This window comes from Castor canadensis, chromosome 2 (genome assembly GCF_047511655.1).
Source record: "Castor canadensis chromosome 2, mCasCan1.hap1v2, whole genome shotgun sequence".
Taxonomy (NCBI): domain Eukaryota; kingdom Metazoa; phylum Chordata; class Mammalia; order Rodentia; family Castoridae; genus Castor; species Castor canadensis.
In genome coordinates, this window is record NC_133387.1 from 135,614,655 (window position 1) to 135,686,743 (window position 72,089).

The 72,089-nt window shown below is 38.4% G+C and overlaps 1 protein-coding gene and 2 non-coding genes across 3 annotated transcripts; all 3 read right to left on the reverse strand.

Annotated features, from left to right (window-relative positions):
- Positions 1-13,999: 13,999 nt before the first annotated feature.
- On the reverse strand, positions 14,000-43,613 carry Slc30a4 (solute carrier family 30 member 4). The gene is made up of 7 exons (XM_074065872.1): positions 43,059-43,613; positions 36,714-36,860; positions 22,659-22,812; positions 21,324-21,522; positions 20,540-20,645; positions 19,031-19,165; positions 14,000-18,181 (listed from the first exon to the last, which is right to left on the reverse strand). The coding sequence occupies exons 1-7, from the start codon at positions 43,438-43,440 to the stop codon at positions 18,027-18,029; spliced, it is 1,278 nt and encodes a 425-aa protein (XP_073921973.1). The 5' UTR covers positions 43,441-43,613; the 3' UTR covers positions 14,000-18,026.
- A 1,199-nt stretch (positions 43,614-44,812) lies between these two features.
- Positions 44,813-44,942, reverse strand: LOC141421146 (small nucleolar RNA SNORA51). The gene has a single exon (XR_012445819.1). It is a non-coding gene; the product is annotated as a small nucleolar RNA SNORA51 (small nucleolar RNA).
- A 3,184-nt stretch (positions 44,943-48,126) lies between these two features.
- Trnas-aga (transfer RNA serine (anticodon AGA)) lies at positions 48,127-48,203 on the reverse strand. The gene has a single exon. It is a non-coding gene; the product is annotated as a tRNA-Ser (tRNA).
- Positions 48,204-72,089: the final 23,886 nt, after the last annotated feature.

Here is a 72,089-nt window from a genome sequence, read left to right on the forward strand (position 1 = left end):
ATTTATTCACTTGTCCCATATGTTAGGGATCCCAAGGGCTATGACTGCTAACATACATGAGAAGATGTCAGACAACTAGAGATGCCTGGCTGAAAAGACTTGAATTCTGTTTCACACTTCTATATGTTGTGGAACAACAAATACCCCAATTTTTTCCTCTTCTTCTCCAAATAGAATTCCCCAAAGGAAATGGCAGAAGGAAATCACTCCGCAGTGACTGGGTTTATCCTTGCTGTGCTCTCAGATAAACCACAACTTCAGCTGCCACTCTTTCTCCTCTTCCTGGGAATCTATTTATTCACAGTGGGTGGGGAACATGTTATCAGAAGTGATATTCTTTTACTATTGTATTCATATGGTTATTAATTCACATTGAAAAGTTAAAATTGGACAATCATTTTCTGTCTAATGTTTTGATATTTCCCACCCAAAAGCTCACTATCCTAGAAAAAAATATCTTTTTTCTTTTTAATAAAATTTAAAAATTTTTTTAAAAAATTTTTTATTGTTTTATTATTCATATGTGCATACAATGTTTGGTTCATTTCTCCCCCCTGCCCCCACTCCCTCCCTGTCTAGTTTTTTAGGTGTCTTACCTATCCTCACCCCTCCCTTGTGTGCTCTCACTTTTATCATGTGCTCATAGTCCAATCCCATTGTTTGCCCTTGATCTAATGTCCGCATATGAGGGAGAACATATGATTTTTGGTCTTTTGGGCCAGGCTAACCACACTCAGAATGATGTTCTCCAATTCCATCCATTTACCAGCGAATGATAACATTTCGTTCTTCTTCGTGGCTGCATAGAATTCCATTGTGTATAGATACCACATTTTCTTGATCCATTCATCAGTGGTGGGGCATCTTGGCTGTTTCCATAACTTGGCTATTGTGAATAGTGCCGCAATAAACATGGGTGTGCAGGTGCCTCTGGAGTCACCTGTGTCACAGTCTTTTGGGTATATCCCCAAGAGTGGTATTGCTGGATCAAATGGTAGATCAATGTCTAGCTTTTTAAGTAGCCTCCAAATTTTTTTCCAGAGTGGTTGTACTAGTTTACATTCCCACCAACAGTGTAAGAGGGTTCCTTTTTCCCCGCATCCTCGCCAACACCTGTTGTTGGTGGTGTTGCTGATGATGGCTATTCTTAACAGGGGTGAGGTGGAATCTTAGTGTGGTTTTAATTTGCATTTCCTTTATTGCTAGAGATGGTGAGCATTTTTTCATGTGTTTTTTGGCCATTTGAATTTCTTCTTTTGAGAAGGTTCTGCTTAGTTCACTTGCCCATTTCTTTATTGGTTCATTAGTTTTGGGAATTTCTTCTTTTGAGAAAGTTCTGTTTAGTTCACTTGCCCATTTCTTTACTGGTTCATTAGTTTTAGGAGAATTTAGTTTTTTAAGTTCCCTATATATTCTGGTTATCAGTCCTTTGTCTGATGTGTAGCTGGCAAATATTTTCTCCCACTCTGTGGGTGTTCTCTTCAGTTTAGAGACCATTTCTTTTGATGAACAGAAGCTTTTTTAGCTTTATGAGGTCCCATTTATCTATGCTATCTCTTAGTTGCTGTGCTGCTGGGGTTTCATTGAGAAAGCTCTTGCCTATACCTACTAACTCCAGAGTATTTCCTACTCTTTCCTGTATCAACTTTAGAGTTTGTGGTCTGATATTAAGATCCTTGATCCATTTTGAGTTAATATTGGTATAGGGTGATATACATGGATCTAGTTTCAATTTTGCAGACTGCCAATTAGTTTTCCTAGCAGTTTTTGTTGAAGAGGCTGCTATTTCTCCATCGTATATTTTTAGCTCCTTTGTCAAAGATAAGTTGCTTGTAGTTGTGTGGCTTCATATCTGGATCTTCTATTCTGTTCCACTGGTCTTCATGTCTGTTTTTGTGCCAGTACCATGCTGTTTTTATTGTTATTGCTTTGTAATATAGTTTGAAGTTAGGTATTGTGATACCTCCTGCATTGTTCTTTTGACTGAGTATTGCCTTGGCTATTCGTGGCCTCTTGTGTTTCCATATAAATTTAACAGTAGATTTTTCAATCTCTTTAATGAATGTCATTGGAATTTTGATGGGAATTGCATTAAACATGTAGATTACTTTGGGGAGTATTGACATTTTTACTATGTTGATTCTACCAATCCATGAGTATGGGAGATCTCTCCACTTTCTATAGTCTTCCTCAATCTCTTTCTTGAGAAGTTTATAGTTTTCCTTGTAGAGGTTGTTCACATCTTTTGTTAGGTTTACACCTAGGTATTTGATTTTTTTTGAGGCTATTGTAAATGGAATTGTTTTAATATTTTCTTTTTAGTTTGTTCATTTTTAGTGTACAGAAATGCTAATGATTTTTCTATGTTGATTTTATATCCTGCTACCTTGCTGTAGCTATTGATGGTGTCTAGAAGCTTCTGAGTAGAGTTTTTTTGGGTCTTTAAGGTATAGGATCATGTCATCTGCAAATAGGGATATTTTGACAGTTTCTTTACCTATTTGTATTCCTTTTCTTCCTTCTTCTTGCCTAATTGCTCTGGCTAGGAATTCCAGTACTATGTTGATAGGAGTGGAGATAGTGGGCATCCTTGTCTGGTTCCTGATTTTAGAGGGAATGGTTTCAGTTTTTCTCTGTTAAGTATAATGCTGGCTGTAGGTTTGTCATATATAGCTTTTATAATGTTGAGGAACTTTCCTTCTATTCCTAGTTTTCTTAGAGCTTTTATCATGAAATGGTGTTGAATCTTATCAAAGGCTTTTTCTGCATCTATGGAGATGATCAAGTGGTTTTTGTCTTTGCTTCTGTTAATGTGGTTTTTTACATTTATTGATTTTGTATGTTGAACCACCCCTGCATTCCTGGGATTAAGCCAACTTGGTTGTGGTGAATAATCTTTTTGATGTGTTATTGAATTCAGTTTGCCATTATTTTGTTGAGGATTTTTGTATCAATGTTCATTAAGGAGATTGGCCTATAGTTCTCCTTTTTGGAGGTGTCTTTGCCTGGTTTTAGGATAAGTGTAATACTGGCTTCATAAAATGTGTTAGGCAGTTTTCCTTCCCTTTCTATTTCATGGAATAGTTTAAGGAGGGTTGGTATCAGTTCTTCTTTAAAGGTCTGGTAGAATTCAGCAGAGAACCCATCAGGTCCTAGACTTTTCTTTTTGGAGAGACTCTTGATTGCTGCTTCAATTTCATTTTGTGTTATAGATCTATTCAGGTGATTAATACTCTCTTGGTTCAGTTTTGGATGATCATCTATTTTTAGAAATCTGTCCATTTCTTTAAGATTTTCAAATTTATTTGAATATAGGTTCTTGAAGTACTCTGATGATTTTTGGACCTCCTTGGTGTTTGTTGTTATCTCCCCTTTTGCATTCTTGATTCTACTAATTTGGGTTTTTTCTCTCCTTATTTTAGTCAGGTTTGCCAGGGGTCTATCGATCTTGTTTATTTTTTCAAAGAACCAACTTTTTGTTTCATTAATTCTTTGTATGGTTTTTTTGGTTTCTATCTTGTTGATTTCAGCTCTTATTTTTATTATTTCTCTCCTTCTATTTGTTTTGGGATTTGCTTGTTATTGTTTTTCTAGGAGTTTGAGATGTATCATTAGGTCATTGATTTGGGATCTTTTAGTCTTTTTAATATATGCACTCATGGCTATAAACTTTCCTCTCAGGACTGCCTTTGCTGTTTCCTATAAGTTCTGGTAGGGTGTGTTTTCATTTTCATTGACATCCAGGAACTTTTTAATTTCCTATTTTATTTCATCAATGACCCATTGTTCATTAAGTAATGAGTTATTTAGTTTTCAGCTGTTTGCATGTTTTTTGTCCTTACCTTTGTTGTCAAGTTCTAGTTTTATTGCATTGTGATCAGATAGTATGCACGGTATAATTTCTATTTTCTTCTATTTGCTGAGGCTTGCTTTGTGTCCTAGGATATGATCTATTTTGGAGAAGGTTCCATGGGCTGCTGAGAAGAATGTATATTGTGTAGAAGTTGGATGAAATGTTCTGTAGACATCAAGTAGGCCCATTTGATCTATTGTATATTTTAGATCTTGGATTTCCTTACTGATTTTTTGTTTGGATGACCTATCTATTAATGATAATGGGTGTTAAAGTCTCCCACAACCACTGTGTTGGTGTTAATATATGCTTTTAGGTCTTTCAGGGTATGTTTGATGAAATTGGATCTTTGACTTTGGGTGCATAGAGGTTGATAATTATTATTTCCTTTTGGTCTATTTCCCCTTTTATTAGTATGCAATGACCTTCTTTATCTCATTTGATCAATGTAGGTTTGAAGTCTACTTTGTCAGAGATAAGTATTGCTTCTCCTGCCTGTTTTCATGGGCCATTGGCTCAGTAAATCTTCTTCCAGCCTTTCATCCTAAGCCTATGCTTATTTCTGTCAGTGAGATGGGTCTCCTGTAAGCAACAAATTGTTGGATCTTCCTTTTTAATCCATTTCGTCAAGTGGTGCCTTTTGATGGGTGAGTTAAGTCTGTTAACATTAAGTGTTAGTACTGATAGGTATGTGGTGATTCCTGTCATTTAGTTATCTTAGTTTGAGGATTTGATTGTGTGTACCTAAGTTGAGGTTACTCTCTACTGTCTTGCTTTTTCTTTTTCTGTAGTTTGGTGCTGCCTCCCCTTTCATGGTTATGTTGGGTTTCACTTTCTGTGTGCAGAATCCCTTGAAGAATCTTTTGTAGTGGCGGCTTTGTGGTCACATATTGTTTTAGTTTCTGCTTATCATGGAAGACTTTTATTGCTCCATCTATTTTGAATGATAGTTTTGCTGGATAGAGTATCCTGGGGTTGAAGTTATTTTCATTCAGTGCCCAGAAGACCTCACCCCAAGCTCTTCTTGCTTTTAATGTTTCTGTTGAGAAGTCTTCTCTGATTTTGATGGGTTTACCTTTGTATGTTTTTTGTTTATTCTCTCTTACAGCCTTCAACATTCTTTCCCTATTTTCTGACTTGTTTTAATGATGATATGTCGTGGGGTAGTTCTATTTTGATCTGGTCTGTTTGGTGTCCTGGAGACTTCTTGATCTATATGGGTATATCTTTCTCTAGATTTGGGAAATTTTCTGTTATTATTTTGTTGAATATATTATGCATTCCCTTTGCTTGCACCTCTTCTTCTTCTTTGATGCCCATGATTTTCAAGTTTGGTCTTTTGATGGAGTTGGTGAGTTCTTGCATTTTCTTTTCACAGATCTTGAGTTGTTTAATTAATAGTTCTTCAGTTTTTCCTTTAATTACCATTTCATCTTCAAGTTCTGAGATTCTGTCTTCTGTTTGTTCTATTCTGCTGGATTGGCCTTCCTTTTTGTTTTGCAATTCTGTTTTGTTGTTTTTTCTGAGGTTTTCCATATCCTGGGTGGTTTCCTCTTTAATGTTGTCTATTTTTATCCTAAGTTCATTTATCTCTTTATTAATCATGTTCTCTGTTTCACTTTGGTGTTTATACAGTGCTTCTATGGTTTCCTTTATTGCTTCTTTTGCTTAGCTAGAGCTAAGGCATTTGGATGTGAAAGCGAAGGAATCACAGAAGGCTAAAGACAGAGGAGGATGGTGGATGAGCTCAGGCAGCCTGGTGAACTCTGTCAGCGCTAAGCATGGGATAGCCTGAGGCAGTCCAGGAGTTGGGGAATAGATTTGTGCTTGATGGAGAGTTGTGCTTCTGGCTTCTGAGGGCTCTGGTTTTCTGTGATGTAGAGCAGCGCTGCCTTGCAGAACCTTCTACAGTGATGTGACTGGTCTCTGTCTGTGTTGTCCAGTATGATAGCCACTGGTTACGTGTAGGTCTTGAGTGGTTGAAAGGTAGCTACAGTAACTTAGGAACTGAATTTTTTAGCTTATTGGATTTTTACTTTTGTTTTTTAGATTTTTGTTTTTTGGTGGTGGTTTTTTTTTTTACTGGGATTTGAACTCAGGGCCTCATGCTTGCTAGGCAGGCACTCTGCTATTTGAGCCACTCTTCCAGCCCTCTACTTTTGTTTTTTAATTGAGATACAATTGACATAAAATACCCTGTATATATTTAAAGGGTACAATTTGATAAGTTTGGGTACCTGTATATCTTGGTGAAATCACTGCAGTAATCATCATGGTGAATATACTCATGACCCCCAAAAGTAGCTTCCTCCTACATCTTTGTAATTCCTGCCTCCGCCCCATCCTCATACAATTACTGACCCACTTTCACTCACAATAGATAAGATTGTGTCTTAAGATAGTTTTATATAAGTAGAATCATATAATAGCTATTTTTTCTGCCATTTTTGCCCAGCATAATTAATTATCTTGAGATTCATCCATGTTGTTGAATATCATTGTATGGAAATACTACAATTTGTTTATGCATTCATATGTGGATATTTCTTTTTTCCTCAGTTTTTAGCTATTCCAAATAAAGCTGGTATGAATATCATTATACTGTTTGGACATATTCTTTCACTTTTCTTGAGTACATACCTAAGAATTTTCCTGGGATTATACAGTAAAATTTAATTTTAATTAATTTTTGCCTAAATGGCAAAAGGTAGCTAGTGGTTTCCATATTGGGGATGTATTCTAGAACATACTTATTGCTGTAGTGATTCTGTATCAGGGAGGGACTTTCACTCTGTCTAAAATCTGAATTTATTCACTCATTATTCATTGAGCAAAGATTAGGCCTACTTTATGCCCCCAGTACACATTGTGCTAGACACTAGGGATAGGATGGTGCAACATGGTCCTTGACCTCATTCTGTGGACTCTGTTGGGCTATGAGTTGGACTTATTGTTGAAGTCCAGCAAGAAATGGGAGGAAGAATCCAATGTGACCATAAAGTGGAATGTTCACATCTTTCTAGGCAGAGGAGATGGCCTCAGGAAGGGCTTGGGTTTGGGTGAGGGATTGAAACTCTTACTCACTCTCCTATGGAGGCAACTTGTAAAAATGAGGACCATGTACAGGGATGGGATTGGTGGGTTTGGAGAATGGGGAGCAGTTATTGATGAATTGGGTGCTTCAGGTGTATGTGGAGCATTTACTGTGAAAGGATGCAGACACTTGCTGCACTAGTACTGGTTGTGTCTATACAGGGGGCCTTGGGGTACTTCAGTGGAGGAGATTCAGCTCATGGGAACTCCTAGTAATCTGAGCTCTCATTCTGTCATTGTGACATGGTACAGACACATCTCCAGTTAGATCTCTTTCTAGAGAAAAACTATTTTTAGGCCATGACTTATGGGTGTGGGTATACTGAACCGAAAGGCTTCCTAAGAATTTTAGTTCCTTCTCCTTATGACTAGACTTTCCCCCAGGACATGCTTTCCAGAAAAAGCCCCAACCACTGGCTTTCGATGGAAGGAGAAGGGAAGGGGCCGTGATAGGGTGTCATTCTGAGCTGATGGCATGTTCTGTGATGGTACAGTTATGAGTGATTCATTTGTGAATCAGACCCTGCATCCTACATGTGTGTTTAAGTCTGTGACTTTGAATTTGTGTATAGGGTATCTGCAAAGCTTCTAATGAGGCCAGGGAAGCTCAGGAAACCAAAAAGGGAACAACAGGTCTAATGACCATTTGTGGAACAAATGCTGGGCACTTTGCGTGATTTATCTCATTTTATTCTCACCACAGTCCTATGAGGTCAGATAGTCTTATGACTCCCCATTTTACCAGTGAAAAAATTGAGCCAAAAGATGTCAAGTAACTTACTCAAGGTCACACCAACTGAACCTGGGTTCAAACTCAGGACTAGTTCTTCCCCACCTAGGAGAAGGTGATATACATGAAACAACCATGCATAAAATTGAGTTTCTCTCCATCCTTAGATTAATCCCTGATGAGAGATCTACCTGAATCTGACTTGAGAGATGTTTGCAGTTTCTCTGTCATGGAGTGGAGGACGGAGGAAAGAATACTGTGCTAGATGTTTTATGCATGTGATTCTAATAACCTCTAAAGCAACTCTGTGAGGTGCAGGATGTCACTCTTGTTCCTTTGCCGACACTGCCAAAATCACACAGCTGTGAACTAAGCACAGCTGAAACTGAACCCACGGAGGCTGAATCCAAGCCCTCTCCTTTGCACTGCACTGGGCTGTCTCTCCTGAGCGTCTCACCCACAAAGTGTTCAAGAGAACGGGTAGGAGGAGCATAGCTCCCTTAGGGTCTATTTTGTGAAAAACCATCAGAGAGGAGCTGTCAGCTCTAGGAGCAATGGGGACAGAGTGAGGGAACTTGTACATTCATTTAGGAATTATTGATAAAGTAGGCATGTTCCTGTGGTGCCCTTCCCCCACATCCCTACCCATCCAACTGCCCAGGAAGGCAGGTTCTTACTGTGGCGCCAGGGTGGCTGGCTAGCACTACAGGGACCCTCTGAGAACATCACTAGATAATTGCTAAGGTTGGTCCTGGCTGTAATCTGGTCATAAAGGCTAAGAGCGTGGATGCTGGAGCCTGACGATCTGGAATGGAATCCCAGCTCTGCTACTTATCAGCTAACCTTAGGTGATTTTACTTAACCTTTCTCTGCCTCAGTTACCTCATGTGTACAACTGGGGTAATACCAACTCATATAACTGTTTGATGGAAATCATTGAGTTAATATCCAAAAACCTTTTAGAATACTGTCCAGCACGCTAAGTGCTCAATGTTTTTATTATTGTTACTATCAATATTATTAAACAGAAGCCAGACTGAGGCTCTGCAACACAGAGTAACTTGTCCAATGAGACACACCCAGCAAAGCTTGGATCAGAACCAGTCCTTCTGCCTCTTTTTTCTTTTTCTTTTTCCCTTCTACTTCTTGTTTGTTTTTTAGTGGGGCTGGGGTTTGAACTCAGGGCTGTGAGTTTGCAAAGCAGGCACTCTACTGCTTGAGCCACACCTCCAATCCATTTTGCTCTAGTTATTTTGGAGATGGACCATGCAAACTGTGGTCCAGTCTCAGATCTCAGCCTCACAAGTAGCTGCGATTACAGGTGTGAGCCACTGGCACCCAGATCCCTTCTGCCTCTTACCCTATCTGTGTGTATGTACTTGGTTAAATGTTTTAACAGTAAGACTAGAGACTAGTGATTTTAAAATTCAGCAATAGTTTGAAAGGAGTGTGAGCTATTTCTCAGTTTCAAGCTAAAAATAGTCACCTTATGAATTCATCTTTTAAAGAGTATTTCATAATGACAAATAGGCTAAAATTGTAAGTAACCAGTTTAGTACTAGCACAGGGCTCAGAGAGACAATCACATCCTATAGGTGATAATAACTAAGGGCCATTAGTTGGAGTGTTTCAGAATAATAGCTATTTTTTGTTGTGGTAGTCTTTAGAAAGAAATAAAACAACCACAAAGACTTGTGTAGCTATAACTGCACACACCGTAAGTATGAAAACCCAATTCTTCGTAACTGGGAGATGGCTTCATGTAATTCAGTTACATAAAAGAGATTAGCTCATTGATGGCCAGGGGCAGGGTTCTTAAACAATTTCTAAGCACAAATGGATATTTAATGAATTATGTTTCCAACAATTGGAACACTTACTCAACCCTCCTGTGACCCCCACCCTGGAGTTTCAAAGAGGAGATGTAGGTCCTGCTCCCGGGTCTCTGGGGGAAAGTGGAGGTGCTCCATGACCAAATGATGGAGGAGAGCATGAGGACTCCTAATTCACACAGGGAGGGCAAGAAAACCTTCTTGGGAATGATGCCTGTAGAGTCCTTAAGGAGGAGTTGGTTTTAGTGAGCTAAGGAAGTTGGGTAAAGATCTTCCAGGTAAAGAAGGGGCAAAGGAACAGAGGGTAAAAAAGTTTGCCTTGCTCTGGGGGTTGCACCATTGGTAATGCGCAGAGTCAAGTGAAAAATAATAAGTAATGCACTTGTGAAAAAAAATTAACTTGTGGGAATAACAATAGCTGACATTTGAGTTTTGTGTGTTCATAGCACCTTTCTTATATAGCCTATTTAATCTGAATAAAAATCACATTAGGGGACTGGCAGAGTGGCTTAAGCAGTAAGAGCACCTGGCTAGCATGAGTTCAAACCCCAGTACTGCAAAAAAAAAAAAAATCACATTAGTGATGGACAATTATTATCCCCATTTTACGGATGGAGAAACTGAAGCTCAGACTTTAGTAACTCCCCTAAAGTCTCACTGCTGAGGAGAGTGGTCACAGTCTGTTGTGTGATCTCACACAATGGAAACATCCATGCTGTTTGAAGCTACCTGGTAACTAACCCAGATATCAGCTGGATCTTGCCCAGTCCCCAGCCAAGATGAGGTCAGCTTTAATCCCCAATTCTGTGACCTGTGGGAAGTTCAATGCCTTCATGGATATTTCTGTGAATTAGCAAAGACTTCTGCTTTTATTTTTTTCCAGCAGGTTCTCATCCTCCACGTAGCATTTCTGAGCTGTTTGTCTCTGTCCTGTGCTGGTGGTGACCCAGTTTTAGGCCTAATCCCTTCTTGACACATCTTCCCTTCCCTTTCCCCAAACCATGTGTGCATTGACTTAAGATTTGGGGAATGGCTATGACCAGTGGGCACCATAGAACGCTCAGTGTAACATGGAACTGCTCCTCCCCATCAGAGAAGTGTGGATGAAACATCCCAGCAGCAAAGCACTGGCTGGCTACAGAGGGAAGACCAGAAGCACGGCACAGGTGGCTTGGAGTCGTATCCGTGAGGATTGAATGGAGAGAGGAAGGAATAATGACAGGAAGGTACTGATTGGGTGCTATTTTGGTACCCCTTTCCCTTCCCAAGAAAAATTTAAACAACTCAAGTAAACTTTTGGCTACATTTTGCCCAACAGGCATGTAATTATGTAATGTTGAGTGCTCCTAAACTATTATCTTCAATTAACTTTTATACATGTTATCACAATACTTGGTTGTGATTTTAATTACATCGGTCTACACTGAATCCCTTTTGAATTACATGTTACTATTTTTAACTATATTTAGTCTGTGACCTTGTATTTCTGCATTACAACACTACCTATGACTTTGGGCAAGTCACCTAACTTTCCTTGGTAAGGATTATAATGTTCTTTGAAGGACTGTTGTGAGGATTGAATAAAATAATAGGAAGTACATAGCACAGTGTTTAGAATGCAGAAAGGGCTTAATAAATGCTATCGATTATTTCTCTGGTTAATAGAAAACTGATTGTAGTTTGGCATGGCTGACATGGAAACAGGTTAGTGCTGGTGGAAAGAGGGTATGGCTGAGTGGTAAGCAGTGACCAGATCAGGACTTGGAATGCCATTACCAAGAGAATGGACTTCATCCTACAGATCAGTTTCTGAAGCTATTCCTAAAGGGAAACAGGTGTTATCTTCCATCTGGAGTATGGACAAGGCCCAAGATGCCCTCTATAAATGTAACAATATTTCCTGATTAAAAATCCACAGTTTTGTATTCTGTTCCATGGTAGGGAGGTGTCCTTTCAAAGGTCAATTCTTAGTTGAATGATTACAAAATAGATGGCTTTTGGAAGTAGTTCTCATCTACTTTAGGGGAAAAAAAAAAAAAAAACAAAACACTTTCCATGAAGTGAATCTGCTTTTTGAGATGTCCCAATTTCAGTATCATGGTATCTTACAGATAAAAAATGCTTCTAGAACCAAATATATATCAATGGCTAAAACACTGTAAATTATGTAATACTTTGTCTTAGGGTTTTTAAAAATATCCTATGCTTTGGAAAGTATTCTTACATAAAGAAGCAAAGGGAGGATGGAATGGACTTGTGTTCTGATAAAGTTCAAACTGCAAATTGATTAAGAGCCTGGGGGAACTAGAATTTTCCCTGCAGCCTTCACAGGCAAATATAATAGATATTTCTGGTCCAAAACACGTATCATATTCTCCCAGGTCCTTCTTCACACCGTGACTGAGGCCAAACATTGTGTGTGATCACTGTTCAGACAAGTTTCCCTGTGATCATTTAAGCTGTTAGCAGGTTTCCTTAGGAGAGGAAGTAGGGGGGGAGTAGGGTGTGGTCACATCTTCAAATCCTTGCAAAGTCTAGGGAGCAGACTAGGGGCTAGCCTTGCTTTCGTGAGGTCCCTACATATTTCCTATTTAAAAAAATCCTACTCACTTACTGAGAAATAGCTCAGTATTTTGGAGAAAAACCAGCCCACATACATTTTTTGTTTCTGTATTGTCAACATTTTGTTAAAGTGAACAAAAGTATAAAAAACAAAACCCACAAGCCAATATGTGGAAACCAGGAAGTGAAACACCAACAATAAGAATTTGAAAATCAAACCACAACAAATTTTTGAAAAGTCTGGGACAGCAGACATGGCAGCTACTTGGTAATTCACAAAGTATCGTTTTGGTGTTTATTGGGTATATACTTAGACCAAACTCTGCTGTTTATAACGTTCTGTAAGTCACATGCTGGTCTGTTTAATCAGATGCTGCTTGGAAATGTTATCTTTGGTGATATTTCACTGAGGCTGCCTGTTTTAAACCCCCTAATCTACACGATTCATGGAGATTTTATCATCCTAAGGCCTCATACTTCCTATTTATGCTTAGCCTTACTTCATAGCTGATAGCAAATTATAAGGGGACCATACCTGAAGTTAAAACATAACCCATATTATTCAACTAATATATTAAAGCTGAAAGTCTACTGTAAGTAAGAGCTTATTAAGATTACTGAAAATTAGAATTTAACATCTGACATGGATCAAAAAAATGACACATCGAAATAGAAATACAGGTAGGTAATTAAATAACTTGTAATATCTCAGTATTTGTGTCAGTATAACTTCTTCTCAATATTACTCCTTTTCAAATACAGTTAAGTCGTTTCCTAGGTAACTTGGAAACTTCAAAGAATGTTATTTTAAGAGCTTGAACAACCAATTTTTTAAATCTTACTTAGCAGTTAATGCTATTTTTCATTTGTGAGCTCTCAACTGACAACTATCCTAAAAACATTTTCATTTCCTTTATTTTCTGTTGAAAAGTGTACTTAAAATGATTGTGGTGATCATGGTCCTCTGAGAAAACCAGATAGTGGATGTTAGACAGGGCATATAATACTAGAAGTCTTGCTACTTTTGTCTTGTATTTCTGCTACAAATCCAAAATGGCATACAAAAGAAAAAAGGTCAAGGAAGGGAAAGAACCTCTGGTAACAGATGGCCTTAGGTCTGCCTGTCACAGAACCTCCCAAGTGGGCTGGAAGAGCTCCTGCAGGCATATATTCTTTTTTAGCTTTAAAATGGTACAACAGTCTACACCAGGGCTGGTAAAACTTTTCCTCCTGACTTCTAAGAAGTAGACATTTTACATTTGTCACTACCCAACTATCTCACAGTGGCACGAAAGCACAGATAATATATATGTAATGGGGTAAGTGTGCTGTTTTCCAATGACACTATGTAATTTATGGGCACCAGAACTTATTTGAAGTTCACATAATTTTCACATATCATGAAATATTATCATTGCACTGACTTAAAACAATCTAGAAATATAAAATCCATTTTTAGTTCTTGAGTCAAACAAAACAGGCTGCAGACCAGCTTTGACATGGTCTGCAGTTTGCTCACTCCTGTTCCACACTATTGGAATCATTAGGTCATTCTGCTCAGCCTTCTCTATGTCCTCACTGATCTTTCTCATTTCTGTCCTTTCTTCTTGCCATTGTTGCTGGTATTGGAGGGATGTTGCAAGCGTCTGACACCAGAAGAGAGAGGTTCTTTTAACATCTCTTATCCTATCTGGAAGAATAATCAAGAGGGCGTTACACTTTGAGATTATAAATCTAGATAGGTTATTATCTATTTCCCAATCACTTTCTTTTTATTAAGAATGTTTTGGACCAGATGTGTGGCTCAAGTGGTAGAATGCCTGCTTTGCAAAGTGTGAAGCCCTGAGTTCAAACCCCAATCCTGCCAAAAAAATTTTTTTAAGGCTTATTATCATTACTGAATAAAAAGGACAAAAATTTAAGGGACTGTACATTTTCATTTTTTAATAAACCACATGGCAAAACAACACTTTATTTAATAAATGTATAGGAAATTACAATTTGAAAATTGCAAATACAGTACATATACATATAATTTGCTCTTAATTACATGGACAAACCCCAGCTTCAAAATCTAAAATCAATCATATGCAAAATACTTGGTTTCTGAAGGGGCATATGGAAGAGTATATACAATTTATTGAACTGTGATATGGCTTATTTAATAACATTTAGAGAGGCAGAAACTTTTCAAATATACAGTGTTTTCCACGAGGAAAACTGACATACTGGCACATTTCAATTATATGCTCATGTATTTCAGAATAGTCTTAATTATGCCATTTAAGTTGATCTTGTCACAGATTTAACTGGGAAAGTCTCCATAAATGTTTTCCAGTCTTAACAAAAATCAGAAAATATTTGCTGGTCCTCACAATGTGTTTGGAAGAGCAGCTTAAACCATTTGTAAGCAAGAACACAATGACTGGTTGGCCTAAGTGCACACACACATAATTCAACACTGAGGAACTCCCACAATTTCTTCTCTCCAATTTGCATGCCCCCATAACATCACAACAACATACCCACTGGCAACCTCTAAATCAGATCGGAACCCCTGGCTGACAGGATTCACATGACCCAGCTGGAGTGAGGGTTTGCAAACAATATTCTGGCTACAGAGCTATTAGGTTTCACCAACCATCTGGAGATCAGATTTGCCTCCCCTCAATACAACGTATAGTGAGATGTCACCGTTTATTTACAACTAAGCATGGTTCAAAGACACACTGAACCAAATGAGCTAATCTTTTATTTGGGACACATTCTGTAACTTTAAATTTACTAATGAAGGTCAGTAAATAGCAAAATTGTCTGAAACTTTAAAGATATGCAAATTCTGTAAGAACAGCTCACTGTGATGAACCAATTAAGATAAATACATAAAACAAAAATAAATGTAGGTAAACCATGCTTATTTCAGAATCAAATGATTATTTCCATGGCAATATTGTGAGTGGTTGTTTGAAAGATGCCACTCAGTCTTGCTGACCATGATCATCACAGGTGTCTGTGTCTCACATACTCCATGAAGTTCAGTTTGCAGAAATCTAGATCGAGAACAACTGCCTGTTAAAAAGGTTCTTTTCCACCTGGAAATACATTTGTAAGCAGTGCCTTGTCTCTGAAAAATGTTTTTCCTCACATTAAAATGCTACCTGGGACACTGGGTTGAAGAGATAGAAGAACACTGAGATTCATAAGAACAGGAAACTTGGTTTTAGAGAATGGAAATAAAGCACCCAAAGTGGGAAAAAAATAATAAAAGAAGAAATTTGGTAATTTGGCAAACAATACTGATGGGATCTGTAGTTGAGAAAATCTTGCTCACATTGCATAAGGCATGGCAACTGGAAATGTATGTAGGAATTATAATAGCTTCTAGTTCTGCATTATCAAATCCTTCTGAAATATGCCTTCTTCAACATTTCCATTATATTTTTTTAAGGCAGCAAGAGCATTAGTAAAACAAGAACTCTTCCTGAAACACATCAAAAGGCTTTATCTGGCCAGAGTTGTGAAACATAGGTAAATGTACACAAGTAACTCATTATTTGCAAGTATTAATTAGGATACACAGCACTGAAGAACTGCAAAGTTTTTATGCTATTATGTTTTCTTGGTGCAAAATCAGCAATGCTATGTTGTCTACCCAACTCAGCCCCTACTTTTCACAGGGCAACAGACAGCTCTGAGAGCTCAGCTGAGTTTAACTACCACATGGTTGTAGTTCAACAGGTAAAGGATAGACTAAAGCTACCAGAAGCTCTGCAGTTCCTGCTTGTAAGCTAATGTCCTTCTCTGTGGGTTTTGTTGTTACAAAAAGTAAAAGAAATCTATCAGTTCTCAAATCTTGTAGACCCAGTACAAAAACGAAGTCTATAATTCTTCCTACAGAAACAAAGCATAAGAAACTTTATGTGTACCTCACTTTAATCAGAACATAAGATTTACAAAAATTTTCTGTTTCTGTATTTTACAAAAGGATCCTTTTAACCCGTTAAGTGGATTTTTAGACTGTTTTGTCAAATAATTTTTTTAGGGAACGGGAACAGGTTTATATGAAGAGCCAGATGTGCCTACATAAGATAAATTTTGTAAGAAACAAGCCTAGTTGATATGGGAAAATTAGCATACAATGCATATTTTTCCCCATTTCTCCTAGATACCCAAAGTCCATAAGTGACCAGGTATTTACTGAAATGGCTCTCATTTATTCTTACTTCTATATGTGGGAGTATTTTATATTCTGAAATTCTAAAATCCAAATAATTACTTTACGTGGATTCACAATAAGAATCCCATACAGTAAACTTTCAATCCAACAAATACATACTGAGTTTTATTAGACATCCTCAGCCCTTTTATTAATAACATCAATTCCCAACAATCTTCTAGGTAAATCCAGGTTCTCTTGTAGGTAAAGTATGTGGTAAGATGAAATCTGCTTCCTACTCCATTTCTAAGTCATTTGGCATGCCTATGTAAGACTTCAATTCACAACTTGTCTGGTGTATTGTTGTTTTACTCTGACTCTCTGGGGAGCCAAGAACCATATAAAGTGTCCATGTTGAACAGGGGAACAGGGAATCCTAACGTGCATAAAGATAGTCTGAAAAACTAATGACTGCAAAATGAAAGATGAAAATTTACAGCTTCCTCTTTAACACAACGGTTACCGATCGGGTTGTCTTCAGTTTGGAAATGTTTATGCTGCTCCCTACAACACAGATTTAACGCCCATGCCTGCCTACCCCAGTGCATGCATGAAAGGTCAAAAACTCTTACCTTTTCTTTTCTCAAAGTACCATCTCCTCCCAACCTCTCTGAATCTTTCTGCTATGGTATTACTGGAAAACCTCAAGATTCTATCTTGGGGTTTCTGGAGTGCACAGAGAATCCCTAACCCATATCATAAATCAGAAATTTCCTGTGGAGTAATGTGGTCAATCTACGTGGTATCATTATGAACTGAACCTTAGCCCTGTTGAGTTTCTCTCAAAGGCACATACAGATTATCTGGTGTAGAGACAGGAACCAAGGTACCAAACAAACTGTAAAATGCTGGCAGTTCTTAAAGGGACAGAGGAAAACAGCTTAATTTTACAGTCTCTTACTGTTCTTAAGACAATTCTATAAATAATAAAAGTGATTTTAGGAAGACATAAATCAAACTCCACACCCCATCCTCCCCCTTCTTTATTTTGTCTTAAATAATCATATGGAAATTTGAGGTCTGCCATTCAGAATTGTATTAAATTACTTCCTAAATAATTTAATGACAATGACCATAATGTGAAGATTTTGTTCTGACAAGATTATAGGTAAGAAAAAACATTAACTTTGAGATTCAAAACCCAGTAATATCTGGAAAAACTTGTTTATCAAGCATAACTATAACATTAAAACTTATTTGTGAATGAAACAGTTCTGAAACACTTTAGGAATACATGCTTATTCCATTCTCTGGATAATTATTAGAACTTTCTGAAATCTGTTGAGAATAATTTCAGTAAAAAGAAAGCAGCAATTCCAGAAGCTGGATGTCAAGATTACATAATTAAAAAAAAAATGCAACTCAGTTTGCTAGCACTGGCTTGATATAAAATGGCCTTTAAAAAGTATTTTTAAATGCTAATACTGAATTTTGATGCTTCCTTTATGACATGTACAAATCAATGAAGTATGGTCTTGGATTGTCTTCTATGAGGTATCTGTAGAGTTACATCTCATTCTGTAAACAGTTCTTTAGAAACATCTTCATCTGGAAATCATGAAGTCTCATTTTACCATTAACAGAGACACGCATCATGAGGCTGGAGTGATTGTTTTGAGATACTGGTGATTGATAGGGACACAGCTGTCAGGGTTCCATTTTCTCACTTAAGTTTGCATTTATTGCTCTCAAGTCTGCGACTGCATATAAATAAGGCAGTAGACCCCAAGACACATAAAATCAGGGACTGGAATTCTGACAGTTTGCACAAGTTCTGTTCACTTCTTGCCTGTAACTCTGAAGCTGAATAGTACATTTATACATGCCAAATGTGTTCAATAATAAACTCTTTGCTTTGGACTGTACTTCCTCCCACTTAGATGAACTTCCAGGAACTGCAATGTGAAGAAAAAAATCATTACTATTCATTATACTACTTACATATTTGTGAATAAGATACAGGGAAAAAAAACCCTAAAAACACTGTAAACATATTTTTATTAGTCTAATTTTTACCCACTCTAAGATACTCCTTTAGCGAAGTCGGTTTATCAATCCAGAATTACTTCTCACTACACCAATGTCTCCAGTCTACTCTCAGGTAGAAAAAGAATACTAAGCAACCAGTATAAGCCTGCCATCAAAAGAGCTTATGCACTTGAAAAAATAAACCATTTCAATTAAAAAATTTTGATTAATAAACTTTGATTTTTAAAAAGCATCAATCAGTGAAATCACTTAAATAAAAAGAATCTTGTTTTTAATTAGAAAAGAACATGGTAAACATCAATTTATGATATCTCCTCTCAAATAAGTAAAAAATTATTGTTCTGCTCTGAGCCCTGGGTGCTGGTACTCATGCCTGTAATCTTAGCTACATGGGAGGCTGAGATTGGGCAGATTACAGTTTGAGGTCAGCCTGGGCAAACAGTTCACGAGACCCCATCTTCAAAATAATCAGAGCAAAATGGACTGGAGGTGTGGCTCCAGCAGTACAGTACCTGCTTTGCAAGTGCGAAGCCCTAAGTTCAAACCTCAGTTCCACCAAAAATAAACTCCAAAATAAAAAAAATTATTGTTTTGCTATCAATAGTGACTTGAACCTTACTCAACCTTACCTCACTCCTCCCTTACATCTTTTCAGCAGCAAAGTCTTTCTACTCAATTATAAACTCAGATGTTTAGTTCCAAAGATAGAAGTCCACAAACCCTAGGCAGGCCAACATTTACCATCAGGAACATACTTAGCTGCATGTGAACAATGGCAGTGGATTTTCCTGAAGTGAGAGACCAGATATTCAAATCTTCCACAGAATATACATCTTCTATTTTCATCAAGGCTTCTTTGATATAATCTACATTTAAGTGGCTTGGTACACCTGTATTAGTTCAGAATATATAATTTATATGTAAAGTTTACTTCATAAAAAAAATTTTACACTACATCCAAAGAAAACAAATGACTTTGCCAAATTCAGTTTAAACAAACACTTTAAACTATATTAAAAGAAACTATGTTCATGTTTTTATAAAAAATATAGGAAATGTATAAGAAGGTTAATAATACTCTGTTAATCCCCACTAAAAAGGAATATTGACCAAATTAAAATACTTAGTTTAACAGATAAGTTAGAATAGGAAAAAAAAAAAAAACATCTGATAATTGTATACCTACTGTTGGGATCTTCTATTTTTATGCTTAAATATTCTATCAGTAAGGCAAGGATGTCATAAATACAAGGTCACAAGTTAAATGGGATTAAAAAATTAAATAAACCATTACATATAATTGCATTAAAAATCAAAAGTTATATTCTTGTCCTAGTTCCATGGTTCATTAGCAGCATGATCTTAACCAAGTTATGTTACCCCTCAGAACCCTAATTTTCTTGTTTGTAAATGAGGATATTTGTCCCAGTGTCTGCTTTACTTATTTTGCTTAGCTATTGTAAGAGTCAAATAGGTAACACAGTCCTTTTTTGTGATGGGTTTTTTTTTTAATTTTTATTTATTATTCATCTGTGCATACAATGCTTGGGTCATTTCTCCCTCCTGCCCCCACCCCCTCCCTTACCACCCACTCCGCCGCCTCCCTCTCCCCTCTACCCCCTTGATACCTGACAGAAACTATTTTGCCCTTATTTCTAATTTTGTTGAAGAGAGAGTATAAGCAATAATAGGAAGGAACAAGGGTTTTTGCTAGTTGAGATAAGGATAGCTATACAGGGAGTTGACTCACATTAATTTCCTGTGCATGTGTGTTACCTTCTAGGTTAATTCTTTTTTATCTAACCTTTTCTCTAGTTCCCGGTCCCCTTCTCCTGTTGGCCTCAGTTGCTTTTAAGGTATCTGCTTTAGTTTCTCTGCGTTGAGGGCAACAAATGCTAGCTAATTTTTTAGGTGTCTTACTTATCCTCACACCTCCCTTGTGTGCTCTCGCTTTTATCATGTGCTCAAAGTCCAATCCCCTTGTTGTGTTTGCCCTTGATCTAATGTCCACATATGAGGGAGAACATACAATTTTTGGTCTTTTGGTGTGATGGGTTTTTTTGAGATAGGGTCTCCTGAACTATTTGCCCAGGTTGGCTTCGAACCTCAATCCTCCTGATCTCTGCCTCCTGGGTAGCTAGGATTACAAGCATGAGCCACCTGCAGCTGGCAAAGGCATAGTTGTTACTGAGAGTGTTGCCCTAACTCCTGATCTTGGCTAGGAAAGGAATAAATCTACAAAGGGGATATTAGTGAGATCTTACCTTCCAATATTATAACTACTGTGTCCCAGATGATGTGAAATGTTGTGAAAGCCACAAGTAATGAAAATATGTATGTACAGATGGGATCAGCAATCTTGTATTCCGGCTAAAAAGTAACATGAAAGTTGTATGATTAAATGTAGACATAAAACAGAATATAAAGCAAGGCATAGTTCAGCAGCACTGGAGAATATCTTTAAAACTTAGATGCTGAAGTTGAGAAATATCTTCACTCTTTCTTAGATTGTTTAAATGACTATCTTCATTAGAACTATTTCTATTAGGTTAATTGCTTATTATACTGTTCTCCTTTGTGCTTTCTCTAAATCTTCTACCCAGAATCATAAAATATCAAAGTTGGAAGGAGTTTTTATCAGCCATCTGGTCTAAGCCCCTCATATTAACTCAAATTTTGATGCAAGGGACTTGTTCATGTCTTTAGTATTGGCAGGTTTTAGTATTGACTAAAACCTGGATCTCTGGATTTCTAGCTCAGAGTACATTTTACTATGTTCAATGACAAGGCTTAAAATTGAGTGTTACAAAGAAGTCTCTACCAAAGCCAACTACAGATACAGATAAGATCCCTGGTGAAGTGATACCATTATGTTTATTGCTAACAAAAAGAACAATGCTGATGGTCAATTAAGCTCACACAAATGCAAAATGCATAGAAATGCATAATGCATTAATATCTAGCATTCTACTGATAAAAGACAACTGGCTTCATTTTTAATGCTGAAATGGAATAATTTTGAAAAAGGGAAATTAGCAATCATATTACCTTGAATCGTATGATGTATGCAGCTATTAGTACACCAATACTCTGTACCAAATCCCCTAAGGCATGTACAAATGCAGCTCTCACTGCCAAACTATCCTGTCCATGGCTGTGTCCACCAGAACCTGTGGTAGAAGAATTTGAAGGCAGGGAATGGGAATGGGAGTGATGGTGACCAGACTGGTTCAACAGAAACCCCATTCTGTTAAAAATAAAAGAAAACATTATTAGTTTCCCTAAAATTGTTGATAAAAAATGTTACTAGTTAGATATTAATAAGGCAACACATTCATGTAATAATTATTTGAGCACCTGTTATGTATCAGATACTGTTCTAGGTGCTGGGGTCAAAACCGTGAATGAGATAGGCCTATCTCTTTTGGTCCTAACTCCCTAAGTTAAAAAAAAAAAAAAAAAAAGATGTCCCTAACCTATGGACCTTAGGTTCTAGTAGGAAAGGCAGAGAAACAAATACATGTATACATATGCCAGTTAATGTCAAATGCTCAGAATAAGCATAAAGCAGTGCAAAGGAAAATAAGGGGTAGAGGAAGAAGAGTCATCAGAGACGGTCTCACTGAAATTCCAAGTCAGGAGTGGTAAAATGTTTTAGGCAGAAAAATAGCACATAAAGACTCTAAAGTGAAAAAGTGCTCACGAACTTGAAAAAGGACAATCACTGTGGCCAGAATAAAGTGAGCAAAAAGAGCTAGGAAATGAGTTGGAAAGGTACACAGGGTTTTATTTAAAAGGTTACTGTGGACACTTCTGATTTTATTCTAAGTATGAATAGAAGCCACACGGCAGTGACTGGTACACTGTGGCCATAGACTATATTTGGCTTACTATTTCTGGAGACAAGGTTTATTGGGATACATGTTCATCTGTTTACACACTGAATATATCTGTTTTTGTTCTGTGATAGCAGGGTTCAATAGCTTGGACAGAAACTGTGTAACTTTCAAAGTCTAAATATTTACTTTCTAGCATTTTTTTTTGTGTGTGTGGCAGTGCTGGGGATTGAACCCAGGCCTTATGCATGCCAGCAAGCCCTTGATCACTGAGCTATACCTTGCTGCTTCTATCTAGCCTTAAAAGAAAAAGTTCACTGACTCCTGATCTAAATGATTAAGTTAAACACTAAATACTTTGTCCTACTTAAATTTTGGTTGTTAGACAAACTCCAGTATACTTGAACAAGCTAAAAAGGAATTTATAATGCCCCAATTTTTATTAACATTTATAAGAAAAATTAATGTTCACAGTCTGAATGTGCGTATAATATTCTCTACATTCATAATACTGAAAATATCAATGTGAAAAAAATACCAAGCTTACATTATATTAACTGCAACTCCAACAGCTGCAGTGATGAGCATGATATCGCCGTTTATTTCATAATTCATGTGGATGGTTCTTTGCACAGCTTCATATAAGAGGAATCCCATAAGTATATATACCAACAGCACACTAATCATAGCCGACAAAACCTCTAGAAGGATACATGTAAAACATACATATCTTCAGAACAGTTATTACACTTCATATCAACTAAATATTAGTTTTTTTCTTATATTTTCTCTCCCCTGTGGAGGTAAAAGCACTGTATTGTTTTTTTAAAGGAGTTTTTATTGGGTTGGAGACTTTTGTTTTGTTTTGTGGTACTTGAGTTTGAACTTAGGGCCTAACGCTTGCTAAGTTCTACCACTTGAGCCACTCTGCCAGCCAACTATACCATTTTTGTAACATTTTTTTCTCATTTAGAAAGTATTTGGGGGGGGGGGATGAGGAAGAATGATGGAGGGGGTGAATCTAAGATATACTATTGTAGGCAGATATGTAAATACCACAATGTATTCCCCTGTACAACTATTCTATGCCAATAATAATAAAATATTTTAAAGTATTTATAGGCATGAATGAGCTGGATCCTCCACTAATTTATCTCTACCACTTCCCATACTTCTCTATTTCAATTGTGTACATTAATAGACCATACATAGGTAAAAATGACAAATAAAAAAAAATATGACTAGACTAATGTAAAAAGTATATACTTAATGAATAGCAAAGTAAACAATCCATAAAAAATGGGCAAGGAACACAAACAGTGTTCCTTTTTGGTCATTGTAGAGATGACCAAATTCTTAAAGTCAATCACAATGAAAGAGATTCAAATTTTAAAAAGATTCCTTTTTTTTTTTTTCGGTAGCATTGGGATTTGAACTCAAGGCCTCACACTTAGTAGGCAGGCGCTCTACCACTTGAGCCACTCTGCCAGCCCTAAAGATTCCTTTTTTACTTTTACTAAATTGACAAAAACTTAAAAGTTTGATAATTCTCAGTTAGCAAGGGTATACTGGTAGAAGGAAGCATCAAACAGTTTTATCTTTTCTGAAAGCCAATTAGCAAAAGTAATCAAAATTTAAAATGCACAGTTCTTGTATTCTTTGACTTGGCAATTGTACTAGCAGAGGCATCTCCATATGTACAAAGACATCTACAAGGTTTTCCACTGCATCACTATCTGCAGTATCCAAAACACATTTGGAGACATGTTTAAGGTCCCCAAAGAGGAATTCGTGGATAAAGTTTGGTATATACATACATAGTGGGGATATCAGACATCTACTTGTTTAAAAGAAAACAAGAAAAACAAAAATCAGGCAGATACAACAAAGACAAGAGAGCATTACATCTGGAAAGTGGCACCAGAAGCTTGGAGACTTTATTTTTCATTTTGTTATTTGTGGTAATGTTTGAAATGTTTCAAACTTTTAGAACACGTATTAATATTAGATCAAAGAAAATGTAAAACATTCAAAGCATGTGAGTTCAATGTGCCTTGACCTAGGTATTCTCTCCTAGTAATCATACACACATAAATGCAACTGAGTGGCACAGCGCACAACAAAGCACGCTCTGAGTCAGTCCAAGTGTTGTACATAATAGCAAGTGACTGGAAACGACAAGAAGCAATTAGTAAGGGTCTGAATACTACACAGATGGGAAAGTAAGAATAAGAAAATTTATTCTGATAAGGAACAATTTTCAAGACACAGTGTTATGTGAAAAAAAGCAAAGTATACAACACCGTTGTACACTGTTATACAAATGATATGGTATTATCATTTGTATAAAAAGGAAAAAAGAACATGAACAATCAAACACAAGTGCAATCTCTGGTCACCTTGGGTAAAGAGAATTGTTGGGTAGGAGTCAGGGATAACTTTGCACTATGTAAGTTTTTGTGCCATTTGAATTTTCTGCTATGTGAATATAAAGTAAAAATAATTGTCTTTTCAAAATAATAAAAAACAGGGTAATGTGAAGTACATTTTAAAATATGATATAAAACAAGTACCAGCACTCAAAACAATAAAAGCAGGAAAATACTTTTAAATAAAACTTTCCTTTAGAGAAAATTGACATTATGTAAAGTATTAAAAGGTAATAATCTAGAAAACTGTTATATGGGACGACTCATCATCACTCCAAGGTTCTAAGTAGTTCAAGAATACTGGACTTTGATATGTTTTCATTCCAATTTATAAATTACAATGCAGAAAAATTATCTAGTAATTAGAGGGTTTTTTTTCTGACACCTAATTAATTTAGCTAAAACTCCTATAAAATCCTGAACATCAGCAGAACAGATGCTGAAGTAAGACAAAAAACACATAATTCCTGTTCAAAACTATTGTATACCTATTTCTGACATACTAACCATCATGCTTTGAAAGAGATGTAAGAGCAGCAGAAGACAGAGAAAAGGTCAGTTGAAATATTCATATTGTGGAGGTTTCCATATTGAGCGTAGGTTGTAAACCTCTTTGAGGATACAGACCAAGTCTTATTCTAATGTCATGTTTTTCATACTTAGAGGTCTGCTTATAGCTGGTGCTCAAATATTTATGGATGAATTTGTAGAACAAAGTTAGTCAAAGGTTGAGCAAGGAAAGATGACAGACGGCTATCCAAACCAGAAGGTTAGCTAAATATGAATAGAAGGTTATATACTAAGTCTCTGGTAACAAGTAAATAGGTTAAAAGGTAAGTCATAATCCAAATAAAACACATGGAATTTCTTAAATTATAACTGCTTATGGTAAAATACATACGTATATAAATAATATAAAGAAGAAATAATTAGAAAAAAAATTAAACTCATGTATTAGTGGTAGTCCCTTACCAGCAGAACTTTAATAAGGCTAAAGCTAGCAATTGGTCCACCAGTTTTTAAGATGTCTTAACCAACTTTTCTTTTTTGGTGATTCTGGGGTTTGAACTCAGCACCTTGTGCTGTGCACTGCTATTTGAGCCACATTTCCAGTCCTCCAATTTTTAAATGCACTTCACGTTTATAAAGATTCATAGCCACATAAAAGATGTGTCTACAACAGGGAGATGTGATTAAGAAAATGTAAAACCACTGGTGGAGTGGATCAAGTGGGAGATTACCTGCTTAGAAAGTATGAGGCCCTGAGTTCAACCCCAGTGCACCCAATGCAGCCCCTCCCCAAAAAAAGAAATTTGAAATCAATAAATAAAAATTCTTTCAAAACTGTTTATAGTTAGCTTGACCCTACTTTATAATTTCCACAGGACAGTTCAGTTTATGCTTGTTGTCTTGGGATAATCATTAACAGTGCCCCATCTCACTCTTGTAAGAGTCTTGGTTTAGATGATAAGTTATATAGATTGCCTATAGGTCTGTCAGATAAAACACTGGATGCCTGGTTATAGTTGTACTTTTGATAAACAAAAAAAATAATTTCTGGTACAAGTATGTCCCATGGCAATATTTCAGATGTACTGAGCATCCTGGGGTTGTGTATGTGTACTAAGTCTGGTAACCTCATATCCCAGGGATAATTTTCCTTAACACTTAAAATTATCTCTTTGTGAATTCTCAGATACACAAAGCCACATTCAAAACAAAGTTAAACAAAAGTCAAGCAAAAGCACAAACAGAGCTCCTTGGCAGACTCCCAGCCTTAGAAGGTCTAGTGATCTCCCGCAGCCTGCAGATGAGAATTCGGCTCTCCACGCCAGTTTTCACTTATGTGATGCCACTGCAGGGATCGTGATGTGTGCCTATGACTGTCAGTAACCCAGCTGGATTCCCAGAAATTCCTCAAATGGCATATTATGGTACTGCTAGCAATTAGAAAAGAGTGTGTCCCATAGTTTAGTTCACCTGGCTTAAAGACATTATTTATTCTAAGTATCTGTGCAAATGTCTTCTGGACAGAGTACTGATAAATGCAAAAGAAAAAATCTGAAGTAAGTTTCTTGGGCTGAGATTTACACTTTAGAAGAATAAGACATAGACAATACTATTTAGTTAAAATGCTATAATAGTAGCAATATGATCATTTATGCTAATAAAACAAAAAGTTCTTTCACTATGAATAAATTAAACTTTGGTGAAATACCATGGATAGGACTAATGAGCACTTAAAAACTGTCTTTCACAATATTTTTAATGTGATGGAATGTGAATAAAGATAGACAAGTTTTTTCCCCAACATTTAAGAGATAAGACAGCTTTCAATCAACAACTAAATTATGACCTGTTCCAACCTTCTCACTCTTGCTCTGGGTTTATCATTGCTCACATAGCTTACAATAAAGCTTTCCAAGACAAAAGAAATGCAGATCTGATGAACTTTTCATTTTCTTAAAGGAGACCTGGAAACTTTCACAATTGGAACCTTAGATTTCTGTAAAAGTTACTACTCCATTAGCTTTAGGTAAACTTGAATGGTTATATTTAAATCTATATGGAAATTTATCATAAATTAAGAACTCTTGAAAGATATTTTGTGGAAATGCTGGAAGATCTATTACTATAGTAGTTCTAACATTTTGCTACTTTACACATATATAATTAAAGCACTCCATCTGATTGAACTGTGCACTGGAGGGGGGAGTAGGATGAGTTGTGAATATGTGCTTTTTACTCTAAGGTCACTTGGGTCTTTTTTTGTTGTTGTTATTGTTGGTACTGGGGTTTCAATTTTGCATACAGAGAATAAACAGTTTGGGTCTGAATGATTAATTAATGCTAAAAGAAAAATCAAATGGGAGAAAACAAAGATGATTATAAAGTTTTGACAGTGCCATAAAATATGAAAGTTATTTATTGTATATTTTAAAACAATAAAATGCCAAGATTTCAAGATTCATATGAAAAATACTGGAGTCCTTCTTTATTCTCCATCATAGTACTTTATTCTTTCTCTTCATAGCATTTACTAAAATTTGATTATATCTGTGTTTATGTGTTTATAGTACTTCTGTATGTCTCCCTACCCTATTCATTATTCATTCATTTAACAGGTAACTATGGGGCACCCATTCAATGAATGAGTAACTATCTGCCTCATCTATGTAAACCATACACAATCCAAGTGTATGTTTTCATAGGTGCTGCCCAAATGTACTGGCCTATCATAACTGCTGGCTTTGGTAATGCTAGGATGCCAATAATGAGTATATTTCACTGAAATGATAAAACATTTGTCTGCTGTCTCAAAGAACTTTATACAATATGGCAAGCATCTAAAGGCATAGTCCAAAGGTCTTTAAAAAACAAACAGCCAGGCACTGGGGGCTAACACCTGTAATCCTAGCTACTTGAGAGACAGAGATGAGGAAAACCATGGTTTGAGCAGCCTGGGAAAAATTTGCAAGACCCCATCTCCAAAATAACCAGAGAAAAAATGGACTAGAGGTGTGCCTCAAGCAGTAGAGCACCTGCTTTGCAAGCATGAAGCCCTGAATTCAAACCCTAGTCCCCCCCGCCCAAAAAAGGAAAGAATTCTCTGTTCCACCTTCTTTTATGCTATTTCTCTTTTCTAGATTCTTCCAAAAGAAGATAGAAATAAAACAGAAGGAAGAACAGTGGGCTATATTGGATCTGCCTAGGACTTCCAAGTTAGTATTTGTATTTCAACTCAGCCACAAAGATTCCTACTTCACTCAGACTAAAGATACACAGGATTTTCAGTAGCCTGCTGTCATCACCAGAATGCCAAACTAAACGCCAAAGTTTGTGTCATAACTGGTAGCTTTGCTAATGCTAGGATGCCAATAATGAGGTCCTCTCACTTTTATTCTAAATAATCTCTCCTACTCCCTCTATTCCATATACCTAACATGCCAAGTACTCTCAAGTTTACTTAAGGCTATTCAATGTGTTAATCTCATTCATGTCTTCCTTATGCTTCATTAAAAACTCCTATTTCTAGGAAGTTCTAGAACTCTGTTCTTTTCCTATAAAAGCTCATGTGTTGTGATTAAATTTCCAACAAGAAGTGAATAATTATTAGATATAACTCTTATCTGAAATATGAAGGAGCTGTTCAAATGAATCACAACTAGGGAGAAGAGATTATGATTATTTTTGAGGCATGCATGAAATTGTTTTTAGTTGAATTTACTTTCTGTTCCTTAAGCATCAGAGGACAAAACAACAAACTACATAAAATTGGCATGGTAACCATATATCTGCCCAGGACAACATGTTATCTAGCTTTATCTGCCCAATGTCTTTGCTTAGCACACACTGCAATGAAAGATGTCTATACATCACTTTGCCATTAATCTAGGCTGAAGATTTACCTTATCACTGCACAACTATTGCCTTCTATTCCAAATACAAACAACTCTGCTTAGTACAGTTCTTCTATATGATCACAATTTTTAAGCAGTGCAATCTGTGCAGCTCAAGATCTGGAAGAAAAGTCACATAAGTAGTCAGTTACTTTCATAATCCACAAAGAAGGTTAGAAGCAGAAAGCAAGCAAGGGAATAGGGGAGCTGTTCTCTGTAGAATGGCATTTTCCCTTTTGGAGATAATCCTATTCCTCCTAAGGATTTGTGGAATGTCTTCCAGTGTGGTATCATTAAATTCTAACTTTTATTACCTCTGAGAATAAGATGACATGCCAATAATAAAATAAATTCAGACATTTAAAAATAATACATATGGCTCCTAACCTGCTCTCGCTCCTCCCACAGAAAGCTGCTATTATGGCTCATTGTAAAGAAAAAGGAAAAACCTAAATTATTTTATACCATCTACAGTTTCACGTAAAGGAAAAAAATATGGAACAAAACTGACTCCTGGGATAGCCACTTTAGCTTGTGCTGCAAATCTAAAAATACCTTTCTCTCACCTGGAGTGAGAGAAAAAAAATTAACTCTTTTACACTGTCAAAAAAAGATTCCAAAGACCTATGATTTTTAAAGCACATCTTAAAAATTTATTTAACCATCATCAGGGTGAATCATCTTACTTTTCTCCTACTACCTAGAGCAGATAGTTATGTTGAGATAGTAAGAACTCGATGAGGGGGAGAAGGAAGGTAGGCCATTTTGGAGCATTTGAGATAAGAAAAGTCTGGGTGAAATGATATGCTGGCAGGTAAAGGAGCAAAGAAAAAGTAGAAGACTGGAACTAACTTGCTGGGAATTTATCCTGTGCCAGTACCATGTTAGGTGCTCTGTATTTCTTACCACTTTATTTTTTTCACAATTCTGAAATATAGGTATTATCACCCTTATTTTACAGAAGAAATTCTTACTTAGATTAACTCACTCTCCAAAAGATCACATACATCTTAGATTTGAATCAATGACATCTGACTACAAAGTGCTAATATTGTAAGCACCAAGGCAAACAACTAGGACCAGCCTTGCTAAGGCAGAAATTTCCCTCTGATTAACTTTTTTCTGCACCCAAAAGGATTTACAAATTAGGGTGAACCACTCAGCTATGTTAAGGATTAAATAAATTTTAAAAACATAGTCTGTGAACATAGCCACAGTCTTAGGATTATAGGTAAATTATCGTTCCAAATATTTTAGACCCAAATTTTAAAAAACACCCTTATTCCCAGTTTAAATTTGATTAATTTCCCCCATACAAATGATTTGAGGATCAGGAGCTATTATAAATAATCTCTTCCACAACTTCTATGTCTTTATTTACTAAGCCTGAATATGCAACAATTCAATCAACAATCTTTTATACAGCATTTGTTAGTGCCAGACAGAGTCAAGTATTACCTATTCCTGACCCTACTTCACTCACGGTCAGGAAGGCGCGGTTTTATGAAAATTGCTATAAATGATGTAAGAAATGCTATTAAGTCCCTATAAATTGTTGTGATGACACAAAAAGGAAAAAAAAACTTAAGAGAATGATACTACTATATCTGACTATCATTCACAGACCCAAATCATTCTTTATATAAATCCAAATTCGTAAATAAATAAACCAGGGGGGGTAATTTCTTTATAAAAACATTTCTTCTTTACATATTATATATCAGTGGCTTTATAAGATTTTATTGATTAATAGGTAACTGATACATAAATTTCAGGAAATAAATCCATTTGTCTGTCATGACTTTCACATACCTTTATAGGGGTAATAAGTTTTTATTGAATGTTATAAGATAGTCTGAATTAGATTTATCATTTGTCATTTGACATCAAGGACAATATTATAATTGAGTATTACAAAGTCTTATAGGAGGAGAACCAAAGGCATAGTTACTCTAAGAATACTATTAGTAAACAACTAGTTAAACTAGTTACCCTAGATAAACTAGTTGAAAGAAAACCAGAAATTGGATCTCCTTTTCCTCATTTAGTGTTTTCTTCAAGAAAAGCTAATCTTTGTGTTATGGAAGAAATAAAAAGTATTCTTTCTCACTCCAGAACATTTACAGGAGCTTAAAGTCCATAGATTGTACTAAATACTGTAAGTTAATTCACTCTCTGTAAAGAATATTCCAGAGTCAGTCTAAACTGTGCATAAGGAACTGACAGAGTAAGAGAGAAAACATGAATAGCCTGTATTGACATCATTGCTTTACTGTCAAGTAGAATTGTCTCTTCAATTTCTTTCATTTCTACCTTGTAAAGAAACATCCTAATCATTCTCATTTGATGAGAACTCATTGTGTTTGGTACTTCAAAAGTATTCCCAGGCATTAATCAGAATCCAAAATAACCAGAAACTTAAAAGAAATGAAGCAAAAGTAGCAGGTGACAAGAAGCCCTCCTCCCTGATTCCACTGGGCTCACAGTATTTTCAGTCTCTTAACAGGGAGTATACACTCTGTTTTATCTCTGCACCTAAAACGAGTCAGTGTGATTTGTTACACAGTTATGATAAAGTTTAACCAAAAATTGTAAAGATTGGATAATCCAAAGAACTTATAATAGACTTTCTGTATACACATATATGATACATCTATTGAATTCACTTTAAACTTTTTTTAGACAAGAATAAATGAAGCTGGGGCTGGAGGCATGGCTCAAGTGGTAAAGCACCTGCCTAGCGAGCACAAAGCCCTGAGTTCAAACTCCAGTACAGCTATGAAATAAAGAATGAAAACTGCTTTTGAAGTGCTACACATTGTTCTAAGTGCTTTACAAGTATTAATGCATTTAATAACCTTAATAACTCCATATGGTAGGCACTATTATCAACATCCTTTTATAAACAGGAAATGATGAGGCAGAAAGACGTTAGGTAATTTACCTAAGGCCACATTGGCAGGAAATGAGGGAGCCAAAACTTAAGTCAAACCACTGGTCTCTCTGTTACCTCTCATGGGTACTTGTAAAACCAATCAAAAGTATCTAAGCAGTCAGGCGCCAGTGGCTCATGCCTGCAATCCTAGCTCCAAGGAGGCAGAGAGCAAGTGGATCACAGTTCAAGGCCAGCTCAGGCAAATAGTTCTCAAGAACCTAGTTCAAAAATACTCAACACAAAAAAAGACTTGTGGAGTGGCTCAAGTGGTAGAGTACCTGCCTGGCAAGCAAGAGGCCCTGAGATCAAACCCCAACACCGCCCCTCCCTCCAAAAGTATATAAGCAATAGTTCATACATAAGTAGGAACCAATAAAAAGCCTATAGAGTATGTGATCTTTTAGTGGAAAACACATCCAACATAACACAGAACTAACATGACAAATATAATTAAACCACAGCTTGGTATTTACTAGTGTCAGGGTGTTTGGAATTTGGTTCTTCAACACAGAGTACATTTCTAACAAATCTAATTTTCTGCTTCCTCAAGCAGAATCCAGTCTTGTTCAAAAGAAGAAAGTGAATACTGTTTTTATCTGAATAGGTAGGTGGTCATTCTCCATTTTTGAAGCTCTAAACTTCTCACCTGAGATTTTATATACCTCTATGTGTATAAAGTGACCTCCAGGAGGTACAACTCTGTTCTGCCATGTACCCAGGTCTGAAACTGGTTTTATATAGTATACTGCCTTTGCATAAGAAAGAGTGGTGAGAAGCGGAATATGAACATATTCTGAAAGGGTAGACCATAAACTAATTAAAGTGGCTTATTAATATGGACTGAGGTAGGGGGATAAGGTAGAGGGGACAGAGTGAAATTGAGACTTCTCTGAGAGGGTGAATATGGTGGAAATATTATGTATTCATGTATGAAAATGGAAAAATGAGATCTGTTGAAACTATTCTAAGAATTGGGGGAAGAGGGATAAAGGAGGATGACGGAGGGGTGAATTTAACTAAGATATATTGTAAGCACATTTGTAAATGTCACTATGTATGCCCAGTACAACAATATTATGATAATAATTAAAAAAGACTTCTCTGAATAAACCTTCTTCTAAAAAATATTATGTGTGGGCTGGTCAAGTGGCTCAAGGTAGAGCGCCTGCCTAGTGAGGCCCTGAGTTCAAACCTGGTACCACAAAAAAAAAAAAAAAAAAAGACAAGAAAGAAAAAAATATATAGTGACTTTTGCAACATGTTTTACATACATACAAAATAAATTAACAGTACCACAAAAGCCCAACCACTTTCCTACACTCCATGCCATCAAAACCAAACAAAATTCAGCAAAAATAGCAATAAAGCAGAAGTTTCAGAGGAGGACTCCTTCTACAGTGTTCTTTGGGACCTAAATCTCAACAGGTCACAGAGCTGTTGTGTTTAACTGTGGCCAGTGTAAACATATCTCAGAATTTCAGAACACTCATGATGCAACAGTACTTTGTGAAACTCAGAAATACCAGCTGCTTTGATTTACAGCTTTATTCACCAAATGCTATATATCTTTGTTTTGTTTTGAATCCTCAAGTCAACACAAGTTTCTGCTTCCATTATTTCTACCGTTACTTAAAACAGTAGAATAAAAATGAAACAAGGTCTGTATCTAGATACATCCTCATTACAGCTTGTAATACAAAAAAGAAAAAAGAAGATCCCAAAAGTGCAGTTAGTGTGAAGTCTGAGTAACTCCCCAGCTCTGGAAAACACTCAACTACCTGTTTTTAATAATTTCCTCTTATATTTAGAAGACTTAAAAAATTGAGATACAATTCACATAAGATAAAATTCCCCATTTTAAAAGTGTAAAATTCAGTTTTGTTTTGTTTTGTTTTTTTAGTATACATACAAGGTTGTGCAAACATCACCACTATTTCTAGAATGTCTAACACCTCAAAAAGAAATTCCGTATCACTAGGTATTCCCTTTTTTTTTTTTTTTTTTGCTGGTACTGGGGTTTGAACTCAGGGCCTACCTGAGTTCCAGGCAGGTGCTCTGCCACTTGAGCCACATCCCCAGTCTAATTCCCTTTTATTTTTGAAGTGCTACTTTTTGAGATTCTTAATAGCAGGCCTTGGATTTCACAGATTGTTTTTCTATAGTTTTTAACTTTTTCCTCCAATTCCATTTTATCTATATTCTGGGATACTTTCTTGACTATATTTTTAAAGAAATTTAAAAAGAATTAAAGATTTCAGCAATAATATTTTCATTTCAAATAGTTTTGTATGTTTCTTTTTTAAAAACATGATTGTTTATTATTCTGTGTATGTCAAATAATTTTGAAGCTTTTCTTATTTATCTATTTTTCTTCTAATTTTTCTGTTAGTTTAGTTTTGCTCATTTTCCTTCATACTGTTGTTTTTTCTCATATGTTGCAAAAACACTTGGTTGTCCATTCACATTTAAGGGAGAAGGATAGAGAAAGTGTCCTTTCCAAAAAGGAAATGCTGGAAGGACAGGCCAGGAGCAAATTAAAATGGTTACTAAAGTGAGGTATAGGGCATGGCAGACGAGGGCAAGTGTACTACTTTAGGGTGAGTAGGTAGGGAACCAGGTTATAAGGCTGCTGCAGAATCTTGAATTCTAGTAGACATAAGGGTTATTTGTAGCATCACTATCTACACTGGAAATCTCAGTCTTTCTGAAACATTTTGTTAAATTTCTTTTCAGAAGAATTATCTGGTGTTTTACATGGAAGAAAATGTAAGCTGCCTGAGTGGGGGTGGGAGTAGGAAGAGAGGTAAGGACACAGTAGAAATACACAGCAGCTTGCCATTTACAGTCATTCTATTAATCTTTCCTGTCTCCAGTCCCAATTCCCACTTCTGCTCATCTCTGTCCCTTAGACATCTTTGGCGATCTATTGGGTTGATCAAGTTTCTAGTTTATAGTATTCTCTAGGCTGTTACTTCTTGGCTTGTTTCCTCATTGAACTCACTTCTATTCACTTTGTAACTTCTAGGGATTTATGGAAGTGTCTTGTTTATTGGTGATACAACTTATCTGGTTCTTTTCGTTGTTTTGGTAGTTCTAGGTTTTATTTTAATAGACTCTCAAAGAGACAGGAGTCAAATGCTGAGTCTTGTCCACCATCTTGTAACTTAGTACTTTTAAGAGAAAAATTTAACTTTCTATAGAAACTTCCAAGGATACAAAAGGACCAGTCAGTTTTATTTTCTCTCATCTTTTCACAGTGGTTGTTATCTATAAGGAACCAAAGTGATTGTGCAAAATAAACAGTATTTAACAGAAATTTGATGATTATGAGTTCTCTTTTTTTTTTTTGGTGGTACTGGGGTTTGAACTCAGGGCCTATACCTTGAGCCACTTCACTAGCCCTTTTTTTGTGATGGGTTATTTCAAGATAGGGTCTTGAGAACTACTTGCCAGGGCTGGCTTTAAACCACGATCCTCCTGATCTCTGCCTCCTAAGTAGGTAGGATTACAGGCATGAGCCACCTGCACCAACTTGACTATGAGTTCTTAACTTGTATGTGTAGCAACTTCTATGTTCTGTTACTGCATTTTTTTTTCTGGGGGAGGGTTCCATTATTTTCATTATAGTTCTAACAGGTGAAGAGCCATAGGACTAAATGAAATGAACTCTCTCAAACAGGGTTAGAAGTTAAAAATCCCAATTCCATGATGATATGCTTAGGTTTCAGATCTTAAACTATGGGTGTTTAAATCATAAAAAATTAACATTTGAAAATAATTTTTAAGGCAAAGTAACCAATAAACAAATGACCACAAAATATGTTGGAAAGTTGTGGGGTTTCTTTAAGAAACATTTTTGAATGCATTATGCAGTAGCTTAAACAGAAAAAAAAAATCTCACTTGGGGATTTAGCTTTTATGTATAGTAGTTGAGAGTGCTGAGAGGTAGGGATGCCAGACAACTTCCCAACCTGATGCTCTAGATAGCAACTTGGATCTCACTATTGAGGTACAATGTCAAGTTTTGTACTAGAAGACTCAGTGACTAAAAAAGATCTAGATGCTGATTTCAGGGTAGGTCAAAAAGTAACAAAAAGAAAGAATGATTGATATATTAGCCAAGAGTACAGGGTTCCTACAAAGTAAAACTACTAGATTTAACTCTGGTTCTTTGAAACACATTTTGCTGAATAGCAAGTAAATGTCAACTTTTGGGCTCTATGCAAATGGTATCTGGTCATACGGCAGTTCATATAATAGTATAATTATTTCATATTTTTCAAATAAGTAAAAAATTTAAAAGCACATTAACAATAAGAAGCAGAGCTGTATACAATGTATGATTTCAATTTTTTAAAATTAACCATTGCTGTCTGTTCAAAATAGATCAATAAAAATGAGTGCATGTGCAGAATTTTGTGGACACAATGGCTATGATAAAAGTCAGTCACACAGTGTTTTTGCACATATTATATATAATAACACTTAAACTCTAGGCTTCAGATGCTTTGGTTGAAATTCCTGAAGTGAAAGGAAGAAGTAATGTTCATTAAAGAGTTAAAATGAAATGGTTTTCTTTGGTTCAATAAACTAAAAGTAAACTTTTTTCTGATGACATCTTTAGGACATAGGGAGCAACATCTGAAGATGAATGATCACCACATAATTTTATGTGTAGATTATTTACTTAGGACTGAGATAAATATACCTTTTTTTAGATAAATCTCTACTTTCTTTTGCTTTGTTCAAACAAGTTATTGCTGTAAAGGTTTCAGTTAATCAGGGTCACAGTTCATTGTGGTTTTACTATAAAATCAAAAGAAACTTCAATGACCTACCTAAGCGATGAAATCCAAAGGTGAATCTTCTGGTTGGTGACTTTGAAGACAGCCATAAAGCAAGCAGGGTGAGTATGATAGCACTTAGGTCAGTTAACATATGAAGCGCATCTGTCATAATTGCTAGACTATTTGCAATGTAGCCACCTTAGAGTAAGGAGACAGGGAACAATTTTTAAAAATGTAAATAATCAATCTGAAATACTTAGCATTCCACAAAATATAAATTGTGAACTAAGTCTTTATCCTTCTACAATTAAATCAAAGTATTCTGAAAATTTTATGCAAAATATTATATGTGTACAGTCATCCTTCAGTATATGTGGGGGATTGGTTCTAGAACCCCTATTCAAAATCTGTGCATGTTCAAGTGTCTTCTACAAAATGGTATTTTTACATACAATGTACACATATCCTCCTGTATACTTTGAATCATCTCTAGATTACTAATAACATCCAATACAATGGAAGTGTTGTCATTATACTGCATTGTTTAGGGAATAATGACAAGAAAACAAATCTGTACATATTCAGCACAGATGTAATTTCTTTAAATATTTTTGATCCATAGTTGAGTCCATGGATGTGGAGCCCATGGATATGGAGAGTCTGCTGTACAAATTTCTGGTGATAAAGCCCATTTCTACTAAAAGATTTTCCAAGGAGTCAATAACTTTAAAAAAGTAAAAATTGCTAAATTGGCAGCAAACATATAAAGAGAAATGTGTTTTAGTACTACAGCTTTTGCTCAACCTATTAATTCTATTAAACAGTGAATCAATAACCATGATCCCTAAATCACAACAAAGCTGAAGAAAACACGTGTTCACTTACTGAGGAGGGGTTGAATATTAAACAAAACTGAAGAAATCTATAAAATGTGCATTAGCTCAACATAACAGGTAAAAATTAATCTGGACATGGATAGCAATGTCTCTGAATAGAGGAACAAAAGATGGTACTTAGAAAACAGGTTCTGATTGACAGTAAAGTATAAGAATAAACACTGTTTACATGTGCTATGCTCTGAATATCTCCAGCAAAACTCATGTTGATATTTAATTCCCACTGTGAGGTATTAAGAGGCTGGAAAGTTAACGTGACCTTTGGGAGGTAATTAAAGTTAAATGAGGCTGTAAGGGTGGGGCTCAATGGGACTGTCACTTTAAAAGAGAGACTGAATGAAGACACTGTCTCACCACGTGATATGTGGCACTGCTCTGGGTAGTGTAAAGAAGGACCTCACCAGATGTGATCTTAAATTTCCCATTCTTCAGAAGTATGAGCTGAATAAACCCTAACTTGTAACTCTACAAGTTAGTCTGTGGTATTCAGTTATAGTAACAGAAAATGAATTAAGACATGTTATTAAGGTTTGGTCTGCGATTTCAGGCATCCTCTGGAGATCCTGGAAGACGTCCCTCACAGACAAAGGGAGGACAGATTAAGGTTTGGTCTGCGATTTCAGGCACCCTCTGGAGATCTTGGAAGGTGTCCCTCACAGACAAAGGGAGGACAGATACTGCATGTGAATCTAGACTGTATTTAAAATTTTTGCCTTTTCTCTGTTATTAGTCATATTTTTGACTCTACTCTGCAAGAGTACATTAATTCACTTTCTAACTTTTCTCTAGAACTTAAGAAAGTTCTATTATGTTTTTATTGTTCAAAAGCTCTTTTCTTGCTGGTTGCAGTGGCTCATGTCTGTAATCCCAACTACTTGGAAGCCGAGATCAGGAGGATCAAGGTTTGAGGACAGCCATGACAAAAAGTTAAGAGACTTCCATCTCAACCAACAAGCACAAGCTTGTGTTCCCAGTTGTGTGGAAGGAGTAGGTAGAAGGACTGCAGTCCACACCAGCCTGGGTAAAAAGCCAGAAGACCCTATCTGAAAAATAAAGTAAAAAAGGCAGGAGGCATGGCTCAAATGATTAGAGTGCATTTCTAGCATGCACAAGACCTGGAGTTCAAACACCAGTACCACCACCAAGAGAAAAAAAAAAAGCCTGACTTTCTTTTTTTAAAGTAACCTGTTCTTACTTCCTGGATACATGATTTTCTCTTATTTCTGAGGATAATAATTATATAATTATATGATCACAACTGGTTGTTAAACAGATTCTAAGTAGCTTTCCTTAATTTTAGCCTTTCTCACACACACTTCCAGAAATACCTGGTACAAGTAGTAGTACAACTACTACTTAGGATTCTCTAGAGTAGTAGTTCTCAAATGTGATCCCAGCATTCCCTGGGATCTCTTAGAAATGCAAATGGTCAGATCCTATTATGTGTGGATACCCTAGACAAAGTCATGATTCACATCCTGGCAGGATGGAGGTGGAAGGTGTGAGATTAAGTCACAAAACTTAGAACTGTGAGCAATTTAAAATTTATGGATTATTTATTTCTGAAATTTTCCATTTAGGATTTTTGGACTGTAGCTAACTAAAACCATGAAAAGCAAAACTATGAAAGTGAAAATCAAGGTAAAGGGAGAGAACTACTGTACTTTGTTTCCCTGGATTTTGAGATACCTGTTGCAGTTCCACAGGACCTGGACTCTGTAGGTAATTTTGCCCATTCCTGTGGTATCACTTACTGCCTCTCTATTTTGACCTCTCTGCTGAACCATGGACTCAGATTTAATAACCTACTACACATCTCCACTTGACTATTTCATACACATATGCAAATTAACATCTCTAAAACAACCTTGGACCCATGCCCAAATCCTGCTCTACATTCTCTTCCCACATTATAATGATTTTCTATTCATCTGGAGGATTAGATGAGAAACTTCAAAATCATTCCCGACACTGCTTTCAACCCCCACATCCAAGACATCAGCTAATTTTATCGGTGTTCTCTCTGGATGGTTTCTTCTTTTTTGGTGGCACTGGGGTTTGAACTCAGGGCCTCATTGCTTGCTAGGTAGGCACTCTACCACTTGAGCCACTCTGCCAGCTAGACTCAATCAGTACATTTTTCTACATCTACATTAGTCTAAGCCATAATTGTTTCTTATCTGAACCTCTGCAACAGTTTACTTGCTCCCATTCTTATACCCAGTGCTTTCTTTACAAGACAACCAGGATAATCGTTTTGAACAGTAAATCCTGTCATTCTGCTTAAACCATTTACTTGATTCCCATTGTACTTAAAAATTCTCAATGTGTCCTTTCAGGACCTGCTTATCTGGTCCTCCTGCCTCTTTCCTTCATGCTTACTACATTCCAGTCATTCTAGCCTTCTTTTTTAGTCTCTTTTAAAGAATTGAAGGCTTTGGGACCTTTGTACATGCTGTTCTCCTTGCTTGGATAACTACTATTCTTTTGGTTGAAATGTACCTGGCTCATGCATAAGCTATGTCCTATTGGTACTATTTACAGTTCTCACTCTTTTTCTTCATAGCACTTAAGACAATCAGCATTTAAAATTTAACTGTGTAGTTATTCATTTAATGTCTGTCTTCTCCATTAGATTAAATGTTTCAGATAGAAGAAATCGTAATAGTTTGGTTCTCTATTATATATCTAGAACATGTAGCATAGTGCCTGGTATACAGTAGGCACTCAAATAGTACTTACTGAATGGAAGGAAGAAAAGAAGTGAGCGTGTCCAACATCTTACAGCCAATTAGTAGTAGAACCAAGATTCAAAATCAAGTCTCCTCTTTCAGGTCTTTAAATTACTTCATATTTTTATTACTCCATACTTCCATAGGTGCTTTATTTCTAAGTGCTCTGGACACATTTGAACAAATATTTTATATATTCTAAATCTATATAACATTCTGAACATTGCTGTGAATGCCTATCCTATGTACTATCTCTGCATTATTTAACGAAAGATTCTATACTTGAAAATAAAGTCATTATTTGAAAGGAAATATTTATTGTGGTTTTCACAAAACAACATTTACCAAGTAAGATATTTCAGAAATGAGAAGATGGGTCAATTATACCTTAATAACTTTTATTTAAGTGAAATAACATCTAAATTAATTTTAAGTGGGGAAAATTGTGATTGATGTGATTACTTTAACTTCAAATATTAAATATTAACTTAAAAACCACAAAGTCTGAATGATTTAACATTACAGTCACGTGAATTTGGGCAAGTTACTAAATCTTAGTCTGCTGAGAATATGCCCCATCTGGTAATGGCTTCTTCTATCTCTGAAGTTCTTTACAGTTTATAATTCTCTAAAAGAAAGGAATTATTCAACAAAAATTATTTATTGAGTGTCTAATTTGTGCCAGTTAGTGTTGTAGGTGCTGGGAATTTAGCTTATATTTCAGTGGAGGAATAGAGATATTAAATAAAGACACAACAAGATAATCTCAAATGCTGAGGGTTTTGAAAGTTGAAGCGGGAAAAGGGAACAAGAGATTTACTCTAGAAGTCAGGAAAAGGTCTCTCAAGGATGTCTTTTGAGATGAGACAGGAATGGCAAGGAACTAACCAAGAGAAGATTTGAGGAAAGGCAATTCCTGTGAAGCTCTGACCTAAAAGAGGACCATGAAATTAGTTTAGTGGGCTGGAACATAATTGAAAAAATATTAGAATACATTGCATAAAATTGTTTCAACTATGCATATATTTATACACATGTGAATGTGTATATGTACATACATAGGTATGTATGTATGCCTACATGAATCACAATGTTAAGTGTATTTCTTACAATGGTGAGGTAAAAAATAGTTTGCAAGCCACTGAAGAGGAATCAACCACTGTGAAAACCTTAAGCACAGGAAAGAGTTATGTGAGTCCTGTGAAGAGAAAGATCAGCATGGCTGAAGTAAACACTGAAGAAGAGTGGTATGAAATAAGGTAGGAAACGTGTATCATTTTTCTAGGTACAACTTCCAGTGCAGCATTTTCAATCTGGGCTGCCAATTCTATTCTTGTTATGGTTGATCATTACAAGACAACATGGGAGTATCATCTACCTGCTTTAACATCACTTTATAAACTATTACTAAGAGAAGTTGGCAACTAGTCAGCCCCTTGATCTGAGGGTTTTGCATCCTTGGATTCAACCAACCATTGAAGGAAAATATTTGAAAAAAGAATAATGCTACATCTGTATTCAACATGTACAAACTTTTTTCTTGTCATTATTCCATCAACAGTATAACAACTATTTATACACCATCTACACTGTATTTGGTATTAAAAGTAATTTAGGATGATTTAAAGCATATGGAAGGATGTATGTGGGTTATTTGCAAATATCTGAATCATTTTATATAAAGGACTTAGCATCCTCAGAGTTAGGTATTCAGAAGGGGGCGTGGAGCCAATCCCCCTTGGATATGGACAACTATACACTAACATGATGGTAAAAATAATCAAGTTAAGACTTTATCTTATATATGTATTTGCAATAATTAAAAAATGAATAAAGCTCATAAAAGTGTGGAGTCACCCTCTGCTTCATTTCAGATTCTCTTTATAATGAAAAACTTTCATGTTAGTTGGCAGTATTGAATTTTGCAAATTTTGTGGTTATAAATTCAGAAGAAAGGTGGGCGCTGGTTGCTCATGCCTGTAATCCTAGCTACCCAGGAGGCAGAGATCAGGAGGATCTCAGTTCGAAGCCAGCCCAGGCAAATTGTTCACAAATTGTTCACAAAACCCTATCTCAAAGATACCTTACAAAAAACAGGCTTGGCGGAGTGGCTCAAGTGGTAGAGCACTTGCCTAGCAAGCATGAGGCTTTGAGTTCAAACTCCAGTACCTCCAAATAAATAAATTCAAAAGGAAATGGTGTAAAGAGACCAAATGAGTCAAATGCAGAAAAAAAAAAATTCAAGTCTGGGACTGTAGATGCAGCTTTTTCATTAACCACCAAAGTAGCCTCCCAAGTAACCTCTCTGGACTTTCAGAATCCTTACCTACGAAAAAGGTGGAGCAGGTGTTCAAGAACGTCCCTTAACAATGACGTTAATCGAATTCTTCGACTCTAAGTAATTTTAGCATTGTTCACTATTTTAAACATTGCAAAAAGTAACCTGGGGTTTGATCAGAATTTTTTTTTAAAAAGAGGAAGACATGCAATGAAAATCAATCATGTCCTTCACCCCCCATTGGGTTCCAGGGTGTTTGCAGCACTAGGAGATAAAGATATCTCGGGGAGTTTATGTCGTACTTAAGGCTGAGCTGCACTTTGGAATCCCGAGGCCTTCCTTTTCACCTCGTGGGCACACAGAACCTTGATACCTAACAACCTTCCTAAAAAAGACAGTTTCAACCTCAAAACGTGTCACTCCCGCCAGCCTGACAAAGACAACTCAGGCAGACAGAGTAAACAGAAAGTGAGTTGGCCACACAACTCACCTACAAGTTCTCCAATCATGAAAAGCAAGTAAAGAACGGCAGCAATGGTCAACCTGGTTTTCACCTTTCTCTGCTTCAGCAGCTCTCTCCGTTTGCTGCAGTTGTCACAGGGGTCCATCTTCAAACTCAGCTGACTGTTGGTCAAAGGTAAGTCCTGGTCCAGTAAGGAGTCATCGTCGGCCTGGAGCGCCCCGTTAATAGGCCGTTCTGGGGTTTCCGAGTCATCATCGGCCACCACGACTCGAAGTTTATTAAACCGAGAAAGCCCCTCGTCCCCCAGCTCGTCGGAGAAGTCAAAGGCGCTGGTGTCATTTAGAAACAGCGGCGCGTCGTCCTTCCTTAGCAGAGATTTAAGGCGTTTCCACGCGCCGGAGCCGGCCATGGCAGACGCCGGGGGTCGCGGCCGAACGGCTCGGGGACGGACAGCCGGCCGGCGGCTCCTACTTCACGGCCGTGCGTGTTCGCGACCGCAGAGCCGCGCGTCCCTCCCCATCCTGGAGAAAACGAAACGCGTTACCCACGAGAGGCGCCCCCACAGTGCCCCCAAGTTCGGAAGCCGAGGGCGGCGGGGCAGCAGGGCCGGCCCGAGGTGCCCCGGGCTCCGCTAGGGGGCGAAGCGCCTACCTGGGGCGCTGCCACGGGGCCGCCGCTCATCTCCCCGCACCGCGGCGGGCTTGGCGGGAGCCGGCTCGCGCTACTCGGCCCGGGGATGGCAAGGGAGTGGGCGGGAGGCCCTGCTCGCGCCTGCGGCTCAGGGCCAGCTCCCCGGCTCTGACAGGCTCGGGGCCGGCGCCGTGGCCGCCGCGTCTCCCCGCCCTGCGCGTGCGCCGGGAGAGCGAAGCGCGTGAGGGAGGGGTCGGCGCGCGGACGCGCAAGCCCGTGGCTCAGGGCTGGGCGCCCGCGGCTCAAGGATGAACGCCCACGCGGGCGGGGCGAGGCGGGGCGGGGCCGGGCCGGGCCGGGAGGGCCCCCTGCTCCTCGCCCTCCGCTCCTCGCGCGCTCCGGGTCCCGCCCACCTCGGTTCCCCCCTCCCCAGTTCGGCCTCCCCCCTCCCCCCAGGCGAGCACGCGCCGACTTAGGGTCTGTCGGCTAGGTGGGCGGATTTGAATGGTCCCCCCAGGGCTGGGTGCTGCTGCTTGGAGTTTCCCCCCACCCAAGATGGGCCTCGGAAATCTCGGGTCCGATCTTGGTTTGCGGATGCTCTGCCAAAATGTATTTGCTGCTTTCTGACTAGGGGGGGAGCCGAGCAGCTTATTCCCTCCTGCAGTTGCTGTCTTTCCAGCAAGTCGGCAGAAATTTGCTGCACAGCGGGTCAACTGGACTGGACAGGGCTATGGTCGCCTGCCTTCTGGGTCTCGCTCTATGTTTATTGTTGATCTTCAGCAAATATGTATTGTCTTCTGTGTGTTCACTGCCACGTTCCTTCTGTCACCCAAGGTATTACACTAAAGGTTAAAACCAAACACAGAAAACCTACTAGAGCTATCTGTTTGCCTTTTGGTGATGAGATATATATATATATATATATATATAGAGAGAGAGAGAGAGAGAGAGAGAGAGAGAGAGACTTCTGTTTAGCTATATATGTTTTTATATGTATATATAAAATAAAGAGAATTATGTGCTGAGTCTTAAAGATTAAAGTGTTTTTTTTTTTTTGGTGTGTGTGTGTGGGGGGGTGAGCTTCCTTCCCTCCTCCCAAGTGCAATTACTTTTTTTTTTTAAGTCTTAAAGATTCTTTTTTTTCCCCCACCCCATGTCTTCCCATTCACACTACAGACTAGGCACAGAGCCTGTGTTGAAGTGAATATAGGGTAGGTTTCCTTTTCCTCCTCTTTGTCTTTACAGTGTAAGAACACAGCCTGTGATAAGCACCAGGAAGCCTTAAAGATTCTTCATCTAGGTTTCCTGGATGGGTTTAAGGGAGCTCTGTAGACCTTAATCTTTTTTTTTTTTTTTTGGTGGTACAGGGATTTGAACTCAGGGCCTCATGCTTGCTAGGCAGGCACTCTACCCCTTGAGCCACTCCGCCAGCCCTTGTAGACCTTAATCTTAAATGCAAAATTTTGTGAGTGTATTCTTTTAAGCTTTCATTATATTCTCCAACTCAAGTTTAAAAATAACACTGTCAGAATAATTCAGCTGAATTTCAGTGCAAACTCCTATTTATCCTGTATTTTATAAATATTTAATTTTTGCAACAGTCTACAGGTCTTGCCAAATTTCAGGTCACACACACACACACACACACACACACAAATACAATAAAAAGTCACATGAACCAACATTTTCCTCCAAAGACTCAGATGACACTTAAGAATTGTGCCTGTCTCAAGACCAAGAGAACACTGACTGCTTTTTGGATTCCAGAACTATCCCTCCTCAGTTCTGAGTGCCCATGATATTCCCACAGAGTTGCAGTCACAGTCAAGTTAGGAAACCTGGATCAGAGGACCTCCACCCCTTCCTAAAGTAGGAAGGGAAGTCTATTGTCCAGAACTTCGCTAACCATGACACTATGGTCATCAGCAGCGAAGCATTTACTAAGGGTTGCTACTCTAACCCCAAATGTGTTTAATCCACCCAGTTTTTAAAATTCACTATGTAATAATGTCTGAAATCCTACTAAAGACAGCTATAAATGAAGCAAATATTTCAAGAGTGTCATCATATTCCTTTTGTATAAATTCTTCAAATAAAATTTTATCAAAGGAAAGGGGATGGCTGTTTTCAAGAACAATTGAAATAACAGCTTGTATTGTGAGTTGGGGGTGTGGCTCAAGTGGTAGAGCACTCTGCCTAGCAAGCTGAGGCCCTGAGTTCAGATCCCAGTATCACACACACACACAAAAGCATGGGTTGTTTTGGGTGCTTCAGCAAGCTTCGTTATGCATCTCAGTTTGTTTTTATTTTTTGTCTCACTAGGTCCTGGAGAAAGTGATGGAAGACAACTCTGTATGATGATCCTAAGATATGTTCACAAGTCCTGTGATAACTCTGCCCCTCAGGAAGTGGGGTTTCATTCCCTTCCCGTTGCTTGTGGTGGCATTTAATAATAGTGGATGACCTATAATGAATAGAACATGGCAGAAGTGACTGTGACCTACAAGACTAGGTCAGGAAAAGCATCGCAGCTGCCTCCTTAGTCCCACTCTTGGATTTCTTGCCTCCTTAGTCTCACTCTTGGCAGGGAGCCAGCTTCTACTTCTTGAAGAACTCAAGCAGCCCCATGGAAAGGGCTCTGTGCCAACAGCTATATGAGTGAATCTTCTGAGGTGGACCTCCTGCCCAGCAAAGCCTTCAGATGACTGAACCCTCACAAGGGTGACTTAGCCAGAGCTACCCAACTAAGCCACTTGCAGATGATTCGCAGAGACTATATGAGATAATATATATATGTATATATATATATATATATATATATATATTTTTTTTTTTTTTTTTTTTTTGCAATACTGGGGTTTGAACACAGGGCCTACATCTGGAGCCATTCCACCAGCACTTTTTTTTTTCCAGGTAGGGTCTCAAGCTGGCTTTGAACCACAATCTTCCTGATCTCTGCCTTCTAAGTAGCTAGGATTACAGGCATGAGCCACTAGTGCCCAGCAATAATAAACGTTTATTGCTTTAGAGTATTTTTTTACACAGAAATAAGAAACTAGAAAATTGATAACTATATATCAATTTTCCTCTGTATCAGGATTCCTTTCTTCTTCTCCTTTTTTTCCCCTCCCCTTTTTCCTCCTTCTCCTGCTTCCCTGACCTCTTCCTCCTCCTTTCTTTTCTTTTTTGTTCATTCTTCTTTTTATCAGCTGTGCTCTTGTTTTTAGATCTGCCCTTGGACTAATGGCACGATTTCTATCACTGAACTTTAAAATGGGCTAAATAGATCTGCTAAAATAGGCTTAGAATGTAAATGCAATTTGCAACCTTATTTCTATTATTTAGAGTTTATAACAATAGCCAAATGAACTTCTGAAACATGACCCATTTATAATCTCAGTACTGCCTGTGATTCTGCTAGCTATCACTCAGTATACATTCTTTTCTGAGAGTTCATACTTCTTTTCAGTCTGAAGAACCTTTTTTTTCATGTCAGACAAAAAATTTCACCAGGTATTTAGGCCATCTTTGAACCAGGTGACCCATGGCATGTAGATTGTTTAGGTAATTTCTGAGGCCTGCCAGTTCAATTGAAAGATACATGCCTTGGGACATTCACTAGGAAACTATCCTATGCCAAAGTCTGTTTTCTGGTCCAGATATCTCTTGTGAAAAAAACAACAAAGCTAAATATTATACCACAGCTAACATTTACTTAAGGGTGATTTATGTGCCAGGCACTATTCAGAGACCTGACTTACACTAGCTTACTTAGTTCTTGCAACATCTCTAGGAAGAAGGTAGTGATTAAAAGCATGGGTCTTGGGGTTAGACTGCTTGTTTTTGAATCCTGGCCTCACTATTCACCATCACATGGTCTCTGGCAAACTACTTAATGTCTTTTTGATTCAATTTTCTTGCCTAACAAATAGGAATGATAATAGCACCCACTTCACAGGGCTGTGGTAAAGACTAAAAAAGATAATACATGGAAAGCACCTGAATCTTAAGACAAATAGTTCTAGCATATAGTTAGTGCTCAATCAGTGCCAGAGCACTTATTTCCCTGCAGGTGAAGACACAGAGTGTCATGGAGGTTAAGTGTCTTGGCCAGGGTCATGCAGCTAGTAAACAGAATAGAGGCTTAATTCCTGAGAGTTTTAGAGCTCAAAGTCTTAATTATTTCTGTTTCCCCCAGTTTCTTTCTTTATATACACAAATGCAATGATTTGCAGAAAAAGCATCTAGATTCCTGGAACCACCTAGGAGACCCTTGTTTCATACATCAAGAATTTGCTAGCACTTTGAGACCTCAGTATCATCGTGTAAAATCCCCCTTGGAAACTAGTGGAAAAGTTTTTTAAAATCAAAATATGGGAAAAGGGCCAAGGATCAAATGCTGCATATTCCTCACTCTGTGAATGCCTTTCTCTTTTCAGAGTATGTGACTTTTGTTTGTTTGTGTTGGCGGTACTGGGGTTTGAACTCAGGGCCTCATGCTTTCTAGGCAGGTGCTATACCACTTAAGCCACTCTACCAGCCCCCAGAGTATGTGGCTGTAGGAGGTCCCCATAGGGTGTTTTGAAATGTGCCCCTTCCCCTCTTCAGAAGGGATGGAAGCTTTTAGAAGTGTAGGAGTTAGCAATGTGATACATAACTGAGTATAATGATTCTTCCTTCCATGGGATACTCTGAGAACCCGAGTGGACAAATTTTAATTTAACCCCTCAAGGGAGGATATAGGAAGGATACAGAATAGATGGAAGAATTTCCAGGGACAAGAAAGCCCTCTTCTAGCACAGGTAGGAGATAAAAGAGAGGGTCCTTAAGGGATAGGGATGTAGGCTTGAGTTTGATCCCCTAGAACCATGAGAGAGAGAGAGAGAGAGAGAGAGTGAGAGAGAGAGAAACCTGGTCCCAAGAGCCCATCTACCCTGTCAACTAAACCAACCTGCAAGCCAAAATCTACACTAATGCTTATTGTTTGGTTTTTAAAAAAATACCTTTCCCTTAGTTTTTAAAGTAAACCATAGGTTTCTCTAGCCAAAGGAACTAGAGGTCTCAGATGAGAGGGGGTTTGGCATACCAACACCGTAGAGTCTGGAGGTGGCACTGGGTTGGAAGCTTGAAGATGAAAGTGGAAGGCACACTTTGGGAGTGCTTCATCATAGACAAGAGTATGGCATAGGAACTTGGAGAACTTGGTGCAGCTTTTAATTTTGTCATCCATTTGCTATGACCACTGGTAACATAAGATTACTGAGCTCATTGTCTTGTTTGTGAAAGGTAGGAAATATTTGACTTTTGACTGTAAGAATCAAGTGATATTTTGTGTGTGAAAGCATTCCCTTGCCAATCTTACTACAAAACGCTATTAGATATCATGCCATCTGAATTAAACTACAAAACAAGGTGACAATACTGGTTTTCAAGAATCCTCCACTTAGGATTGTGGACTCACACTTCTTGGTTTATTAACAACACTTTTTTTTGTTTGTTTGTTTTTGGTGGGACTGGGGTTTGAACTCAGGGCTTCACATCTGGAAAGTAGGCACTCTACCACTTGAGCCACACCTATAGTCTATTTTTGTTCTGGTTATTATGGAGATGGGGGTTTCTCAAGAAATGCTTGCCTAGGCTGGCCTTGAACCATAATCCTCAGGATCTCAGCCTCGAGTAGCTGGGATTATAGGTGTGAGCCACAGTGCTCTGTTTAACACATTCTGACTCATTTAAAACTTTAAATGAACACAACACATTACTGTTACCACTAATTTCTGTCCTAAGCTGTTTTTGTATGTATACTACTTAACATCATACTCATAGTGGGAACCCTTAAATACCCCTGGATTAATATATGAAAATATTTTAATCCTAGAGCAGCCATTCATAATTTTAAGAGCCCCTCTAATATCAACATCTTCCCTTTCCCTTTTAAATCTGGTGTGTAAAGGTCGTTCCTAAGAAATTTTTAGTGGTGAGGCCACTGTGTCTCATATTTGTTGGTGATTGTTTATTCACTAATAGTGTTTATATGAGATCTTTTTCAAAGAACATTATAACATTTATGAATTAAGCCAGAACAAAGAAGCAACTGGACACAAAGTGACTCTTATGTGGCCTCTGAACACTAGTAGCTTTAAACAATGAAAGGCTTTGTATAAACTTGTTCTAGGAGTTATTGTGAGGCTTAGATTAAAATCTGCAAGTGCCTTGAATTTTTTTTTCCCAGAATACCTTTATAAAGATGGCATTAGTTTTTTTTTTTTTCAAAAAAGTGTCTTTATGTTGGTCCTCTAAGAACCAAATATAGCAAATTCATCTGTTTAACTGTCTGCATTCCCTGAAGGGGGAGAAAAAAAGCCAAAACTAAAACCAAATCTAAGGGTTGGGGTGTGATTCAAGAGATAGAGCAGCCTGCTTAGCAAGCATAAGGCCCTGAGTTCAAATGCCAGTACTGTCAAAAAACCAAAAACAAAACAACACAAACCCAAACCTAAAATTACCCTTAATGGTTTTAAGCTGACTACAGGAACACACAGGACTGAGAAGAATTTACTATAGTAATCACAAAGATCTCCAAGTGTGATTTACACTACACAATAATATGTCATAATCATTATGACAGGTGGCAATTATATATAAACCACTATAATTATTACAGCTATTTTATGTGGAAGAACGAAGACTTACTATCCTTTTTGTTATTTTCTGGTTTTGTTTGGCAGTACTGGGGTTTGAACTCAGGGCTTCACACTTGCAAAGTAGGTGCTCTACCACCTGAGCCATGTCCCCAGTCCTCTATTTTTATTTTGATAATTTATATTCTGCCCACTTACAAATAGGGCTTAAGGCAGGTTTCCCTTTAGTAGTTTCCCTCATCTCCATACAATGTAGGTGCTGAACATTTTCAGTTATTGTCTAATCTTCACTATATGCACAGAAACACACATACAGACACTAGATTAAATATGGGAGTCTCAGCTGGGCGCTGGTGGCTCATGTCTGTAATCCTAGGTGCTCAAGAGGTAGAGATCAGGAGGATCGAGGCTTGAGGCCAGCCCAGGCATGTGTGGTTCTTGAGACTGTCTTGAAAATAGCCAACATAAAAAAGGGATGACAGAGTGGCTGAAATAGGAGAGTGCCTGCTTAGCAGACATGAGGCCCTCAGTCATATATGTGTACACACACACACACACACACACACACACACACCCATATGTCTTAGAACTAAGATTTAACAGCTGGCTTTCTTTGGGAACCCATTCACCTTAGTCTCCTGCTCTCCTCTGATCCTAACTGTGACTCCAGTGACTGGTCCAACTGGTCCAGTCCATGCTGTCTACTCCCTCATCCAGAAAGAGCAGCAGCTCCAAATATTCCAAGTAGTATGCTTGAGATGGCAGAAACTCTGGAGTGGGCCCAGGTGAGGCCTAGGGAACAGGAGAATGAGAGGCCCTTTGTATTTACACTGGAACTTATCTGGCAGGTAGCCATTCGGGTTTGCTTGGGGCTACAGGGGTTTCCTGGGACTCGGAACTTTCAGTTTACTGGGACCTGTTTAACCTGGCGATGAGCATAGCTTCTGCAAGACTAATGTTGGATGTCTTTGCTGAGTGGAAAGAATCTCACCTGGGGAGGACATCTTGTTCCTGTTGGGCCCTGCAGCACACTGGGCTAGGTGTGCTGGGGGACTCTGGATGTGACTTCTGCTACATTGAAACGGAAGAGGTCAGAGGTCTCTAACAGGGAGGTCAGCCACACTCAGTCTCCTGAGAGCCATCAAGGTCCTAGATCAGGTCTGCAACTTTGCAAGTGTGGAACGAATGCCTACAGATCTCTGGGGAAACCAGTGCATGCCGAACAACTGTCCCAAGAAACTGAGTAAATTACTGTTATGGGTGATGTCTTCATTATCCTGGTTATATATTTTTCCTGTTGCTCTGGAGGTCCTTTTCAAGGAATAAGTGATAAGAGAAGCTGAGTTAACCTTAGAATTAGAACAAAGGTGAGCGGGAGGCTGATTGGTTGGTTGCTTTTTTCTTTTTGGTGGTATTGAGTGTAAACTCAGGGCCTCAACCTGGCAAGACAGATGGCCTACCACTTGAGCTACACCCTCAGCCCTTTATGCTTTTAGTTACTTTTTTGGATCAGGTCTCACTTTGTTTTTAATGCTGGAGCTAGTCTCAGACTAAGATCCTCCTACTTATGCCTTTCATGAGCAGGAGTTTTGGGTTTTTTTTTTTTTGTTTTTTTTGGCAGCACTGGAGTTTCAACTCAGGGCCTCAGACTTGCAAGACAGGTGCTCTTACTGCTTGAGCCACTTCACCAGCCCCATGAAGGAGTTTTAAAGGACACTGTTTCTCATTGTACCAGTTTTCCTGCTGGGCTGTTCAATGTGATCTTCTGCATCTAACTAACTCCTGTTCAGCCTTCAAGTCAGAATCCAATCCCTGTGGCTTCTGCCCAATTTCCCTCATCCCTCCCTGCCTTCCCTCCTTTGTTCCTCCTCTCTTTCTCTTTTCTCTCTTCCTTCCTCCTCCTCCCTGCTCTCTGTCCCTCCCTTCCGTCCTCCCTTCCTGGCACTGGAGCTATAAAGAATAAGAGAAAACCTAGATGATATCCTTTAGTAGTCCTGCATACATATCACAAATTCTAAATGTTTATTATGAATTTTTCCTTGATTAAATGCATATCATTTCTATCTATCTATCTATCTATATTTATTTGACATAGAATCTCACCGTATTGTCCTGGCTGGCCATGAACTCATGGTCTCAATTGATCCTCCTGCCTCAGTCACCTGACTAGCTAAGACTACAGGTGTTTACCACTGTGCCTTGCTATCTATATGTAATTTTTAAAGTGAAAGAACAATATAGCCTTTATTCTCAGTTGAATTTTAGTCGTCTCTTCCCAGAAAATTTTCCCAACCCCCCCATCAGATGAAGTCTGCAGAGAACCAACCTTATCCATTGTGTACTGTTAATACACAATGAAAATTTGCTTGATACTACTCCAGCTGCCTTTAGACTTCCCCTGTCTTTAGTCCTGAGCTGTGACCTCAAAGCTCAGAGTCCTGTCTTTATTTTATAGTTTGGATACTTTTATCCGAGGGTGCATTTCTTTGCACTTGTTCCCACCAAAGCTCATTTGTTAGATGTCTGATTACGAGGTCAGATTTCTGGGATGTTCTGATTATCTAGCTGAGGGAATGGCAATTTTTTTCTATAAAAGGCCAAATAATAATTTCAGCTTTGCCTGTGGTACCTAGTACAGAGGAGCCCCCCCTTCCCCTTTTAAGGAGACATGGCATACAGAATGCGGAAGTGGGGATACCAAGGTCCTGATGGAATATGGGAGTGGGTCAAGTGCAAGAAATGGGCCAGATGGAATATGCAAGTTAAAGCCAAGTCCTCAAGATATTACTGCATGCAAAATTCAAACCATGATCTGAGGAAGAGACAACCAATCAATAATGTTGGTTGGAAAAAGAGACAGTCAATCAAAAGTACCCTAGCCCAAGGTATAAAACTTACTCTCAACCCTATTTCAGTGCGCTGTACTCCCTTGCCTAGTTGCCTGCTGTATGCTTTCCTTTTAATGGCATCCTAATAAATCTTTGCTTTTCCTACTCTCCTGTTTTGATAAACTCTTTTACCAACCCATGACTCCAAAATCTATGACACCCAGGTGTAAGCAACAGTTGCTTTGCTAGTGTAGCTTGAAAATAGCCATAGAAGATAATAAACCAATGAGCATGGCTGTGCTCCAATAAAACCTTATTTATAGAAACTGGGATGTGAATTTCATTTAATTTTCACTTGTCATAAAGTATTAATTTGCTTTCTACTTTTCCCCCAACCATTTAAAAAAGTAAAGGCCATTCTTGTTTGCAAGGCTGCACAAGAACAGGCAGAGGCTGGATTTAGTTCCCGGGCTATACCTTGCTGACCTGATCCAGACAATGATTTCTTAGAAGTATTGTTGGAGCTCTTAGTACCTACCCTTTCCTCCAGATCATTTACACCTGTGTCAGTGAGCCCTTTCCCTGTAGAGATAACTGAAGATTCAGGCTCTTTACTAGGTTCTATTAATTCCCACTTCCCAAAATACTATTAGGGCAGCAATGTTTAGATTTCCCAACTGTCTTCATTTAGGTGGGATGTAGCTGGAGACTCACAACCCACAAGAGAACTCTGCTTCTAACTATCCAAGCCCCTTGGTGGCTAGTGTTACATATCTTTCAAAAGGGAGGTGACTGTGTCTCTACCCTTCCCAGACCCTCCACCCTCAGCTCAGGGTCTCTGCCTTTACCCGCTGAGCTGTAGCCATATTGAACTTGTTTGTTTGGGGCTCTGACCATAGGCCTTTTCATAGGCAGTTTACTTGTTTGGAATGCTTTTCTTAACCATTCCTTTATCCAAGTAAGCTCTGGAGCTGCCCTTCCCCATGGCACCCATCACATCCCAAGTTGAGAAGAGTCTGTTGGTTACCTGAACTCATCTCTTTGTAATTTTTCTTTGTTACTTGGATTATTTGACTAATGGCGGCACCTAGCTCCCTTGTTAATTTCTTTCTTTCTTTTTGCAGTACTGGGGTTTGAACTCAGGGCCTACACCTTAACACCCCACCAGCCCTTTTATGTGAAGGGTTTTTTGAGATAGGGTCTCAGAACTATTTGCCCAGGCTGGCTTTGAACCATGATCCTCCTGATCTCTGCCTCCTGAATAGCTAGGATTACAGGTGTGAGCCACCGTTACCTGCTTCCTTGTTAATTTCTAAACGCCATGAGAGCGAGGGACTGTCTGTTTTTGCTCCAGCACTATATATCTTGCACTTGTCACTGGTTCTGGCACACAGTAGGTCCTCAGCAGGCACCTAGTAGGTCCAGGCCTATGGCTGGGGCATTGATGCTTATGATCATTCTTCCTCTTTCTTACAGACTGAACTTGGATGTATTATAAAATTTCTTGTGTTTCCTTCTGTGTAAAATGGTGGTAATGACTGGTGTTAGATTAGTGTTAGTGCTAGGTTGTGATTTAAATGTGACAATGTGCCTGACACTGCTGGATTAATGCTAGTCCCCTTCCCTACTCTTCCTCTCACCAATGTCAAATTCATGATTGTTTGATGCTGAAGTGCCCAGATTCCCAAGCACACAGAACTCCACCACACTACTTCTGCTGACAAATGTAATTTGAAATGTGACTGCCACACCTTCATACAACTGCTGTCTTCCCAGGAGCTGTCACTTAGGTGCTCTGGCCACCTGCCCTCCAGCCCACACCAAGTGGAAGCAAGAGGCCCCACCCATTGTTTTTGCTTCTGAACTAGTTCCTTATTGCTTTCACAAAACATTCCAATGTCATGCAACCTTTATTGTCAGTCTCTCCGTGGAAACCTGTCAAAGGTTCCCTTATGGTCTCTAGGTTGATAATGTTAAACACTTTTTCGTCTACATGCTATTTACTTCCTCAAGAAATTAATTTGTCTAATTTTCTCCTTAAAAATACCATCTTGCCATCCTTCTCAGAAAGTAATTTTATTTAAGTGGTTACCCTGATTATTTTACAAGTGCTCCGTAACTTTAGAAATACTGAAACAATAATATATATTGTAATGTAATTAAGATTACAATATTTTGAGTTGACTGTGCTAGAAACCCTAATCAATTATTTAATTTAATCCTTACAACAATTCTCCACAGTAGACACTATTATTGACGTTTTATACCTAGGATAAAATAATTTTTGTACATAATTTGCTAGAAGTCACACAATTAGAGAACAGTTTAATCAAGATTTGCATTAGGCCTGAGCCAGGTGTCTATCATATTTCTATTCTGATGTTTTCCTCCTTTCTGAGACTTGGTGGCTTGGTTGGGATATCATTTTCTAATTTGGATGAAGAGCCAGTTTTTATGATTAGCCATCCATTTTGGCTAATGGTGCATCAATGTCATGTTGGACTTTGACAGAACTCAGGTGTCATCTTGTATTTAAACCAGTCACCACCCATCCATTCATCCATTTAATACTCCTTGAGTCTATAGACCAAGCATTATACTATGTACTGAACTTGACTTAAGCCAAAGAATATGTTCCTAATTTTTGATAATAAGACATTAGGAGTTAGAGGAAGAGGCAGTTAACAAGGGGTGAGTAGACAGGGTAGGGAAGTTGGAGATAAAGAAAAGGGAAGGGAAAGGACTTCCTATGAGGACATTACCTTGGGGAAGGCAGGGGAAGATTTCTGAAATTCTCACACACCAAAGTGTGAGAAGTAGGTGGAAGTAGCAGAATTTTGTCTTTACATGAAATACTGCCTCTCTTTGTGGTACATTGTGATTTTCAGTTCCTTTCCCAATAAGCTGGTACTTTCCTAGTTAACTGGCCTTTTCATTTATTCTTTTCAAAGTCAGTTTCAGAAAATTTCCAGCATAGATGCCACCTTTGAATTTTGTGTTATCTTGGTAGCCTACCAGAACTGCTACAGCAGATTTAAATTATACCTTAAAAAAAAGAGTGTTTTTACTGTGCAAAAAGGGCTTATTTCATTATTTCCTATAGTTTGTATGTGTGTTGGTGTGTGCATGATGTGTTTATGTGTATGTGTGGACTTGAACATGTAAAAAGTAAGGGAACCAGGATTGTTGTTGTTCAATCATATAAACCTGTTCAGACAGACAAATCCTGTGATCAGAGTAATCTTCACAAAGTGGCCTTCAACTGAGTGAATTCATTATAGATCAGACACCTGATTTTGTTGACACCCTCAGAGTACATTCACCTCTTCTTAATCTAGCTTACAAAAACTAATAAATACAAAACAAGATATTGTGTGTATTTAAGAAAATGCCCATACGTTTTAGAGGATCCATACTGAAATAAGTGAGTGTCTTGATTGGTGTGGGCTGCTATTTCAGAATACCATAGACTTGGTAGCCTATAAGCAACAAAAATGTATTTCTGAGAGTTCTGGGGCCAAGGAGTTCTAAGATCAAGGTGCTGATATATCTGGTGGCTGGTGAAGACCCACTTTCTGGTTCATAGATGACCTTCTTCTTGCTGTGTCTTCATATGATAAAAAAGGACTAGGGAGTTCTCTAGGATGTCATCTGCAAGGGCAGTAAACCGGTAGGGGCTCTGCCTGCATAGGACCTAATCATTTTCCCCAAAACCCTAATACCATCCAAATATAATCACACTTCGAAGGTTAGAATTTCAGCTTATGAACTTTGTGGGGACACACTCATTCAGGTCATAGCAGTGAAAATGAAATGACTTGGGTGCAGGGTTTTCTTTCTTCTTCTTTTTCTTTTTTTTTTTTTTTGGTGGTACTAGGGTTTTAATTCAGGGCCTACACCTTGAGTCATTCCTGAGAAGCTAGGATTATAGGCATGAGCCAACACTGCCCTGCTGGGCATTGGGTTTTCTTTAAAATATTTCAGTTTTTAAAATTGGAGGAAAATGAAGCAAGCATGGACAAACCATAGTAATAGTTAAATCTGCTTAAAGGACATTTTACTGTATTCTTTTTTGCATTATATAACAGTCCGATAGCCTGGATGTTCAAGTTCCCTTAACCAGGAGTACAACATAGAAAGCTAATTTCATTTAAGACTCCTGGGCACACCTAGTGAGGGGAGTTTTCTATAGGGTCCAGCTTTAGTGGCATCATGCTCTGGGGCATGAGCCCACCAAGGGGATGTAGTCCCTGAGACCTCTGGTATGGCTTCCTTCCCTCACACTTGCTTGGAAAACCTTTAGGCTTCCCCAGACTGGCTAGAAGCTTGATCTTCTGGTTCTTAGTCCAGTACTCTTGTAAGACACTATCAGTGTCTAAACCTAGAGCTCACTCCATTACTGTATTGCTCTAATTATTTTTGTTACAAGCTAATAGGTACCAATAAAGATTAGCGCCCTGCTGTCTTAGAATATTTGTGATGCTTTAACAGAATGGGTAATTAATAAAGAACAGAAATTTATTTCTCATAGGTCTGGAACTGGAAGTATAAGATCAAGCTAGAATAATTAGAGAACAAACTTTCCTTGTATGTCTACAAACAAGTTAGTACAAGAGAGATTATTTTTAGAGAATGAAAGCTATTTCAAAAGAGTAGAGAGCCTCAGAGACCTGTAGAGTCTGAGCATTTCGATACAGCTCCTGCACTCTGGACTGGGGTAGTCATCCAGGGGAATGACATTCCAGCTGCAGCCAGGAGCTCCTCTCTCCCCATGTGCTCCTCTGTTCCATAATCTCATTCCAGGGACTGTCTCAAAGTCTTAGATATCCGCTCCCTACACCCATTGGCTTCTCCTATCGCACTCCTTGGCCCCATATCAGGCACTTAAATTCTCCTCCAGACCAAGGGAATGGTGTCTCTATTGCTGTCACCAGTGGCATCCATTTCTCCCGCTTCCAGCGCCTGCTGTTGCTGCTTTAGGAACTCTCATTCTGGTTCAGCTTCCACTCCTGTTGGACCCTCCATCCTAGAGGCTGAAACCTGAGAAACAGCAGTGCTCCATGAGGATTCCTGAGCTAGTGGCCCAATCTCTCTGTCCTGTCCACCCAGCACCAGCATCCAGGAATGATAAGAGATAGCTAAACCAAAATTACCACTGTGATTTGCAAATTGTTTTCACAGGCACACTTTAATTTGATCCACTTTCAGGTGTGTGGGAGAGTTATTTCTATTTGAAGGGATAATAAATGAGGACACAGAGATCTTAAGTAATGTGTTCAGTCACAGAGTTAACTGGCAGCAGGGCCATGATGTGAGCTGAAGAATGTAGGCAGGCACTCTACCACTTGAGCCACACCCCCAGCCGTTTCTAAATCCAAGTTATTACCAAACCACTATATTTGTATAATTGAAACGTTTTTTAGCAACTACATTATGTTACCACAACAAATGACTCATTATTAAGCACAGGCTAAGACTGTTTGTAACCAAATGTCATATTTCATTTTGTGTTGAACTTACTAATTTTAATCAGACTTTTTTTTTTTTTTGATGGAACTGAAGTTTGACCTCAAGAATTCAAGCTGGCTAGGCAGGTGCTCTTGAGCCATACGCTGGCCTTTTTTTTTTTTTTTTTTTTTTTGCTTTAATTATTTTTCTGGCAGAGTCTGGTGTTTTTTGCCTGGGCCAGCCTCAGTCTGAGATTATACTATCTAGGCTTCCTGTGTAGGCGTGCGACCATACCTGGCTTATTGATTGACATAATGTTTTGCCCAGACTGGCCTTGAACCTCGATCCTCCTGTTCTTCTCCTCCAAGTAGCTGGGATTGCTGGTGTGAGCCAATGTACCTGGCCAGACATTCCTGATTTTTCATTGTGATGAGTCAATAAATAATATCTACAGTTGATGAGTGAAGAAAAAGAGTTACAAATATTTATATATATATAGATTCAGTGGTAAACAAGTGTAGAACTTAAAAACAGAAATTGTTGATAAAACTCTGGGTAATGAGCATGGAAGTGGTGGGGATGGGTGGTGGGATATTTTTGTTTTTTATGTAGTCTCCTCTGTGTAATCTGAAAATTTTAAATGTGCAAATATTACTTCTATGAATGCAAAAAAATAAACTAGAAAAAAGAAATGACATGAAATAAAAACAAATCCTACCAATGATTGCTCTGTTATAGGTAATACTGTTGCAGGCTCAATCAATCCCTAATCAGAAGATTCCTAAATTCTTGTATCCTGTGTGGAAGAATACATAGAAGTACAACACATGGAAGCAGTAAAGGAGATAATAGAGTTTAATAAAGGTAAAGGGAAGGCATCACAAAAAGTAATGGAGGCCCCATCTGGTCAGGTGGGCCAGGTGGGATGGAAGCCCATGTGCTGGGAAAAGGAAAGTGGGTGGATCTGTTTCAAGGCCTTTTAAAGCTGCCAATAGTCTGTGTGTGGGGAAAGAGTCGGGCAGTTCTGATGGATTGGGTGATGGTGATGGACAGTTAGTTACTCTGTGTATACACTTAACCTAGATCTTAGGTATTTTAATTACATGCATGTAATCAATATTCATGTTTTAAGCAAAGGGATTATCTGAGAAGTAAATGGAAGGTAGAATCACACCAAAGCTTCTTGTCTTACAGTTTACGACGGCAAAGGACAGCACTGGGCTGAGATACGGAGATTAGTGTGACATGTGCTGAGAAGAAGTTACATGGCATCTGAAGAGTACCATGGCATCTGTCCCTATTTTTAACTTGCTCAGTATTATGCACTAGAAAAAAAATGAGGTACCTTTATACAAATTCAAGAAAAATTTGCAGGATATGGCATAGTGGACCAAGTGGTAGAGCACCCCTGCTTAGCCAGTGTGAGGCCCGGACTTCAAACCCCAATGCTGCTAAAAAAAAAAATTGCAGAATGATATGGTTAGGTTATGCTGATACCAATTGTTTCAAATAATGTGGACTTAGGTATATGTAGGTATGCCTGTACATCAAACTGGAAGGATACACACCAAAGTGTAGGGATGAGGGATGGGGAGACTTCATTTTCTACACCTCTGTATAAAAATGTACGTGTAATGTTCTGCAAGTTCAAAGCTAAAGTGATTCCGAGTGTTTCCCTTTTCTTTTTTTTTTGCCATGAAAAAGCCCAAGAGTGACTATTGTTTTATGTATGAGAGCCAGGATCTTACACCAGCTTGAAAGGAAATTCCCTGATTGTCCTTCTCCATGACATCATTGCAAAAGGGAAGTTTGTGAGCTAAATCACTCCACTCTCCGAGCTGACCAAAGGTCTGCCTTTTTTTTTTTCTTCCCTCTCTCTGCTTGTTTTAGAGCATATGTCACCAAAAGTGCATATGATCCATCAAATTCAGTATTTGATGATTGTATTAAGGTATCTGTCCCACTTTGGCATCCTGAACTTGGAGTCTTGACTAACCCTGATACTTTTTAGAATCCTTTTGTGACCTTGGCAATTAGGTAATTGACTTCGAGTCTCAATAACTTCATCTGGGACTGGTGGAGTGGCTCAACTGGTAGTGCACCTGCCTAGCAAGTGTGAGGCCCTGAGTTCAAACTTCAATGTCACACAAAAAAATCTTTATCCGTAGGGGGGAATACTTGTAATTATCCTGCAGGGTTATCATCAAGATTGAATGAGATAACCTATATGAAAACTTGTGAAAATGATAACCACCAAGCAAATAAATATGAAGGATAATTATTTTATTAGTTCCAGTAATAAAAAGATACTAATGCCCACTGACTATGTTAATGGCGCTGTTTCAGTCCATGATCAGAAGACTCCCAAATTCTTGTCCCACGTGGAAGAATACAGGGCAGGACACATTGGTATAAATGGAGTTTACTAAAAGTTAGGGAAGGTAAATACAAAGGGAAGCATGGTGAGGCCCAGGTGGAAGCCAGAAGCCAAGAGAACATGTTTCTGCTCTTCAGGTGCTTTTAAAACCTACAATAACCTATGGGAAGGGGAGAGCAAGGAGATTCCCACCCAATAATTAATGATTGGGGAAGGGCATGGGTGGTTCCCAGCCAGGTGAAGGTGGTTCGTGAGCCAAAGCATGGCTAATCTAAGATGTATTTTTCTATGAGTCCTGATCTTTCCCTAATTTAGCCTGCCTCCACTATACACTTCAAAAATGGTGATTCCCTACCTTACTTTCCCTTTCCATCTTTTGCAAAGAATTGCCCCCAACTCTTCTGCTGTCTCCCACCAAAAGCCTTTCTTGGCAGGACAATCTTGATTGTTTAATGTTTTTGGAATGGTGTACTAGGATTCATAAGCAAGTCTAGGAACTTGTGACAAAATATTTCCTTTTGTTACTGATAGAACAATAATGTCGCCATTTTGTGAATCAGCCAAAATGGCAGCCCCACCCTTAAACAAATTCCCGTGCTCTAAGACAGCCCCACCCCTACCAGAGACTACAGCACCTGTACTAACTTCCTTACCCGCCCCCTTCTATAAAAGCCACTGCTCTCCCAGACTCTGGGCTGCGCCATCTTTTCCCTGGCCAGCCTGGCAGTTTGGGCCTGCCATTAAACTTTGCTCTATGGACGTGAGTTTTCTTTGAGAGCAGCGTTTTTCCTAACAGTTACTGGAAAGTCTGCATAGTTATCTACCTCGGTCCTTGTGTCCAGTGAGAGAATAATTCAGGAAAGACAAGAAAAAGTGGTAAAAGTGACAGTAAAATTTATTAGGAAAGAAATGTAGTGAAACAGGATAAAAGTAGGGAGAAATGGGAGAAACATTTCCTGCTCTCCATGCAGGAAATGGGATTAAAGACTCAAAATGGTGGTCCTTATCTGCTCTCTTATGCTTTCTGAGCTGGGGGAATACATGTGGTCATATCTATCAACTTCTAATAATTAAGATAATAGATCTGGGTGGCTAAAATGGATGCTAAAATATGGAGATGTCATCTAGGCCTACTCAAAACACAGGGACAATAGGTGAGTTTTAGGACTTCCTTTTGTAAAAGTGCCTTTCATTCTTTGTCCCTCCACCCATCCAAGAAACCTTTGTTAACATCTCAAAGAGGAAGTCAGATGAAGATAACTCCTTTATGACTCTCTATTCTAAAAGGAGACAGGAGGGGGAAAGCTGCTCTGGCTTTTTAGCTTTTACTTTCTCTTTCCATCTGAGTCTGGTCCTTTTAATATTTATTAAAATAATATAATTTATTCTGCCTCACTCCTCATTCATGGCTGTTACCTAATACCTCCATCTCAGATTTGTCCCCAGCAATATCAAGTCATTTTTATCCTTTCTTTTTATGCGTGGCTTTTACTAGAGTTAGGGCCCCTGAACTGTACAGTGTTCATTATAGGGTCCTCTAATCATACTATAGTGATTTTGAAAGATGCTTCCAAATTCTTTGACATCCTCCTATGACAGTGGGTCTATATTCCTTCTCTTTGAAACTGGGGTGTACCCTTGACTGCTTTGACCAATTCAGTATGGCAGTATAGCAGGGAAGAGGACCAGAAGAGACACAGAAGGCCTGTGTTCTGATAAAAAATCAGGGAGGAAGGGATGGCATAGCAGAGAGATAAAACCTAAAGAATCCAAACGTGTGAAGAAGGTCACATAGCACTATAGGTAGAAGAGCATTTACTACTAGGCTGTGTTGGAATTAAAGACCCTCCAGTGCCAAAAACAGACACAGGGAGACAAGAGAACATCTCAACAAGGCAATTTCTTTTGATCAAAAGGGTACAAGCACATGTTCACTCCAGCTGAGAGGACACTTGAGCACAAAATGATCGACAGTATCTTTTCCTTATATCCCTGACACAGTTGTACCTGCCCCTTACCTGGGATTTGTCCTGGACAAATTTCTTGATTGGCTAAAAGGCTTGGGGGATGGTTTAGGACACATAATTTGGCAGGAAATGGGACTGTATAAGAAAGAATCCGGAAGAAGAAACAGGAACCCTTTAAACAATGCAAGTTACTAAGATGGTGACCTGAGGAATTTTAAGTAATCTAAGAGGGTGACATATACTTTGATAGAAAAGATCATTTTTCTTACAGTTTTCCCCCCTCTTCAAACTCATTTAGGAGCCATTGGCTCTCATGTTTCTGTGTTTCTAATAGGAACACATTATTTGGGCAGGGCGGGGGTGACTGCTTGGTGAGGGCTGTCTCAATTAACTGCTGTATTAGTCCACAGACACAAGGAATTATGCAGCATCCTACTAAAATTAAAACCGGCTACTATGACCAAGGCAGTTAAGACTGAGGTCATCTAGTCCTTCTATCTCCCAAACCATTTCTCCATTAAGTCAGTGAAGGGATCATTTATACCTGAATTTTCAGCTAGCTCATTGGATAGGGCAGTTAATCCCTGTAGGGCCTTAGTACTAGTTCCATCAGGGGCTGTGTTATTAGGAATATATATGCAACACAAAATTCCAATGATTATGCAAAATCCTCCCTTTTCAGCCAACATCATGTCTAATGCTAGCCTGTTCTCTCAAGCTGTCTGACTACTTGGTCCCAATTGCTCTGCTATTCCTTTGATGGTGTCCCTGGTATAGTTAACAAATATTTGTTTGTTATAATAAATATAATTAATCTAACTGACATTTTTATTTATGGTGGACCACCAAAAGAGTACTGATTCAAATCCTGTTGCAATTTGACACCCCTCTAGGAACCCCAATGCCATCAATGTAAGCATGGGGACCAAAGGAGCCTCTGTGGCTGGCTGCAGTGTCTATGTCTATGTCTCTCCTTTTTCTACGTATTGTGGCATGGGCTGTGGATCTAAATGCTAGGATGAAAGGGATTGCCAACTGCACCAAAGCACAGGTGCCTGCCCAGTTACCTGGGAGAGTCTCAAGTAAAGGTCCTCCACAGTACCACCAGACACTGGCTCTATCCAATGAGAGTATGGACTGGTTTGTGAGACTGGTGAAGGACCAGCTATCACTGTATCCCATAAGGTTTTCCACATTTGTCAATTGTCCCCCCTGCCTGGTAAGACATGAGGTATAACTGACATCTGGGATGGGTGGTTTAACAGTCCTCAGGGACTGACCTGCAGGGCCTCTGACCTCTGGGAAGAGTAGTGATAACATCTGGCAGGATTCGTTACCCCAAGCTGTAGTATCCTGAAACACAGCCAACATGCAATATGTTCCATTTGGATCTGAAGACCATCCTAATGGAAATGGGACCACCTGAGACTCTGACCTCCCAGTAATAACAATCACTCTTATTTAATGTGTGGACAGAATATTTTATTCATTCCATCCAAGCATTTATATCCCCACAGTTATATCAATAGCCACAGTTCATCTTAGGTCCTTGGCATCTACTACAGTTACCTGAGTTCAATTGTTGTATAAACATGGAGGTAGTGGGAGTAGAGGTAGCACTGGGTGTCCTCTGAGAGGGTTTGGGAGCTAGACAGAGCTCAAAGGCACTTAAAGGGTCTGTTCCTGAGACATCCACCCCCAACCCATATTTACAAAATATGGATGATTCTTTTGTCATACTGCAAGCGTTTTCTATGACCAATTTAAGTGGGTTACACTGTTTATCTTTGCAAGAAGAAGAGCGATGTGTCTAAAACAGCTGTAATTTTGACTGTAGTCTGTTAAAAGACTGTCAATTGTTCTGGATGGTGGAAATTGGAGTCTTTCAAGTCCCTTGGGGTCTGGTCCAGTCCTTAGGATTGTCATAAAAGGGAGAAGTATATCCTTGGATCTGGAGTTGGGATGAAAGTTCTCCACAAGGAAGGATCTGCCTTGCATCAAATTAAACAGTTAAGGGAAAAGTACTCCAAATTACATTAATAATAAACATACCATTTCCCAAATGAAAGAGAAAGAATAATTTCACTGTAGTATTTTTAAGGTTACTCTGGTGTCACCTGGATGTGAGAACAAGATTCATTGTTCCTTCTGGTCAGGTGGGGGCACCTTCTTTACCTGTATGTGATGAGTCCACCCACTCTCCACAGTGTGGATGGCTCCTAAGAGAAAGTAAGACAGAGGACAATCCAAGTATATAATTTTTGAAGATTTAGGTTGGTTTCAAAGGTAGGCACATCAGTAACAGAGCTAAAGTAAGGAAGCCCATAAAGCATTTCATAAGGGTAGAGGCCTATGTCCTTTCAAGGGACTGTCCTACTCCTGAGTAGTGCTATGGGAAGGCATTTAATCCAAGGTAATCTGGTCTCTAAAACTAATTTAGTGAGCTGATTTTTAAGAGTCTGACTCATTCTTTCAACCCTCCCCAAGGAAGGTGGATGCCTGGAAGCATGTTATTCCCATTTGACCTCTAGGGCTTTCATAAGTCCCTTAAGGACATTGGTGGTGAAATGACTCCCATTGTCTGAGTCTATATTTTCTACAACTCCAAATCTTGGGATGATGTGTTCTAGTAATGCCCTAATTATTAGTAATACCTAATTACCCCATCTGGAAAGGAGGTTCCCCAAGGTCTGGCTTTACTTTCATTTGGTATTCAATAATATCTAAATATTTATGTTTGGGGGCTCCTCCCTCCTTCCCTGCCAAGAAAGTGGCTGGATTTAGGACATCATCAGTAGTTAAAGTCAGGTCATCCTTTTCTAGCAAGATAGCCTCATAGTTTAGAATCCTGGAATCTGTCAGCCATCTATCCACCTTTCGGCTTAAGATTATTCTAACTTGATGGGGAGTGCTAATAACTAGACTTCCCCTAAAGGTGATTTTTCTACTTTCTTCAATTAGAAGGGCTGTAGTCACTATTGGCTGTATACACTCAGGCCATCCTTGGGTGATAGGACCTAGAAATTAGATAAGAAGGCCACAGGTTGACATTTATCCCCTGTTTTTGGGTTAATACCCCAAGGGCAAGTCCCTTGTTAACATTTACAAAAATGTGAAAAGGCTGTTCAAGAGAGGACAAGGCTAGCATTGGGGTTGTGATAAGGGCTTGTTTTAGCTCATCTACTTGTTCTATCTCCTCTGGGGTCCAAAGGAGGGGGTCTGGTCCCTCTTGGGTCAATTTGAGATATAAAGATTTAGTTTTAAGGGCATATGAGTTTACCCACAAACAGTAATATCCCACTAAGCCAAGGAACTTTCTCAATTCTTGTTTTGTTCCTGGGAGAGGGAGACCAGTAATTCCTTCGATTCTTTCTGGACCAATCCTTCATTGGCCCTTACTGATCAAATGTCCCAGATATTTTACTTCAGTCTCAGCAAATTGTAACTTAATTCTTTGAAATACGAAGTCCCCCACTTCCCAGAAAATTTATAAAACTAATGGATGTGTTAACTACCTTCCCCTGGTTATCCTCTGACAGAAGAAAATCATCCACATATTGGAGGAGGCACATGAGGGGGTCTAACTTGAACTTTTCTAACTGGAAGGAGGAGATGGGGAAGTGGGAGCCTGGGGTGGTGACACAGGGGCTAGCTCTGGTGCCTGTGCTAGAGGAGCAGTGAGGTTATTGGGGGGGGGTATCCCAGTTAGAAGGAGTTTCTTTCTTTCTTTTTTCAAGTGGAAATAGGACTATGGAACTCTGTCTCTAACAGAGGGCATATTCCATCTCCTCTTGAGTGACTGGGCTTTTATTGTTTACATGTTGAATTAATAGTTGGCAGGTCCAGTCCTCATCAGACCCAAATTTTGGTCAAAAAAACCAAAGGCTTTAAGATCAGTTCTTGGGTCCAGATAAAACAACAGTATTTGGTTGTTCTTTATTTCTTTTTCCCTTTAGTACAGGGGCTATCATCCCAGTACCTTAACATCTTTTCTAGAGGGTTCTCAGAGGGTATTTTATCCTGGATCTTTATTTGTTGGCCTCCCTCTTTGCTGCCTTTATTTCCCATTTCCCTTTTCTGGTTGACTGTGCTCTATCAGGAGCTCATCCCCTCTTTTGCCCTGGAGGTTTCTTGCACTTTGGTTCCCTTTCACTTTGTCCATCTCCAGCCACATTCCTCATGGCAGCTTGAGGCACCTCTTGGTAGCTGGTGGGTCAGTATAAGCTCCTGACCTGAATTAGAGTCAAGAATCTAATTCTACCTTAAACAGTATGAGGTCACCTCAGAACTGCAGGTCAGGACGCCACTTTCTCTTCATGTCACCTGACACCTGTCATTGGAACATCACACAGTCTCCAATATCCCAATCACCAAGACATTACTGATCATCCCCATGACATTTTTTGTCTTGGTTTGTGCACAAAACTTATGTGGTTGTCGCAGTCCCTGTCTTCAGACCTCTTTTACCCATGTTTGTCAAGAAATTCTGGAGTCCAAATTCATTTGCAGATCCAGAAAGTTGTCACTATCAGCTGAACCTCAGGGCAGCAGGACACATCTCCCCAGGGAAGGGCCAGGTCTTCCCTTCTAAGACAGAATGTAAAATCATAGACTGAGCCCCCAAATTGTTGGAACTAAAGACCCTCTAGTGCCAAAAACAGACACACAAGAGACAGAGAAAATATTCACAAGGCAATTTCTTTTGATCAGAAGGGTGTAAGCATGTATTCACTCCAGCGGAGCAGACACTTGAGCACAAAATGGTCAACGGTGTCTTCTTATATCCTTGACACACATGTACCTGCCCCTTACCTGGGATTTGTCCAGGTCAAAGGTTCACAACCTTTCTCAATTGGCTAAAAGGCTTGGGGGATGGGTTAGGGCACATAATTTGGCAGGCCATGAATCCAGAGGAAGAAATAGGAATCCTTTAAATAATGTAAGTCACCTAAGATGGCAACCTGAGAAATTTTAAGTAATCTAAGAGGGTGACATATACTTTGATAGAAAATATCGTTTTTCTTACAGGTGAAGTAGCCTAAAGTATTGCATATAACTATATATGGGTTAAACCTTTTTTTTTTAAATTTTATTGCCTCTGTAACCTGCTTGCAAGACCTCTTTGTTCTTGGGGCTCAGCCTTTGTACATGAGTCCACTGAGTCTGTGCCAGCACAATAAAGCATTGTTTCTTTGCCTCAGAGTCCTGTGTCTCTGTTTGAGTTGCCCATAACATTTCTTGAGGACTCATTGGTGGGATTGCAAAGGCTGTGTTTTTTTTCACCTTTGCTGGAGAAGTGATCCTGCCAGGCACCAATGGACAGCTTGATCTGGAGAAGGGACTCATCCTCCCAGTGAGTTGGGGTGAGGGCCTTGTACACACAATGGAAACCAGTGAGGCTCAGGAACCAGTGAGGGGAGTGCTGCCCATCAGACTGGTAAGAACCCAAGTTCAAATAACAGGCCTGCCTTTGGGAGGCAGAAGGGGAGACTGATCACCTCCCAGAGACCCCCTAGTAACCCTATCTGGGATGAAACCAGGTCTCTCAGGTTTAGGAAGTGGGGCAAAATTGTGTGAGACACCTTTGGGAATTAGGGAGGTTGAGCTTTTCCTGGGAAATAGATGCAACTGAGGTTAAGGGATAGGTAACAAAAATTCAGTTCCAAAGAGGGAGACTCACAACAGAACAGATACATCATCCACCATTCCACCAGATAGCCCTCTGGGTATAATTTTAAAGTTTTTTCTTTTTTTGAGAGTGCATTCTAATTGTGTGTGTGTGTGTGTGTGTGTGTGTGTGTGTGTGTGTGTGAGAGAGAGAGAGAGAGAGAGAGAGAGAGAGAGAGAGAGAGAGAGAGAGTTTGTTTAAAGCATTGGGCAAAATTTAATTTGATCCTGAAATTCCAGCTCATCTTATGTGTGCTTAAGGGTAACATTTTTTTTTTCTGGCCTGCTTAATTTATAAAATGTGTGTGTGTGTGTGTGCATAAGCATCTTCAAAATGGTTCTTAAACTGCTGTTATAAGGTTAATGTGATATTCAAGGTAACCAAAAAACCAGGTGTTTGTTTTAAAGATCTCTGTTATAAATTGTTTAAGCTTTTTGCATATGAATATGTAAACATCTTGAGGATGGTTCTTATTATAGAGTCAAGGTAAAAAATTATCATTCTGTTCTACTGCTACTTTTAAGAAAACTGGTTTTCAAACTTATTTCAATCAACTCTCACTAGGATGTAGGCATTCAGGAGCTAACACTCTGGCTCAGACCAGAGGAGGAAAAAAAAAGAAAGAAAAGTGGGGCTACAGCCTATAGCAGGAATCTTAAAATTTGAGTGGTTAAAAATTGACCTTAACCTGTTTCATTCTGCTGTGAATAAACTCTGGGATTTAATTCTCTCGTATGTGTCTATTAACAAATGGGCTTTCTATAAGTTGTTTTTATACAAAAAATAATTTTACAGTTGCTTTTCATTTTTTTTTCATACAAATATAAGGTTCTAAGTTAAAAAGGTTTATGAGTTATTTTCAATAAGTAACTTTCTTTCTATCTATCTATCTATCTATCTATCTATATATATGGTGTTAAGGATATGGTTTTTAAAAAATAAAAGGTTAAAACAATACTTTTAAATTAAAAAAAAAGGATAAAGACAAGCTCCCCCAGAAGATAAAAAATAAGTTGTCATAAAGGTACAGAGTAAGTTGTCATAAAAAGATGGAGTTTATAAATGCTTATGTAAGTGATTGAGTTGACTAAAATCCAGTTACATTAAAGGTTTTGGAAGGTCAAAATTTAATGTACTGATGTTAAACTAAAACTTGATTCTCTAAGTTCATAACAACAAGGCTATCTTAAAAATATTATATTGTTCTTGATAATATTTACAAAAAACTGTCTTAAAAATGTTTTTTGTTTTGTCAAGATAACTGTCAGGAATTTTTGGTGCTACAGGTTAATTCACAAATTCATCAAGACAAGTGTTTATTTATTTATTTATTTTTTATCTTAGCCAACATTCAGTTTATTGTGTCTTTTTATTGAGCCATTTTGGTAGGTGTATCTCATTGTGGCTTTACTTTTTTTTGGCGGTTCTTGGGTTTGAACTCAGGCTTCGTGCTTGCAAGGCAGGCAGTTGATGTTCCACTTGAGCCACGCCCTCAGCCTTCTTGTGGTTTACTTTGCAGTGCCGATGACTCATGGTGTTGAGCGTCTTCTTCTGTGTTTTTTACCATCTGTGACCTCTTTGGTGAAATGGTTACATCTTTTACCTACTTTCTAATTAGAATCTTTCTCTCTTTTTTTTTTTTTACTATTGAGTGTTTTCAAATATCCCAGATACTAATTCTTAAGACAAGTGTTTATTAAAACACAGAAAGGCAAGAGGCAGCTGAGCACAGGGAGTGCTGATGTACTGATATGAGGGTTGAAACAGATGTACTTATGTAAAGCAAAGTAAAAAAATAACAAAACCAAAACAAAGTCAAAGTGCACCCTCCAGATAGGATAAAGAAAAAAACAATCTCATAAAGGGGCACTACACTAGAGGTTAAGACCTACAGTTTTTACTGGAGTCAACAGAGTGGAGATGTTAGTCCTACTCCTTCCATATGTTAGGCAGAGGGAATTTTTGGCATGGGATAGCCAGATTGTGCCCATCATTTTAGCGGGGGCTCCATTGACTACAGATTGGTGGATCCTGTTGTATATCATGAGCCATCTGTTAATGTTAACAGTCTGGGATGTGATCCCTTATCAACATCTGACCTATGGTTCTTGGCCATTAGGTTTCCTAACTCCACACTTAGTCCTCATAAACATTTACCTGTGTTCTCTGGTGATTTTTGTCAGGGTTTTGACTACTAGGGTAACTGAGTCATGTTCATTTAGGAGTTGGTTTGTGTAAAATTTTCTAGATGACCTCGTGGCTAAACAACTGTTGTCATGGGTGATTATAATGCAGTAGGTATCCTGTATGTGTCTGTGACTGGGCTATTTGGGGTCACTGACTCTGTTCCCCCACCCCAACTGATGAAAAAAATCTAAGGTTTTACTTCAAAAACAACAACTAAACTAATATGTATATATAACCTCTATAGAGCTGTGATACTGTTGCTGGTTCCCATATACTAAATATATTTATGTTTTTCAAGTATATCAAGCCTTCTAAAATACAAAATTTAGATAAACACAGTAACAAAAGTTAATGATGCTGACATACTGTTCTGTTAGTTGCTAAATTATCCATCAAAATTTTAACCATGGCTCTTTTAAGTTTTTGTCGTTAGAGTTCTGATCCTTCTGGGGCATTTACAATCAAGTCCATAAAAAATGACTCCAATGAGTACTTATGTGTCAACCAGGTTAGCTTTCTAGATGTCTGCTTTTGTTGGATTTTGTTTTGTATTGTCCTTGTCTAGAAGCCCACTGCCTAAGAGCCACTCTTTCTAAGCCTCTTTGTTGCTTAAATTTGGCCAAAAGGGTCTAGTTGGCACTGACTACCACCTGATCTGCTCATTAGTTCCCTACCAAAACCAACTAACCAAACAAAAATCCAGGAAAGAGCAAATTCTTACAATGAGGAAAGAAAATAACCAATCAATAAAGATCTCCAGTTTATGGCCATACCACCCTAAATGCACCCAATCTCATCTGGTCTTGGAAGCCAAATAGGGTTGGGCCTAGTTAGTACTTGGATGGGAGACAGATCTGCAGAAGAGACTGCTCAGAGACAAACAGTTTGGAGACAAGAGAGGAATGCTGTCAAAGTTCAAAAGTAGTCACCACACCAGGCCTCTCAAAAATAACCAAGGCCAAGAGGATGGAGGAAATGGTTTTTATACATATGTGGCTATCTAGCATTAAAGCCCTTCCAGACGAAAACTCAATATTTTTTAGACAAGGTCTTCTACTTAAATAGAGACAAAATGACTATTTTCACTGGCTCTAAATATGTCCTTTGATACTTAAACATGGTGGTTTAAAATTTTTTTAAACAATGCATTTTCTTGGACATATATATTGATAATATATCATTGCCATGGTAATTCTACTCAGTAAAAAAAAAAAAAGAAACCAAAAGACACTGGGTAAAAGAATAACGTGTGCAACTATTAAAACCCCATTGGAGGAGCCCTTTGGTTTTCAGTGCAATTAAAGTAGCAAAA

Bases quoted from the DNA above. Each gene is read 5' to 3' on its own strand.
- Slc30a4 (XM_074065872.1), bottom strand. From the start codon at position 43,440: ATGGCCGGCTCCGGCGCGTGGAAACGCCTTAAATCTCTGCTAAGGAAG. The intron at 21,523-22,658 runs GTAAGCTTGGTA...TATTTTTAACAG, and splicing joins GGAGTTGCAGTTAATATAAT to AATGGGGTTTCTGTTGAACC. The intron at 18,182-19,030 runs GTATGTTCCTGA...TTCACATTGCAG, and splicing joins CATTGTTCACATGCAGCTAA to TTCCTGGAAGTTCATCTAAG.